Source organism: Molothrus aeneus, chromosome 4, assembly GCF_037042795.1.
Source record: "Molothrus aeneus isolate 106 chromosome 4, BPBGC_Maene_1.0, whole genome shotgun sequence".
Classification (NCBI taxonomy): Eukaryota; Metazoa; Chordata; class Aves; order Passeriformes; family Icteridae; genus Molothrus; species Molothrus aeneus.
The window spans coordinates 24,971,210-25,043,298 of NC_089649.1; positions in this window are offsets into that span (position 1 = coordinate 24,971,210).

The following is a 72,089-nucleotide window of genomic DNA, read 5'->3' on the forward strand; positions in this document are numbered from 1 at the left end:
AATACTTTGATTATTTCTGTAAGAAACATTACCATTAGTTGCCAGAAGGCACTCCTGTATTTGCAGCTTCGTCTTCAAAGGTGACATAGATTCCTATTCATATTTTGACCTACTCTAAGAAAAATAAACACATCTCTATTTGTGTATTTACTGAGTATTCTTTAGAGGGATAAGGTTTGCCTGCATAAATCCTGATTAGCTGAAAATTTTGATGTTTTTTTAGACAGGAATGTCACTGCTGTTTTACACTGATGTTAATAGTAAAGTTTCTCACTTGAGTGGGATCTATAAGCATACCTTTGAAGTAAGCCAGACTTAATGTCAAGATGCCATTGTTTACCTCTGCTACTTGGGCTCTGAGGTAAAGAAATGTTTTTAATTCTGGTCCTAAAATATAAACGAGTGACTTGTAAGTCAATTTGTTTCTTTTCTGATTTCCAAGTACTCAAAAGCTCATTTGGGAGGTGTTGCACAAAAGAAAAGGGTAAAGAAACATTCTCCAAATAAACATGTGAGAACTCCATAGATAAACATATTTGTGCAAACAGGAAACAGTGACCCAGAAGGTATAAGACAGTCAGTCTACCAGGCTCCACTATGACACATCTTGCCCAAATCTCACTTTCCCTAAATTGCACTCTCATGTCAAGCCAGCTCTCAGAGAAGAAAGGGGCAAAGTTGCTCACCTTTGCTAATCTTCACTTCTCATGGCTGGGCTGTTCTGCCAGATTCTGTTTGCATAAGTGGCTTCAGATTCAGCAGAGGGCTTGCTCTTTTGTGAGAGTATAGTTATATACTCCCAGTTACTCCTGGATTTGGAAAGCAAATAAGCTTTACTCTTTTCTGCTGTCTGCTTGCCCATGTGGCTTTGTGGAGTCAAGTTTTCTGCTTTACAATCAGTCTCCTGCTGGGTTCTATAATTGAGCTTCCAGATAAAATAATCTAGAGTGAGTAATAGATTGGAAAGCATTCTTAATCTTCATTTTAGTGTTGTGTCTTAAGACCACTTTTTCCTTTTCAGTTTCTGTGACTGGGACAAATTTCCTGACATTAGCTCAGATGTTTTTCTACTGGCATTTATATATAGCATACATGAACAGCAATCATCATTACTCATTATAATTTATCATAATCCCTTAATTATAAGCAGAAGTTTAATTTCTAATTTGAGGGTGTAATAGGTGAAAAATATGCTATTTAGAACTAGTTTTTTCCTTTCTCTGCAATGGATAAAAAAGGATTTTGTGTACTTGAATCCTTATCACACACTGAACAGCATCTATTCACAGCAACTTAGGTGCTGAACCCAAGAGCCCCATGTTTTTCCTCTCTGTGTTTGAGCATTCTACAGTTGCTTAAATCTAAAAAGCTAACATTAATTTAACCAGTCAGCAATTCTAAGAGTATTTTTATACTATATATATTCCAAGGAAAGCCACATTATGTTCTTAAACCAGTAAATAAATTCATAAGTCTTTTATTCATAAATAATTTTGTCTTCAACAGCCTTCTCCTAGTAAACTTCTTTTACATATCTATTATATGGGCTGTAGTCCATAATAAAAATAAAGTAAAAGCTAGCAGGAAAATATGCAATACAACATTGTAAAAAACCAAAAAGGTAAAATTTTCAACCAGTGGAATTTGCTATGCTTATACTACTTGGCACAAAAAGGGAAGCATAAAGTCAAATGCACGAAGACATCTAATTGGATTACTGTCATTGCAATTTAATGATCAATCAACAGTTTAAGAAACTTGTATTAGCTATTGACCTCGATCTTCTGTCTGTACACACTAGTAAGGAAGTAAGAAAACAAACCTCATAACACTGCAGTTATCAATTTTATGATGGGGTGCCTATAATGCATTCTTTCTATCTGTAAGGTGTGAACCTGCATTATGTAAGATTTTCCAGGCCAGGCAAACATAATCTGCTGTGGAGACTTCTAGTAAGGGACTCATAGGTAGCAAATTAAACCTGACTTCAAAGACAACCCATCCTCAGATAAATTAGCCTACAGATATAGAAAAGGGCAGGAGCACTCATTAATCAATTGAAGGCCACCTTCTGAAATGTACTGTTGTTTTTAAGTTCAATGATCATTTCAAGATTAATTGTTCATAATTTTACAATTTGTCTTTGTAAATGATGCACTATTAGGTGATAAAATATTGCATACCAGAATCAGTTATCTTTTATTCTAGTCATCCTAGTGAGACAATTGTTTTAATTCAAAATATACACAGTGTTACTCTGAAGTCTTGAGGTTTAGAAGCTAACCCGAGCGAAGTATTTTTCACTGTGAAGTACACAAAGTCAAGTTTCCTGTGAGATGTTGTTTGTTTTAAATTAATTACTTTATAGATTTACCAGTACTTCTTTCCCTGTAATTTGCACCAGAAAGTGCCACAAAGGGGGAAAGAGCACAATAATTCCAATAGTATATTAATCCTTAGCAGAGGATGAAGAACTAGCATAGTATTTTGAAAGGTGCCTTTGTCCAACCTCCAAAATTCTGTTTCATGCTGAAGAAAATACGAATGATAGAATTATGTTAAAGATGAAGCTTTAGGTTTACTGGCTGAGATAAATTACCATCTTATGTTAAACCATAATTTTCCCCCAAACAGTTGAATAAAACAGAGCAACCCTCTTCTGCAAAAAACTTTAAAAAAAAATAAATTACTGTATTTCAGCTTCAAACCTTTCAAAGGAATTTATCCTCCTTTTTTTCGAACTGTAGGTCAGTTTCTAAAACAAAGCCTTGCTTTTACAGGACATATAAATCTAAAGATTTCATAAAAATATAACCCTGGAGAAAACTGAGAGACCATTTGTTTATGTACAATGCAGAAAGAGAAGACATTTGGCAAGAAATCCAGATCTCCCTTCAAGCCTGGGAAGGATCATCTGGGAAGGAGCACTGAAGTGTCAGGCATACCTCCAGTCAAGGCATGTAAGTTGTGCCTTATGAAATGGTTACTCACCCATGAATGCCTAATGTAGGATCTGGAATCACAATCACCTTCACTTCCCAGGTTGGTAAATGTCTGGGGAAACCTCAGTTATGGCAGCTGATTGGGAAAAGCTATGGGGACACCCATCACAGAAACAGAAAATGCAAGAACCAGCACTGTAAGGTGTTCTTCCTCTCATCTGTAATTGTAAAATGGGTCAGGTGCATGATGGGTTTTGTGACCTTTGGAAGAGTTTTTTCATCTTTATGAATATATCTTCACATATATTAAATATTCAAAAGTATATGATACATAATATATCATAATACTTATATTTGTGAATTCTGTTGTGCATCAGGATGTAAGTTTTGTACATATTTTGGCAAAGCTTTGCTATTTTAGAATTTATTTCTAAATTATGTGACTTCTTCTGCCTGTTGGTAGCTTGGGCAAAAAGGACTGAACTGAAAGCAGCAATAAACAGACCCCCACTGCTGAATATTTTATTTTATAGGAGATGCTATTTGCAGAAACACAGACTGCTTGTTGATCCACCAAGTGAAAAATATGAGGGATAGCTAAGTCTCCCTCAATTTTAGGATTTCACAGTGTTCAGTGGTGGAACAGCAGAATGATGCTGATTTGGGCTGGAGAGCATGTTGCCTCCATTCTTCTTACCCCCAGTGTTTATATTAGAAAAACAAAGCTACAAGCTTGAGGCAGTACCAATGCTGGCATATTTGTTTAGTTGATCCAAAGATGACAATACAATATTAAAAAAAACTACCACAGCCTATCATATTTAAAACAAAAGGGTCTGCAATTTTCATTTGCTCTCCTAAGTCATGTCAATGAAAATACAAACAGCCCTAAAAAAGCTATGGTGAATTAAATACTTAGCACATGCATAAGTGTTTTTGTAACCTTGACTTAATTGAGTTTGTTATTTAAACAGCTACATTAAAAAAAAAAACCAACTTCAACACTTTGAAAGAGAGAATTTAATTAAAATATCAGCAAACTCTACATACTGTCCATACAAAATTTATTGAAATATTTAAGCTCTATTGCTGAATCTTTTAATTTGTCCTCCCTTAAAATCTGAGTTGTATTAAATGCATCATGAAAGACAGAGAGACAGAAGAACATAATAAAAATATGTCACTTCCCAGGCTCATGAGTGTGTGTGTGTGTGGGGGTACTTCTGCTTGTCTTTGCTCGGTCAAATGTTTTCCATACAGCTTTTAAGTCATAAGTAAAAGCTGGGTAAGTAGAATTATTAGAAAAATAAGAAGAAAGATTCATAGGGTACACTACTGACGAAGATGGGAAAGAAAATACTGTGCCCTTTTCACTGGAAACCCTGTGTTTCCCCTCATTCCCACATATCTGGTAATTTTTTTTTAAATCAAACATATAAGGTAAATAACAACAGTACTCATAGTAAGTGAATTTATACTTCTGGTATAGCCCAAAGACCTTGATGGCCTACAAAGCGCTTTCTTTCCAATTCCATTTGGTATTTTTAATGTGTTGTATTTATTGCCAAAAAAAAACCCAAACCACTCCAGAGATCAGCAGCTCTATAAAACTTGCCATACATCTGTTGGATTTTTGTTTATGTATTGAAATGTAATTGGGCAACTGAAGAAAAGTGGATTTGTGAGGTGTTATTTTCCTAAAGATTACATTTAATATTGTTGGTGTACCCTTCATAATTTAGTTGATTAATAATATTTGATCTAAACCCAAATTATGACTTCCCACATATATGACATAACTAATGAACTGTGAAAGGAAAGCTGTTCAGATGGTCACCAATAACCAATGCTTAGTTAATCCTTTAAATAAACTGGAGCTCACAATGTGTCCCTTTGAAGTCATAAATAATGTATATTTTTCTTTTGACTTTTAATAAGCCAGTGGAGTTCATCTCACAGTCTCCAAACACATATATTTTATTATGGGCCTCTGCAGTTTACTTTAATTAGTGTGTCTGAGTGCTTTGGGAGACTTAGCCCTACTGAAAACAAACAGAGTCTTACCATCTATAAAACATTAGCTCCCTTTGGTTTATCCTGATACAGCCGAGGCTCAGTGAGAAACACATGGTGTAAGTAAACACTCATAATTGCATTAGAATTCCCGGGTGTATTGGTAATTCAAACCCTGTTTCATGATATTGTTAGAGCAGTTAGAGCAGGTTTACCAATCTTCTTGCCTTCTGGGATTTCATGAAATTCCATTTGGAGAGAATTTTAAGTGACAAATCTAATAGAAACAGCAACAGACAAAATAAACCACAGAGACTCTGAAAAGGAAGCACACAGCTAAAAAACCCCTTGATGCAAGTGTGTTTTGTCATGTCTCTGAAATTTCTCATTCCTCTAAGCTCCTTGTTGATGTGTTAATTTTTGTGTAGGATGCGTATGCCTGCGTTTTCTCCCACTTTTCCCTGCAGAACTTTTGGTCCAGTCTGGCCATCAGCTATTCTGATATCTCAGTTAATCTGTTATTCTGATATCTCAGCTAATTCTCCCCAAAATGATACAGTCTCTTCCAAAATGTAACATATAAACCAAAATAAACACTATAGTTTTAGCAGTATGTTGAATGGTACAGTTTCTTAAAAGAGGAAGAAAGTGTTGAAGGCTTTCCATTGTAAGGATGATTTAAGTAATTAAAAATCCTTCAGCGCTATAATTTGCAATTCCTTTTTTTCCAAAAGAAATAAGGCATCCCCATGAAACAGATTGAATGAAAATAGAAGCAGGCTGTTTCGACTGTAGAAAAAAATCAAAGCTATTAGACTTAAACCAAAAATTATTCAAGTTAAGGCTGGTAACAAAATTATAGGCCTACTTAGGCCTTTACCTCAAGCCCTACATGAACTATTTCTGTATCTTCTGCACTTTTAATGCAATAATTTTAGAGAATGAAATGTTCACTTCCTTCATGCTGCTTCCATAATATTGATGTAAACATAGTGTGACTGCTTAAACAGCAGAACTATGAATTCAGCGTAAAATGAATTGCACGGAGTTTTACTGATTGTCTGAAAAATATATTTTAAAGGTATAGCATTCCAATATTTCTACAACAAAGCTTTCATAATACAAAAGGTCTCCTCTAAGCTAAGATTTTTTTCAGTAGCTGATTTATGAAAGGAGCTATGGAAGAGAAGAAACTTCTATATTTAAGGAAAAAAATTTCTAGTTTTGAAAAGCCATTCATTGTTAGAAATATATTATCTTCCTATAAAGTATTCAATCTTGGCATGGTCAAAAAGCAATATCTACCAAAAACAATACTACCTGCCATTTTTGTTGCAGACTTACTCAAGAAATACAGAAAAAATTATTTTATTGAAGTGATAAACTGTTATGATAAATAAAAGGAAAGACATTTTGTTTTGCTGTCTGACCCTTGGGATCCCCTTGAATCATTTGTATTTTTCTACTTGTACAAACTGGTCCATGTATTTCCTGACACTTAGTTTAGCACCGGCTTTGTTGGGTACTGTTTGTTTCTTTGGTTTGTGCCTTCTGTTCCTGCTCCTATGCAACACACCTCCTAAACCTGTTAAGACATTTCAAAATGTAATAATATTCCTTAGAGCATGTTTATAAATCTATGCCACTATTGTGTTTTGTATGATCAGGGCAAACCGAACACTGCCAACAAACCCCAAGCTACAGGCACTGCAGGTCTGAATGCAGGGATTGCTGAAGGTGGGTGGCTGGGACTGGGCTCCTGCACTGTCCCAGCAGGAGCATGAGCTGGCGCTCTCGGGTCACCTGCAAAGCACATCGAGGAGGGGTGCCAGGCCAGTCTTGCTGGCCCCCCAAGCTGCCATGTAGCTATGACTTGGCCTCCTGCGCTGTAGAGCCACAGAGCTGTTTCAGAGGTTTTAAGCTGAAGGCATGAATGAGAGTTCAGCACTCATTCTACCCTGGGAAATGCTGAGCCACTTGCTAGCTGAAGCCTCCATGTGCAGAGCGCAAGTTTGGAAGATTTACAGTGGCAGTTTAATGGTGATGTTTTGCTCACCCCGCTACTCTGTCAATAGAGAAACACATGCAAGTGGGTCTTTCAGCCCTGCTTCTGTGTCTGAAAAATCAGAGTTGAAAATCATTCAGTCAGTAAACTTATCTAAACAACAATCGTTGCTGTGGAGAATTGGGCCATCTGGCCCAAAACCTGTACCAGTTTTGCAAAGGTATCAAACTAAGTGACTATGGCTGGATGAATCTTAAGCTTGTTCTTAAACATCAATTAAACTTCCATAAATACACAACCTCTGATGCTGAGACTCTAGCAAATCTACAATACTAATAAGGTTTGTTGAAGCTATAATTCCAAACCCCTCTGCATGGAATATTTCTTCCTCATTATATTAATCTAGAAGTTATGTTGAAATTAAAAAAGGACAAACTGAATCCTATTTTGTCAAAACACACCATATTTATGATATTAAATTATGGAGACTATAAGTAAATATATACAGTGTTGATAAAATCGAATTATCAGGCAGAGCGTAATTGGGGTTTATTTAAACTCTGACTGACTCCATTCATCTGTTATTCCAGTGGATATATAAAGATAAATTATTTCCTTGAAAATTGAGACACAATCTTTTTTTTAAAATATATTTTTCTTATCAGGTTTTCATTAGACAAGGCAGCCTGCTTTATATGTTTGTACAATTTAAGTAGGCTCTTGGTCTGTTTGTTAATACATCATGTTTATTTAAAACTCCTGAAGGAAGTTATTAATCTGTCAAATCTTAAAGATTTGAAGTTAATAAATAAATGAACATTGCTAAATAATTCTTTGTGTTGTCTACAAAAACACAAAACAGGTCTTATGCTCTTCTCTAGAAGGTGAAGCCTGGATTGCCTTGAAATTACTCAATATTTGCCTACACTACACAGCTGCCAAAGTCTGCACTGTCTGATAAGTACACCACTGTCTTAAGCAAGGTGCCTTTCTGACCAGAAAGGTTGGTCAGGAATCAAAAATAGGCTTTGATCCAACTTTCAATTTCATATCACAAGAGGTGCCATTTGCAAGAGAAAAAGAAAAGCACAATTAAAAGCTGAATTTCTAATCCCCCTGGCTATGGCTTAGAATGAGAGCCAAAAGAAATATTGTCTTAACAGGTACATTTCCCCTGAGGGGAAGCACACCCCCGACCACCTAGCTAGTGAAAGAAAAGATCTGTAAGATGTTCGGGTGTATCAATGGCCAACAAATTGTGTTCTGGCTTCTGACAGAAGAGGCTGGAATGAGTGGGGGGCAAACCTGGGCTCTATTTACTGACAGTGGTTGCTCCAGCTTGGTGGCAAATCCTCCAAGAGTGTTATGTTTCAACCCTTGTCTCCACAGCCAAGTCACCTTATGGCTATGTGAAGATCTGAGTGTAACTGACATCTGTCTAAAGAGACATTTGAAAGTGATTGAAGGCCTACATGAACTGCTAACCACTAATTAGACCAATTAATGTTAAGAGTGGAAAACAGCCACAGCAACAGCACTAATAATTTTATGCTGTGAGAACTTAATCTATTTAATTTATCTGTTGATAAATCTGATACTATTTAATGTATCTATTTAATACTTGGGAAGAGCAGGCTTAAAAATATTTTCTCCAGTTCACTAAGGAATTCCTCTGTCCCTGGGAACATTTTGCTCACCAGCAGTGATGCATACATGATAGGTGAAAGATTTTACTTCCTTTTAGCACAAATAACTTTTTTTTTTTAATCTGGTCCAGCTACAAGATTGCAAAACTGCAAATGTTTCTCTTTGTCTAGATTAACACACAGACCATACACCTCAATGTAATAAGGCTCAATTTTAAGTTTCTAATGTAACCTCCAGTGGAAACAGAGTGAGAATAAATTTTATAAGCAGGCTGTGGTGCAGTTTTCAGAACACTTTCTCATGGCAGAAACTGCAAGCATTATCAGATCTTCTGGACATTACAGTATGGATCCTTATGAATAGACATGTCACTATCAAGCCAGAAATAGGCAACTATGAGAAATTCTGTCAGGTGGAGGTGGTATTTCCAGCTTCCTCAAGTTTTTCTTGCAACATCTATGCTTTTTAGAGCACTATCTCAACATCAGGGAATCTCAGCTTCCACTTTAAAATGCAAGTTACTACACTCTGACTTCAGAACAAAAGTTTAGAAAATTCAAACCTGAAAGGTTGCTAAATTACCTTAGTCACTCCTTACAGAAATCCTAATACTGGAAGCACACAATTTACGTACAAAATGTAGGAAGTATCAAACAGCTTTTGTAAAATCCACTGTTTTTTATATGATAGATTGTTTCTTTCATTTCCCAAGGTATCCATAAATAGACCGCCAGTTTTTAAAGCTTCCGTATTCAGTTATGATTAGCAATGTAATCTGTACAACAGAAACCTCATGTTGTAATAAATGAACAACTACCTTTACTAAACAGGCCTGTACTTGACCAGTTGTGGTTGCTCTTATTTCACAACTCAGTTTTCACACACCACACCACACACACACATCCCCAATTTGATAGCCATAACTCTGACACAGAAACTGTGAAAATTTTTTCACAGCCCAGAAGGAGGCAGAAAGCACCTCAGGCAGCAAGAGAGAATTCATTCTTATAGTTTATGTGTTTCTTCCTTTTTGTATGGTACTGGCCTTGGCCCTTACACCTGCTCTGTGAGATTTACTAACTTACTGAGGAGTTATAGTTACAGTTCCTCTCCAAAATTCCCAAGAAATAACAGTTAAATCACAGCATTAAAACACTTTCTCTGTTCTTAATTCTGGGCAAGAGCATTCTTCACTAAAACTGTTGTGGAATTGGTAAGCAGCGAGGCTGAGGAATGTTGTAATCAGCCTAGATTGTGAATTTACTGGGGTAGAAAGAACCCTGTTATTTGATCTCAAAACCACGTTTTGCCATTGTATAAATAAATAAAGCAGGACTGCAGGGTTAAAGGAGAATGATCTCTGCACATAATGCAAAACCTGAAGCTCAGTCAATTCAAATGTGGTTCATCTATGCTTGGTGGCACAGGAGAAGTGCAGTTCCCAGAGTCTATGAATCCCTTCCAAATCAAACAATCCAGATAACTGTAAAATATGGCCCTTTTTCTAATGATGCACATTATGCAGGTTACATTTTGGTAGTACCCTACTAAGACAAATACAAAGTGAGTGAATTAAAGCAGAATCTTTCTCTCCATCTGATAAAAGATGGCTGCTCATATCATGCTTTCCAGTTTAAGGAAATCATCTGTTTAAACTAATACCTCCCATGCCATTTCAAGATACCTTAATATCTTTTTGATTTCAATCATATTGCATTGGCATGTCTGTAAACAGGCATTTTCCTGAATGCTCACTGCTGTAATTTACTGTATACTCACTGTATACTTACTGTAATTTACTGTATACTTCATACTTACATATAAATCCTTTTTTTGCACTTCCTGTTTGAAATGGAGGTTTCCTCTCAATTGTATCTACATACATCTACTGTACTTAAACATGCAAAGAACCGTAACTCTGTTAAGCTGACAAACTAAATTTATCCTGTGCTTATGGAATTGGTTTATTAGACATAACCATAACACATTCCTAGATAAGAAGGGGCACTGCTTTGGCCTGATTAAGGAGGGGTACATTTCAGCTATTTTATCCTGACAATGCTTTCAGGCCAGAGGAACATGACAGTTCTCTCCAAATGAAGTCTTCCAAATGGTATGCAGGGAACACATATGTACTTTCCCAAGTCAAGATGTTATTGATTTAGACAACAGACATTGGAAGATATGCTTCAGTCTATATTCTGAAAGACTTCTTCTGAAACTTACGGAAATGGCTTTGGCTTTACCAACAGCAAATGTAAATTAATAGCATACTTAATGTTTCTGGACAAATAACAACACAATTAAAATCCATGGGAATTTTATCACTCATTTCCCTGAGACTGGAATGCGAATTTCCCTTGCAAAATAAAAACAGCAAAAAATCCTGGGGTTCATATTGGGCAGAGGGTCTTACAGTAATTTACAAACATGAATATAACCTCTTGACTTTCACCTGGGACATTTTTTCACATTTTACAGATGGGAATATGTAGGGAAGATAAAGACCCAGTGCAGAATAGGATTTTGGCACAAAAAGGCAGAGTTTAGTGAAATTTAAGTAAACAGGAAAAATCTTTATGAGCTGCTGGTTAATTGGCACAGCCTCTTAATTTTAACCTGTAATTTCTGAAAGGCCCTTTTGTAGAAGGCATTTCAACAGAGTGTAACATCATCTATTTCTTCACAAAAATAAGTTTAATAAGCACAGCCCTTGTCTAATGTTTAGACAATCTAGGATCAATTCTCACCACTAAGAAGATTCAGTTGCTGGTAAAATCAACCCTCCCTTCTCCAGACTTATGATTGTAAAGGCAAATAATTCCACCAAAGAGAAGGAGTTGGGATGTCTTCTGAGCTTGAAGTTTGTGGACACTATTTCAAAATTACTTTTTTTGGTTTTTTTTGAGAGTAGCACATTGTAAAAATACCTCAGGGCATGATCTGTATCTCCCATTTTCTTCTGATTTACAACAGCAATAAGGGCAGCAGTCCTGGAATATCAATATAATTATTCAGATAACGACTTGGATAATAAAAGGGATGATTTATCCTTTGTTCACTCTGGACATCACTGTCATTAAGACTAAGACTTTGAGGTCATTCACTATGCTAAAGAAAAGGAAAAGGTAAAAAAAGGAAGGAAAAGAAGGGGCATGTTCAGTGCAAATAGGTAACTGTGAGACTTGGTACATTAGTGAACTGATGAGTTTTTATGAGTTTCAGAAGTGGACCTGGATCCTCAGTGACATCTAGATTTCCATAGTTCAAGCAGCAGAAGGGAGAGGGCTCAGCTCACTGTTGTGTTTCTACTTAGACTGTCAAGGAAAGTGGCTTTTGGCTGAAGGGCTGGAATTTGTGCTCAGTTGGCTTGCCTGGGTTGGAGGTTGGCACAGAAGGTGAAAAATAGGGCAGGAACAGAAACTATGGCTGAAATACTTGCAAGAGTTCCTGCCTCATTCCTCAGAACACCAGGTAAATGAACAAATAACTGGTGTTGTCTGTAGGTAGGTTTTATTATACTTTCACTATAAAGACAAATAAAAGTGGGATAAAATATTTCTTTCTGCTCTCCACAAGGCAATAAAGGAATTATGGTAATTCCAAAAATCTTTTCTTCTTCAACCTTTTCTAAAATGTGTATTTCTTAAGGCATGCCTAAGGGTAGGGATAAAATCAAGGATGATAGGTGATAAAAACTAGGTGAGTATAGCTCAGTCTATCTGCCTATACACTACAGCCACCTAGAGCCTTCCAGACAAATCAGAAAGTAGGTGTTTTCTAGGTCCAGGAATGGAGTGGAGTCTGATGGAGTTAGGGAGCTGAGCGAAAAATAGCTGAGTGAATAAACACTATGGATGGCATAGAAGCAAAAATCAGAACAGAGAGGTCTTTGAATTTTACTCTTTTTCATTTGTGTGAGGCTGGTTTACTGAAGTCAAATTTTTCTACTCAAGCATCAGAAGCAGCCTTGACATCTAAACATCAGTGATGTTCATATCATTTTTCTAATTAATATTGGCAGGTATTTTGAACCTGTGTACACTTCAGTCCCAGTTGATATGTCACTAAAAGCAGGCAGAAAATAGAAATGTCACAAAAAGAGAGAAATTATGTTTAAAAGTGATACCAGCATTTCTAAGAAGATTTTTCTCTCCTTTTGCTGATTTCCACGTGTAGGAGAAGTTGTCAATAACCAAAAATACAGCAAGTTAAATGCAATTTTTTTGTTTTGTAAATTCAGAAAAGATTCAGTCTGAAGTGTTTCATTTAAATTAATGTAGATTAGAGGTATTTTTAACTCCTATTTGCTTTGAAGAAGCAGCAATATCTTCATTAAGGTAAAATATTTCTAGTATTAAAAGCATTCAGTTGAAAGAAAAGAGGAAAGATTTAGTAAGCAGAAAGCTTTAAACCTTTTGAGATTTCATGCACTCTCCAGTAAGATGAAAGCAACATTTTTAAGTCTTAGGTTCACTTAGAAACATTTTGAGGTGTGCTGTTACCACATCTCATCAGCTTTTTGCACTTCAGAGCCATTTCAAATCTTATTGTGGTATGTTTAGCAATACACTTAAAAGATTACCACTTAATCTAGTTAAGTGAGTTTGACTTCAATCAAGTGTCTATCTGTCCATCCAGCTGCTTGATGCTTTTTGTTTCTTTGGGAAAGAAAGGAAATGAAAATCATTGGGGAAAAAAGGGACCACAAAGTCTGATCTTATTCAGGTTTTCTTGCAGCTGTGAATTTTTCTAGGCAGACCTTTTAGCAGATGGATTATTGCCATTAATTCCAGCGAGAGCAAGGCTGTTTCCGCAATGGCTTATTTGCTATGGCTGACCTTATTATAAACGAAAAATGGTTCTGGCTTTGAAGAACCTAAGTGAAGGAAAAATTTGCCCCCAAGTTCAAACGCTGCTTAATAGGATCTGACATGCCACATTTCCAGTTACTGTGGGGATGAAGAGAGGAGGAAGAGATGCACTTTCAGAAGGGGATGGGCACCTGTAGGTACAGCACCTTGCTGTGACAGAGGAGTAGCCACCCCCCTGTACAACTGTCTTCTCTCTTGCCTTTCAGAACATAACTCTACTGAGTCCTGATCTCAGACATAGCAGCTACTGTTTGAAGTTCATGAGTAAGTACACAGCCATCCTAGCTGTGTATCCAGAAGCCCCAGACAGCCAGGGTCAGACCTCCAGATTCTCCAGCTCCTGGAGTTTGCTACACATTCTACTCCTTTTGCTTCACAGCACTGCAGTTGCAGAGACAGAGCCCTAATGAAAGCCAGAAAAAAAAAAAAAAAAGTAGGAGAATAGAGAAAGTGGCAAAATGTTCTAGCCAATGGAAGTAAGGCTTTATGGACTGCATTATCTCTAGCTTTTCTTAAATTTTCACATTTTTTGAGTCATTAATTTCCTAGGTTTATTGTAGTAAAAAAGATAAGTAAAACTTGTAAAGTTTTACTTTCTATTCCTACCATATTCTGGTCTGTATGGTAGGAATAGAAACAGCCACTAAAAATTCTACTGGTTATCTCTGAAGACAGAGAAGTAAGCACAGCTTTTGTTGGTTATAGAAAGGTTGGCTCAAAGTCCACTAAATAGGATGTCTCCAGAGATGCCTAAAGTTTTTCTGCAAGCACTCAAGTTTTAGCCTTCATAATTTAAAATACAGAATAGTGAGAAATAAATTTCTTTTTTTTTAATTAAAAGTTTTTAAAAATCTTTCTAACCTTCAATGGTTTCCACCAGACCACCAGCAGTGGCAATAGAATCGAATTTCTACCTTATGTTCAGCTTTCAGAATTTGAGATACCAGACTTATTAAAAGAGACCCAAAGAAAAGAGTGGCAAAATTTTTGTAACCCCAAAAATTTTGGGCTTATTCTTTTGTTAAACTGAAGCAGTGGTGAACTGGGCGTTTTTTGCTTGCTTACTTTTAAAACTGGGAGATCTTAAATTGCTTAGCACAGGACAGAAATATTTTATAGTTGGAGAAACAGGCAAGGTGACAGCAAACTCATTCAGATGGCTCAAAAATGGGAATAGAATAAAGGTTTATAAAATCCCTTCCAGCAGCTCTGACTGCTAGACATTGCTAACAGTTCACACTGAGGAAAAACATAATACGTGTCAGCTCAAAATTAAAAGTGCAGTTTCTGCAGGGGGAGGAACCAGACCTTGAAATTTTGACGATGCAAGAAATGGCAAAGGATGTTGAGAATGGACATTCTTATGCTACTGCTGCTTATTCTGTCACAATGCATAAAGGTATGTCTTCAAATAGTTAAACATAATTAAGTTGTTATACTGCTATTTTAAACAGTAACATTTCATTTGCATTGGTAATTACCTGCATGTATGTACATGGTGTGATTCCTGCAAAACCTACTAATTGTGCTTGGCTTAGTCAGCACCAATAGTAAAACTCTGCCCGAAGGAAAGATACTGATGATGATGATGAAAATGATTTTACTTAAGCAGAATTGACCTGGTTTCAGCTGGGAGAGAGCTAATTTTCTTCTCAGTAGCTGGTGCAGTTCTGGGTTTTGGATTTAGTGTGAGAATAATATTGATAATACACTGATGTTTTAATGGTTGCTAAGCAGTGCTCCCTCTAAGTCAAGGACTTTTCAGTTTCCCATGCTCTGCCAGTGAGGAGGTGCACAAGAATCTGGGAGGCAGCATGGCCAGGACAGCTGGTCTGAACTGGCCAGAGGGATAGTCCATGCCATAGAGCATCACGCTCCAGATATAAAGGAGGGGGAGTTGGCCAGAATGTGCCAACTGATGCTGGGGCATGGGCTGGGAACTGGTCAGTGGATGGCAAGCAGATGTATGGTGCATCACTTCTTGCCTTATACTCCTCTCTCTCTCTCCTTTTCATCACTTCCAATACCTGTGATAGGAATCTGCGATGATGTCCAAAGGTGCATTTTCTACCATAAAATCCCACCTAGTAGTGAAGAAAATGGAAGAAACAGGAGGGAAGTAAAAATAGGGCCATGGCACGAAATGGAAGACTAATAATAGCAAAGCAATGACCCTAAAATATCTTCTCTCATCTATATGCTAAACATTTGGATTACATTTTGAGTTAACAAATTCTTGGAAGGCTCTACTCAACTGTAAAAATAAGCACCACAAATAAGCACTGCTAGCAGCCAAGTTAGTCCATTTAAATAAGCATGGAAATGAGACTATTTCAGCAGGTAGATAAATATTGTAAATATTTATGCTTGTAAGAATAATAATGAAAAAACCCACAGAAATCAACTACAGAGACATTTCATGCATCCATGCATACATGTGCTTTCACCTGTGATCTATAGTGGATGCTAATAGCAAGAATGTATTGAATCTTAATTGTTACTACTATCCTTATTCCAGATCTCAAATAATAAAGGAGACCTGAATTACCTGGTTGATATCAGATTATAGGAGAGCACTGCTGGCTGAAATTGCTACCTTCCTAGAAGCAGGTTTTATTAACAATACTGGAAATATTGAACTAAAGCTATTCTTAACAAATGTTTCTCTGATGCATTCTAAGAGAAATGCAGAGTCCAACCTTTTGACTCTGCATAGATCTCTAGAAAACAGCCATCATACAACCCCTCAGTTTGGGTTTGCCCTGTTGGACACCATGTTGAACATGAACGAGCCCAAAGAGATGTCAGTCAAGCAACTTTTCCTTTTAGAGTTGAAGGCAGATTTTTTTTTCACCCTGAGAGCTGGATTTGGCTGAAGAGATGAGAATTTTTAAGAGGACTTGCTCACTTAAAATAACATATTCTGTTAGCTTCAGTTCTTATACAAAAAGTCAGATGGGCTTTGGCAGTAAGTTCAGACAGTCTGTGTTGTACTGAAGAGCACATCCTGTTCTCTTCCCTGAGATATCTGACATGTCTGGATTCGTATCTCAAAAGCTACTGTATTGGTGTCAAAAGAATGTAGGACACTTTCTTAATTTTTGTGGGAGATGGAAATGAGAGAAAATAATTCAACTCTTCCAGTATATACTATGTGTGACTGAAGTCTGGAAAATAGCTGGATAGGATAGGTCTTGTAGCTATAAATAATGAAATTAAATGATTCTATCTTTTCATTATTAAGCAAAATATCCATCCATTTTCAGTATCCAGATGATGAACTTCATCTCTAAAAAACCCTAAGACATTACAAAAGCCACAGGAAGAATCACATGGAAAAGAAACTTAAAGAAGAAATATGTGAAAAGAGAGTCAACATTAAAATAATAAAAAAGGGAAAATGGAAATTTAAAAGAACTGACAATTGCACTGATGCTGTTATAATATGTGATATTCATATGGAAGATTAAAATAACAGATGGCAGGGAGAATGCATACAAAGCCATTCAATAGACACTTATTTATGCCTCTAGAGACTATTGACATTTTTCCCCTCATCCCCTACCGCTGAGAAGGATAGGGAACTGGGAATTGTCTTCTCTATCTAGCAGAGCTATCAATGTTAGAGACAGGCCTAAACTGATTAAGATCATGATCTGGTTTTCTAGTATTCAATTCTTGAACTATGATGGCAGGGGCATTTTTCTATTCAGTGATATATGGAGTTTATGAACATGGGCAAAGTCTGAAACTTAAATCTGGGTTTGGACTTTGAGGGTAGTGTTTGGGAAATGCATAGGGGGTATCCATTTAGGGTGTTCATTTGTAGTTTGGTTCTCCTCTACTCAATACAGATATATATGGAAATACAACATCTAACATTATAAAACACTTCATAAATTATATATCTTTTTTAAAGTTTAAATTTTAAGTTTTAAATTTTTTAAAGTTTTACATTTTTTAAAATTAGAGAAATGTAGGTGCTACATGAAGAAGGGACAGAAGGATCCTAGTGCAACAGCTGTCCCTCCAAGTCATGTAGTATGTAAGTCACATATACTTTCCCGGGCATCTAATGCACTGATCAATACATGGCATAGGACAACCTGAAGTGACGGGGGACATCTGGTCTGCTGTGCTTCAGTTTTAACAAGTGGAATTAATTCTGCTTCAAAAAAAAATTACTTAAAAATATAACTTTATGTCATGTTATGCAACAGTCCTAACCTGCTTCTTACTCCTTGTCTTCCCCCCCAAGAAAAAAAAAAGCAAACCTTTAAAGAAAACAAAATAAATCTTTGGGTGCTGAGATGAAGCTACTGCAATAAGAATACGCACTGGTTTTTCCAGTCTGTAAACATTTGATGGAAATTTCTCACTGTTATCTTGAACCAGCTGACTCATAGAAATGGGGAAATAAAAGCAAGATGGCAGTGAAAGGTATTGCAGGCATCTATTAGAGATATTTCTGCTACTTGTAACACTACTAGTTGATTCCTTGTAAAGGGCCGACTGCTCCCATTTCCAGTGGCTTAGGAAGATGTTGACCTCTTTTTTAAAGACCTGCACTTTTGTTAGCCAGTGTTAAAAAAATACAAATGAGGCATGCTAGGAGGAAGCCACCATCTGGAAAGCATTTCTTTCCTGGAGCAGCTGAGAACAGATGAGTGACACTCAAGGGCTAAAATTATATTTTCCGGGTATAATTAAGTTCAGAGCACATTGTGAATTACATTTTAACATTTATCTGTCCTGCACTCTCCTGATGGAGCTGTGCTTCTGGTCTCTGTTTCAGTAAGAACCAGTGTTGTTCATCTGTACTGCTAAAGGAGGGTAAGGGAGTGGGGAGGTGCATTGCCTTAGTTCCCGTGCAGACCACGAGAGGTCACTCCAGCTATCTAGACCATGATTTCTCACAGCATTTTAAAAGATTTGCTAGAAAGAACTGCCAATTCCTCTCTGTGTTTGGGAAAATTACCTTTTCCAAACAAACAAATAGTTTCCAGCACCTGAATGCATTTCAAAGGTTATTTACAATTGATTCAAAAAATAAAGAAGCTTAAGGAAGGGTTTGTATGTTTTAAATATTTTACTGATCCAAAAAAACAAATGAAGGACTGTACAAATAGGAAATATTTGGATTTGAATTCTAACACAAATAAAGGCAAGCATCATGTCTTCAGACCTGAAGATCTCCCTTTCTACTCTTGCTTCCCACTACCCTTTACTGATTTGGACACTCTTGATAGAGGTTTGAGAAGAAAGAGGCTGGCAAACACAATGCTTTTCTGTTCCCTTTGTGGTTCCAAGCAGGATAAGAGTTGGTGGCTCTATGAACAGGCTCTAGCGGTTCATGACAACTAGAAGTTTTTCCCAACAGGAAGCCAACGCACAGTGTTTCAGGTTTTATGTCTTTGAGGTGCCTGAACAGCACAAAGCCAACAAATCCTTTTAAGACTCACCCCTCTAAGAGCAAACACGCAAGCAAATAAATTACATTCTAAACAAATCCCAAAGCTATGCTACTGCTCAAAATCACATCTAGGGATGCTTAGAGCTCAATTTTTGTCTTAACTTCGATTTGTTGAAGCATCACTTTGATCACTTATCAGTTACACTGTGAATCTGCTGCACTGAAAAGATAGCAAAGTCCTGGGCTCCTGGACCTCTGTTTGTTCTGTGAAGCCTTCTGTACACACATCCACTGTGCCACACAGCTTACTTAGAAAAACTCCAACTCTGACTTCCAGTTAGTCTTTTAGACTTAATGCTTTCCTTGATACTGTCGTCACATCTACCTGATGTGATGGTGAGCTTTGCAGCGCAATCAGTTGTTCCCTTACTGGCCAGCAGATAATATGGCAGTGTAATAACATAGATTCATTGAGCTTCCCACCAACAGGCACAGCATGGACCCCTGGTTATCTACACAGCATATTTTTTCTAATTTATGATAGAGCAGATCATCAGATCTTTTTGATAATACACACAAGCCTGAAAAAAAGATTTCACATTAAGTTCTCATTACAGTTTCAGGTAAGCTGTAGAAAAAGTGAAATCTCTAGCTAAAAAAAGTACATATTAGTTACAAGCTGGCTGAGGTCCAAGACACTGAAATCTACCTCAAAATTTTTGTTTAGTTCTCCCTGTGAACCATTACAATTCTTCAGTCAGCATGATTTTCCTGATAATTATACCATATCTTCTGCTCACCTATAGTTCTACATCAAGCCTGATATTAATTTGAATTTTTTAAAAATAAAAATGAAGTAAAATGTTTCTTTTGTGAGAAAAAATGCCTCCAAAAAAAGCACAATGCAAAGAATAAGATAATAAGCCTGCACCTTAGACATGAGACACATAAAAATGGATTCCTAGCTTTAGAAAACACCCAGAACTAGAACACTTTTCCAGGCTTCCTTCTATATATTTTACCTTGTGGTTTGGAAGAAAAATACCTTAATTCTAACTACAAACATACAGAGTCATCCATGAATAAACACCTCATAGAAAGGTAGGTTTAGGTGTTTTTTTCTGCAGTTAGGATTGCTCTCACTCTCCAGCATTAGCAAACACTCTGGCAAATAATGCACAACCAGGCACTACTGCTGAGAAAAAGACAATATGAGAAATTACTGAAGTTTTATTTGATAGAAATATTTCGTTTAATAATCCAGTATTTGCCATTGTTGTATGATTATACAATAGCAACCAGATGTGAATAATGGAGTTTGGGTTTTTTCCTGAAATTGAGAAGTGATACTTCTTTTAAGTGATACTGTTAAGTAATTTCTTCTTTGAAATTAGCTGTAATGCCTGAAGAACATTTAGTACTGTAAAATGAAACGAATGAATGTGGACTAAAACTCCCTATATCATATGAACCCTATATATCAAGGAGACAGCTGATGAATAACTCTGATATAGTGCATATGGCAGACATGGCAACCACTCAACCCTCCAGCACTGGGTGAACCTCAGAACGTTTGAAAGTTTTGTTTTGATCGCCTTCCAGAAAATGAAATTATTATCCCAATACAGCCCAACCTCTTGGAGTCTATAAATCAAATATGTTATGAACAGGTTTTCTTGTAACACTTTTGACACTTCCTAGTTTCAGACAAGTTGAAAATGCCACGAGAAGAGTCTCAGAACCAGCATGTTCTAATTTTTATTTTATTGGAAATTAGTCATTTACCAACACATTAGATTTAACAATTTTCGTCTCATGTTGTGCAGGGATGCAAGGAATTCAAACAGGCTTTGACTACTGAGATTTCATTTGGCTGTGGGATTAAAGTCCTGTGCAGTTTAGAATTTTTTGGTATCAAGGAAGCTCACAATCCTGTACTGTGTAATGGAAACGTTAAAAAAAGTTGCCAAGAGAAATTGCCAATCATATCTAGCTTTGTGGCAAAAATGGTACATATTTTTTCATATATTTTGCTCATAAGCAAATTTATCTTAATTTTTGTCTGAAACCTTCTGTGCTGGACTGTAATCCTGGGAGATATAAGTATCAGACCCATCACTTCTTCCTTCCCACCTTCCTTATCCTGTTTCCCAAGAAGTACTGTAGTTTGTCATTCTCAAACTACAATGGCTAAATTCTACCTAATTGCTTTCTTAATTTCCATAGGCTGCTCACTCACATGCTATTTTTTGCTCCAGAGAAAAAGGAACTACTTTTCCCTTTGCATTTGTGCCCAAGATCCAGAGAGCTTGTGTGAATGCAAGGGGTATTGCCATGTCTATGTCAGCTGACTTACAGTAAGCTGCGATCCTCTTATTTAGGTTTTCTACTCCTTTCCCAAACACTGATCAGACAAAATCCTTGCTAACCAATGTATGTATGGTTGAATTACAATGAGGAGAAGGTGTCTTACAGAGACAACCTATTTTGTTAACATGGCTATTACGCAAAATGGCTTGCAGTTGTGAATAGCATTTGCAAAGATATTGCTGGGCTGAGTGAGTATAAGAAAATTACTTTCACTAAGCCTAAAAAAATGACTGCAGGATTTTTTTTCTCCTACAGCAGTGATCTGCCCCTTCTGTGAATACTCTTCAAAGGCAATGATCAGCCTTATTCTGTATTTCAGAAGATGTATAAATAGTCTTGGAAAAACCTTGTGCCAATTTTGCTGTTTCCTTAGAATGTCAGGTTCAGGCGGCTCTCAGCATTGCTGCTCACATCTCAACTGAATGGTAAAAGTTAAGCTTCTCAAGGCGCGCACAGCTGTAATCCACCCTCTGGTTTCTAGGGATCAAAGGTCAGCACATTAATCTATTTGGGATAATTCATAGAACCTCTTTGGAGAAAAGAAAAACATTAACATAAAAATAAGCCATGTTTCCTGAAAATGAATCAGAACACTTTATGATATAAACCAGTATCCCAATGATTACCCAAAGCAATTAGTTTAGTGTGTTCAGGCTCAGAATTACTCTACTCCATTTCACTCTGGGTATTGCAGGTCTTTTGTTACAATAATTTTTTGGAATAAGTAGTTTTTGCCCTGATTATGAAGTCAGTTGCTCTGAAAAGTAGAAAAAACCCCTAAATAAATTTTCTGTATAGCTGTGATATAAAAATAATCAAACCATCTCCCAAAGCATCATAAACAGCAACAAAATATTTCATAACAATAAAAATGTATATGAATGTTTGCTGTCATTTGAAAAAGACTGAAATTAGTTCGCAGGAAGTGCAAGAGGTTTTTAACAAATGCTTTTCAAAGTAGGTGTTAGTAAAGCATTACAGAGCCCAGCCTCAAATGTCTGGAAGTTAAAGCTGACCTAATTTATATAATGTACATCAAAGAGAGATTATTTTTGGACAGTATTTTTGCCTAGCCCCACTTCTTCACTGAGCTGTAATTGTTGGTTATGCTCTAAATACTGTTTCTTGCTACCTTTGTGTAACAGAGGTAGTAAATGTAACTGTTTTAATGTGATCAGATGTCAAATTTACAGAACAAAAGCTGCCAAAAAGAATGCAAAGAAATAACTTATATGATTCTATAAGAGTGTGGAGGGATTTTAATTTTAAGATGGTGAGGTTTTGCTCATGGCAATTCTCTGCTACCCCATGTGCATTTCACGTCCTAACAGAGACATGGAACAGATTTAGATGTGAAGTTCATTGTTAAGCTTGGGATTACTGTCAAATTAATTCAGTTATTGCTCATAATGTTAATTGCAGTGATGCAAAGAGCAGAATTGAGAGAAAGAGCAAAAAGAGGAAGCATGTGCATGTGCTTGCATGCGTGTATTTGTATCTATTCATGCACATTAAGGGGACTTTTTAACCTGTCCTGGTTTGTTTTCTAAGATTGTGAAAGACATGTGATAGCTGTCATACTCACAGTATCCCAAAAAAATAAGATTATAAATGGCCCAAATGATATATTCTTCTCTCTTGCTCTTCTCAAAAATTCTCTAAAAAATCCAGAATCCAAATCTGGATGAGACAAAAGACCTGGATTGACACAGGCACAACTGAACAAGCACATGGCAGGAAGCCTAAAATATTTTGGAGGTTTTGTGGGTGAATGTTTCCTTCTGAATTAAGAGTTGTGGGAAAAAAAAGAAAAAAGAAGCAACTCTAACTCTACTTTAAAACCATAAATCATTGTGATTGTGGTGATGGGAATAAACCCATTGCAAAGAGTTGATGACCCAGAGAAGATATTTTTCATAAAATTAAATAAAAGAAGTGCAATTCACATATTTCCAAATCTAACTAGAACTGAGCTAGTGGGGAACTGTACAAGTCCTAAGGTTGTATGCAGGGCCATATAGGAATATGTCCTTTGCATCTATCACAGATTTTGTGGAAATGTTCCACATGCACAAAGTAACCGCAAAAATTGTTCAGGGACTTGGTTAGCGTGGATTCATTGTCTCCAAGGTCCTTGGCTGTGCTGTGTTTTTACTGCTGTGGAGAAGGACTGCTGAGAAAGCATATTCTGGAAAAGATTCCTTCTGCTGTGTAGCACCTTCCACAGGGGATCCACTGAGTCAATGAGAATTTTGCATGTCACAGCATCATTTTTTTATTAAATACCAGGATTAATTCAGTTGCCTCACTATGAACTTGGTACAACTATCAAGAGAAATGAATAGTGAAGATGACAGAATGATCTTTTCTGAATCCCTTTGCTGTCATGCAATATGGATAAATAATGAGAAATAAGTTCTTGGCAAATGCTAAGTTTGGCTCCTGAGAGCTTAGACATAATGGTAATATGATATTCAAAGAGTGTAGTGCTCAGTCAATTAGATGAATAGCCTGTTTTTGCTTGTCGTTGTCCAATAAATTTGAGAACAAATGACATCATAGAAACTCAATTATTTCTGCAAACTAGGTACTGAGACCTGGCAGATGACTGAGTGATATTAAATGATCTTACACAGACACAGTAGTTTGATCAGGGAAGCTTTTTGATCACAATGCAGTGTTACACAAGGCAAGAAATTCCTCATGTAGCTACAGAACTAATCCAAAACCTTGTTTTCTTGCCTTTTTTCCCCTGAAAAGCTCAGCTACTTATTAGCCTTAAATCAGACTTGCCAAAATGCAGAAACCTGTTGGCCTTTTCTGCCTAGCACTATGTGCTGTATAGAATTCCTGTTCTGCTGCCCTAAAGACAGCACACAAATAAGCTTTAACTAATAACGTTTGATCAATACGCTTATATGAGCATGATCTCCTCGAACTGCCAGCTGCCCTACGGCCACAAAGGGCAAGACAATATAAAAAACCAAAATTGACTTGTGCTAATTCCATATTAATTAAGCTTCTCTTGACCTGTCTTGTGTATTCTTAAGGAGACAATTGAAGATCTTTGCATGCAGAGCAGCAAACATGCTCTTTTGGGATAATTTCAATAATCTGACTATATCAGGAAGATTCATGCCCTGAATTCATGCCCTTAATCAAGTTGCAGCATGTTAGGGCAATATAGAGAGGGTGAATAAGCTATTATTCATTTCTGCATGAAAGCCAATATTATAGCTTAGTACAAGGCAAAGGGTACAAATTTATATGTGTTCAACTACAAGCCTCTTTTTCTTCCACTGTACAGAATATATGATCCCTATTTCTCTAAATTCTATAATAACTTTTTAGTCTTGAAATATTTTCCACAGTTATTCACACATATATTATCATAATAAATGTAAACTGAGAATCCAGCTATAAATAGGCCAATCTCTTAAAGGTTTGTTTATGGCTGAGGTAAACACATCAGCAAATATAAGTCTGTCAGCTTGTATGTTGCCCAAACACCATCAGCTAATGCCTCCACCTGAGGTAAGGCAGTGGCCAGTTATAGTGATTGATTTGGGCCATTAGCTCCAAATCAAAGTCAGTTTCAGTTCATCCATCTTTCTAGAACCTCAGCAAAAATGTTATTTGAAAATAAACACTGGCTCTTTGTCTCTTTTTTCAAAAGAGCAGCAGGGAGCTGATCTACACGTCACTAAGTATGTCTCCATTTCTGCTGCTGCAGCAGCAGTATCCTGGAAACTCTGTTGCTGAATTTGGGTATTTTGTCTATGTACAGACCTGAGGTGCAGGTCTGGATGAGGAGGGACTGCATTTCTTTCCAGTAGAACTGAAAAAAGGGTTCCTCATAAAGTCTGATGAATGTAAAAAGCAGACTTTGATACTTAATCCTTCAGTCCAGCTGACCAGCATTTGACTCAAGACCAGGAAGTGGAAGAAAAAGGTGTTTTTTAACCACATTTGCAAACTCTGGAGTATCAAAGCAATAACTGTCAGAAAAATAAAGCACCTGGGGGATAACTCTAATCTGTAGCAACCTGACCCTGATCCTGCTTTGGGTGCTGAACACACAGGGATTCACACGACGCCATAACCATGGTCCTACCTAGACCTGATTTACAGCAGAAATAAAAGTGACCTGGAATAGAAGTGATTCTTCATCCCTTGAGGATTGCTCTAATAAAGGACAGGTTTCTAAAGAGTTGGTAAAAAGGGACTTTGTCACTGGAGACTGTCCAAAGGCCTGGCCTCAATGCAATTAATTCAGAGCAACATTTTTGTCTGCCAAATCTGTGTTTACAGTGATATACTTGTAGCATCAAGGGTTTGTAGGTGCCTGAGTCAAGGATTAATTCTAGGGACAAGACTTAACATTTGTTAATTACTTAAGTTCTTTCTACCATATTGTAGGGAAGCTGAATGACAGAAGAGATCCAAGCCTAACTTTAATGGATGCAGAAGTTCACTGACCTCAGTGCAGAGTTGTGCCATGTGCTGAGGTGAGACTTCTCTCTAAAATATGTTTTGTGATGTTTCAGACATTTTTCTTTTTGCTCAATTATCTTTTAATTTAGAAAATTATATTCTCAGAAAAGATTCTTTTCTGCTGCAAGCACCTGAAGATCAGCCCATTTTTGATTTTGTTAGGTGTTTTTGGTTATAGTTCTTCATATTATGTTCTCACAAGTTTGACTCAAAGTCTCCTCTCAAAAACTACACAAATGAATACTGCAGTTGGGTATTCAGATGTGGGGGGCTATGACAGCCATTTCTTCTCTAATAGTATGTCCTTAGATCTGGTTCTCCATAACTTGCCTCACTTTGACTGCCCTCCCCTGCCTCTGACCTGACCAGAAGCAGGGGGACCTCTGAGACAGTGTGGGTTACTTGAGGCTCCTTCTCCAGAACTTTACTGCTAAATGAGGACATTTTACAATTCGGGAAGTATAGGAATTATTTAAAAGAAATAAGTTTTCATGGGATCTTGTTACCACAGGGGGTTTCCCCCTTTGCCTGTCTTCATCAATAGCAATGGCAAATTTCCAGCTTTTTATTTTTTGACTGTGAATACTCTTTAATCCAAAGAAGCTAGTTATGAGTAACTTCCAATGTAAGGAGCTAAACAAATCTGATGGAGAAACCACCAAAACTTGAGCTTAGCTTCAGAAAAAGAGAAGATTTCTTTGTGCAATTTGTTGGATAAATACGTATTGTGAACTGCAATCAATATTTCTCTTTAACATTTTAGGGACTGATAATTGCTAGCAGGAGGCCTTACAAAGGAAACTGCAATGATCTGCTTTATCCTTCTGGGCTAGTGACTGGCTTGTCTCAGCAGGAAGGCACAGAGAGGCCTCCTCCTGCCTTCTGTTGAGAAAAGAGAGGATTTAGTACAAATTGAGAAGTCACCTCATACAGAGTGTCAAAAGTGACCTCATTGTAGCTGGTGCAGCCAGATGAAGTCTGATGGAGCCTGCCATACTTTTGCTGGGTCAGATTTCTCACCTTTTGTTATTTGAGCTTCTTTCTGAGAGCCTGAGCTGCCTAAACACGACATTCCCTTTCTTTGCCCTTTAATCCAATCAGAGGGGCCTTGCTTTCTCACAGAGGGCTGGGATACACACTAAGGTTAGCTGAGCAGCTGTGAAAGTGAGGTGAAGATTAAGACCTTGACTCTGATCATACATTTCAATATGAATGAAGCCAATGAAAGGGAGATTATCTTTCTTGCTACTTTTCAAATTTCTTATCTATGAGGCAACACTGTTTACACAAAGCTTGATGCAGTTGACAAATCTTTGCCCTGCCAGGTGGAGAAACTTCTGGTCATCTTAAAAATATATTTGGAGAGAGCTGGAAGGAAGGAAGAGGAGAAAACAGTGAGGGAGAGAAAGTCAGTTTTGATGGTAGCAGATGGGAACATGTCAAGTAAGAAATGCAGAAGTATTCTGGTTGCAGTCTGGCACTTCAAAGCAAGATGAAGAAGCATTTCAAAGAGGATACACATTATTATTTGATTAAGATTCAGCTTCCTGGATGAAATGTGCATGCAATTATTAGCATGATGATAGTAGGTTTCATAAGGAAAGTTTATTGTCTCTGTTATTGGTTCTTATTAGCAATGGGTTCAGCCTCCTATCCTGTGTATGAACTCCCACTCTTTTTCATAATTTGCATATATGGGTGAGGTGTCCAAAACTGGTTTCTGGTTGAATCCTTTCAGTTTTGAATACAAATCAGCATCTCTTGGGAGGTCTAACCTCAGATTTAGGGTGTGTAGAGAAGTTGTCCTCAGACAATACTTACACAGTGCCTTCTTTGCACTGATGGATTTCTTTCTTTCTGCCCTCTTAGGATCAAACTATTATAAGGGTGGTCACACATTGGAGTAGGTTACCCAGAGAAGGCATGAGTACTTCATCCCTGAAAACATTCAAGGTCAGTCTGGATGGGGCTCTGAGCAACCCAATCAAGTTGAAGATGTCCCTGCTCATTATGGGTGAGCTGGACTAGATGACTATTAAAGGCCTCTTCCAACAAAAACCATTTCATGATGCTATGAAACTCGACAAGCATTCAATATAGCACTTTACTTTCTCACACTGTTACCAAAAGGTCCAGGAGGAAGTTGTACTGTCTATATAAACCAGGCAGATTCTACACGACTTTCTGTGGAGCTCATGAATAGCCTGCCTTTGAAGTTTACCAGGAAATTTTCACTGATTTCACCCAGCTAAACAGATATATTTCCAATCAGATCACAGAAGGAACTTTTGGAATTCAAAGTCTGAACATAGGACTGCATTTTGCTACAGGTCAGCTTGCAAATTATGTTGTGAGAACATAATTCTTAAAAGATGACGTGTTGTCACATCCTGATGCCAGTAAAAAAAAATTCCGAGGAATTTCGTGGAAAGGCTTTTGTAAATTCAAACTTGAGGCCAAAAGCAGAGACAATCCAGTTTCTACACATTTTATGTGTGCATGCTCCCAAAGCCTTTGAAGACAATTATGAGAATTGTGAGGCACAACATAGAAGTTTTCAATTTGAACTAAATCAGCAGTCAGTTCTGCCCAGAGCCATTCCCTCAGCAGTGGTCAAGACCACAAATTCTGGGAGTCACAGAGAAGTCTCTGCCATAGAAAACTGCCTCATAACCTTAATTCGCCTAAAATACTATTTTATCTCTTTTTTTTTCCTATGTCTTTTAAAAATGTTTACCGTTGCAAACAAAAGTACTTGTAAATGCAAGTAATTATTTGCTTTCCCCCAGGCCTTTCTGCCTTATGGAAGGGAGTTTCATAGACTCATTTCAGTCTTGAATTAAAAAAAAAAATGTTTTCTGGCTCTAAATTTGCTGCCTTCTGCTTCTAGAGAAGCTCCTTTACTCTGATATCATGAAAGACATGATTGGAAATGTTTCTCATATTTACAGATATCACTGTTTTCAACAAGTCATACTAAAGATACTTTCTACTCTTGTCTGAAAAGAAAGAGTACAAATTTAAGCAGCCCAAATCCAAAGATACTCTGTTCCTGTGTAGGAGCCAATAAAACTCCATGAAATAGACTTTTTTTTCCCCCAGAATAGCTGAAGTATTTTGAAAAGCATCTCTAAAGTTACTCTATTCAGACCCGCCTTTTTATCACACTATCTGCATGAACGTATGTTAGTGTCAATATGCAGCTTAGATTTACAATTTCTGGCTTGATACTATGGTTAATTTTGTATCTTGATGTGATTATCAATTATTTTCAGTTAGACATGAGTTTCTCAGTTTTTTTCTGTGTTTTGCTTTTGTTCCTTAACGTCCGCTGTTACAACTTTTAAGACTGGTGCCATAGATGGGCAGGTTTTAGATGAGTGAAAGAGGCCACTGGAGTTTGATGGAAGTCATATAACGCTTATGTTTGTGAGATCCCTTATTGGTTCTGCACCTGCTGGTCTCTGGCCTGGAGTTCTTTAGGTTCTCTGAAATATGGGTATTTTAAATGTCTACTAAGTGAACTGCATTTAAATTCACTGTTTTCTATGTCAATCTTCACTAACCAAATGGTATTAGGAAAAAGACATTGAATGGGGATCCTTGGGCATTATGCTGGGAAAGAGGAAACCTTTTTTTAAAAACCTGGATTTATAGAATCTGGAAACGCAGAATGAAAGAATTAGAATATGAAGCCTACTGGTGGTGGGACAGAACCAGAGAAATACTAAAAGAATGAATTTTCTTAGCATAGCATTATGTCAACTCAGAGGGAAAAAAATCACTCAGCTGCTTGACTCAAAACAGCTGGATGTGAAACCAGTGGTACCATCCACTCCTTGATCCCACTGACAGATTTTTTTATTTACAGCTTTCTGCAGAGTTGCTGCTATCCATGATGAAAATGGCAGGTGCACTCTGCTACAGAAGAGCATTTCTGTCTGAAAATTCATCTCCATGCACATGTGTGACTAAGAGAAGCTAGAGGTCACAAGGGGACAGTTGAGTGTATAGAGTGACTTACAAAGAAATGCTGCTATCTTCCCAAGGACAATCTCCTTGCTATCCCACAGCTGTATGCCAGGGTAGGGAGACTAACCAATTCAGTGCCAGCTGAAATACATGAAAAAGTAGTAAATTTTTGACAAATAAACAGCGTGCACTGCGTACTACTCATCAAAGAGAAAATATCTCAGTTTGAAGGAAGATTTGGTTTATAGGCCTACTAAAATTTTATACAGAAAAATTCACAGGAAACAATGAAAAACTCTGAAATGTATTAATTGGGGCCAAGTCATAGCCCAAGTTCTAGATAATGCTGAAGGTTTGCAAGTGCTATAAATCTGAACTTGGATTTAAGTGATGATATTAATGGAAGGCATCCCTTCATTACTATGTAGATAATTACTGTATGTCAGTCTGTATCTCTCAAACTAGACAGCGTTCAGTCCTACTTGTTCTGAAATATTTGACTTGGCTATGACTCTTGCAGCTGAACTTCAGCCAACTGAAAAATACCTTGCCTTCATCCCAGCCTGCCTTTACATCCAGTTTGTAATTTCACTGAAGTAGAAAGACTGTATTTGGAGTGAATTAGGCTGAGATTGCTGTATTTTACTTTTATGTCAAAATAAATCCTAACTCTCAAAATTCCTCACTCAGGTCTTTTGAAGAGAGACTGAGGTCTCACATATCAAGTTTAGGATTATATCTGGGTTTCAAATACCCACCATTTGAAATACAGGTACATAGTCCACTAGAAAGGTTGAGTGAGTCAACTGGCCTTATTTTTATTTAAAAATACCCAGAAAGACTGGTGAATATAATTCCAGTGAAATCTTGAGGTAATTTTTGTAGCATAATGATTCACTGATTCATTGCAGAATGCAATTGCTAATGATATTTTTTTTTGAAAGGGTAATATAAGAACATTCTGACAGAAAATGGTAATGACATTTGTGTACAAATTCCCTGGTGCACAGTGTCAGCAATCTTGCTGAGGACCCAGAAATTCCAGGATATTATAATCAAGCCATGTAGTCCTGTCATTACCTCAGCTAGCATCTCTTGCATGAAAGGGTAAACCCATAGGTGAATTCCCAGTTAGTGTAAGATTAAACCTGAGGTCTAATCTTACGCTATCTTATAGCACTTTTATTTTATTATTTTCTGTGAAGTTTTTCTACCAGTAAATTCAGAAAGACACCTCTAGATTTTCAGTTTGTCATTACATTACCCTCTGTGGTTTAACATAAAATGTACAGGTTACTTGTATATGTTTTCAATACCTACGTAGAGTTCTGTTATTGGAAGGATAAGCCTGCCTGCATTTGTATTGCTACTCTTTTGTCTCCTCACCTTCCAAACACCCACTGCTGCAGTGAAAATGGTCTGAGCAGCATGTGCATAGCTTAAATTAAGTGCTCAGAGACTGCAGAAAGAGGGAAATTTACTGTGCTGTACACTCATTTTTTCTTAGGCTTTGCCCTCTGTAGCTGGTTATAGTTTCCTTCCTGAAGCTCTGTCCTCCATCTATCATTACTTTTCACATGAGATGGTTGCCTTTGCTGGCACTGGGGCTGTACAATACCACTGCAGAGTGGTGAGCCATTGCCAGCTGCCCAAATGGCTGAGGCTTGCTCTGTGCCTTCATTGCTCTCTGTCAGTGATAGCTGGGCTGAAGTATGAGCCCCCACAGCACTCCCCTTCCTGAGATGAGGGAAGCACGCAGCTGACTTAAAACATGGAGCCCTGTCATGACTGGCAATGGTGGGAAAGAAGCGACTGACTGTGAGACACTAAGCTGTAAAACAGTCTGGCAGGTGGTGCCACAAAACTGACCCCATTCTTTACAGAAAAGGTTATTTGTTTTCTCCATTTCTCTAAGCTAGGGAAAGAGGAGTTGCTTTACTTCATATAAATATTTCTTTATTAGTTACTAGCAAAAAAATACAAATTCACATTTGAAAAATCTACATGAAAAGTTTGATGTTTCTCATAATATCATTGCCAAAATATGGAAAGTGAAGAAATTAAGAGAAAAGGGAAACTGCTTGCTTGAAAGGAATGCAATCATCAAGTTTAGATCCAATCATCAAGAAGGTCACTTTGATATTCTCTACCCATCCTCTGGTATAATTTATTCCCAGGAAAAACAAAAGAGCAGATTTCATGAAAAGAACTAATGCCAGAAATGAGACTATGCTTCACATTTTCTCTAGGACATTTTTGTTATAAACCAGAGACAAATACTTTTTACACCTTTCCCCTTAAAAATGGATCTATTCATACCACACATCTTTCTGCCATGTGTCAGACCTTTTCTTTCCATCTGCGGCTGCCTAAGAAGGATCTCACTGACCTCGGCAGTAAACTTTCTGTTAGTAGTTCCACAGCAATTTCCACGCAATACATAGAGTGTGTTGATAACTTTCAGCCTGTTTTGATTTCTAAATCTCCTTAAAAATCTGATGCTAAGTTTAGAACAATCAGACATTTCCAAGTGTGATCATGATAAGTACAAATATTTTGCAAATGGCATGTGGTTATGTGCACAAGGAGAAAGGCAGCTCTGTTCAGCTTAGCAACAGGTTTCTCAAACACAATAAAGATATTCATAGGCAAAATCTGAACTTTTTATAGCCAAAGGAAGTCAGGAATTGACTTCCAAACCTAATTTTGGACAACTTCAAACTGGGTTTTTACTATTTTACAAATAAACTACTGAATCAACACAGAGGAAAGCCCCAGAGAGAAAAAGGTGCACATTTTCACTGATCACTCTGAACTGGTAATTTCAAACTCTACCTGTTGGCCTCACAAGCTATGAAAAATAGGCTTTTTTAAAATATTAATTTTAAAAGGAAATAGTAAAGAATCAATGTGTACCCATGGAAAAACCCCTTTGCTGAAGAGTTCTCCATCAAGAACACTCCTGTGTGTTGCCTCCTCTTACTTCTGAGCCAGGTTAAGGCTGAGCTACCAACTCTTCCAAGATGTCTACAGGGCATGAACTAACAGGATATTATTCTCTTGCCATGGCTGCTCACCAGCCCCTAACCTCATGTGTTTACAAATAATGAAAACAGATTAATAGATTTTAAGCCCAGAAGTGACCATTATTATAATTTTGTCCTGACCTTGACTTCTAGTAAGGGTCACTGGATATTACAGAGTTTTGTGCCAAAAATATGGCATTTGCACTGCATTAAATTTTGCATTAAGATGGACAATTTTGCTTAATTGTTTACACTGTTCTTAACTGGGTGAAAAATTGAAATAGGAACTGATCAGTGAAAAAAATCTACCAGAGCCTGCTACCAGAGTCTATTGGGAATATATGGAAAGGTGAGTACTAAAAGCAAAGGCTGCAATTACAACAGAAAATGGATCTCAGCAGGATCTTAGAAGCTAAACTACAGAAGCAGTTCCTCTCAAAGGCCAGGGTATTGCTATTTGAAAAGTGTCTGATTCACTGAAGGAATGACAGAATTCCTGCTAGTATCAATAGTTGAGGCCACCATTTTTACACCTTTTTTTGTTTTCTTGTTTGTTTTCCTTTTTGCTTTCTTTTTTGCTTTCTTTTTTTTTCAGGTTCTATGGGCTGAGTTAAGGATAAAGATTGTTGTGACAGAACACTCATAATGTCACATGCTTCACAGGCCCAGTAAAGGCTTGCACAGGATTGATTTAACAGAAGATGTATTAAGAAGTATTATGTATTAAAGTTGATAAAACATACTCTACTGAATGATTTTTCACTGACCTGTCTTCTCTGGAGAAAATGCATTCATTTGTGGGTAGTTTTCTATGTGCAGTTAGGAAGGTCTACTGTGAAAGCTTTTGCAAGGGTGCACTTGAAAATTAAGGGTTCAGTAATGTCCTGAAGAGGCCACTCATGTGAGTAGCAGTGAACAAATCTATGCTGGATCTTGATGCAAACCCACAAAGTCTTCTTGTACTATAAAGTACAAGTCTCTATGCTTAAGACTGTTGAATTCTGATTTGCTTTTTCCTTTCTTTAGATTTTGCAGTAGTCACTAATTCAGTGGTTCATATTGAAGATACAATTTTGGAAAAAAAACAGAAAATCACTAACTGTAAATAACCTTACCTGATTAAAAAATATATAACCTATTTCAAGAGCACTGGATATAGCAGAAAGTTGTATGATGCCAGTAAACAGGAAATAAAAAGAGGGATGTGGACAGCCAGAGAAAATTCAACTCTCACGGGACCAATACATAAACATAATGAAGTGCTTGTGGCAATTTGACGTTTCTTTATCTTTGGGGAATAGAAGGTCAGGGGTCTATTTGTGCTGCAGAGAGGAAAAGGTTTACAATGTGGGGATGTGTTAGAAACTGTTTTAAGATTTGGAGCTAGGGAATTAGTAAAAAAGAAAGAGAACCAAACAGGTTAAACACCAAGGTAATGAAAAGCATTGTTTATGAAGGGTTGAGTCAAACAGGCAGCCACTTCAATAAACATCAAATGTCCAAGATACAGAAATGTGAATATGCTGTTTAGACAGAATCCTAAATTGAGATTAGGTAGGTCTGTATTTTTAGGTATGCCGCTTCATAACAGCCCTATTTGCTTTTAGCATGGGGAAGCTGCCTTGAGTCTTCTTTTGTTTTCAGAAATGTGCATCACTCAGTTGTTTGCTGACCTTACAAGACACGTGCCTTGAATGGCTTCTCTCTGTACACACAGTCTTGTTCAGCAGTCCTGTACCCAAACCCAATTCCTTCAAAGCACAACCCTGTAGCATGTAGTAGCACATTTCTCATAAGAGGTCCTGAAGAATATCCTGAAGAATATACGTGCACTGGCCTGGAGAAAATCTCAGCTGAAAGCATACATACATTTACAGATGGAATAGAGGGAAGCAGGGGATACCTTATTGATCGATGCCAAGAACAGAAAAATGTCTATACTAAAATTATTGCTGTTATCAACTTGCCAATGCCAATGACACTTCATATGCACTGGAGATAAGTGCATAGGGGTGGTGGTGTCTCAAGAGAGCTTCTTAAGGATGTTTCTCAAAAACTGTTCAAGCTCATTGAAAATGTCTGTTTTCACCTTCCTCTGTCCCTGTTGGAAGTTACCTGTGCTGCAGATTGCAGTAATGGGAAAATTGCCATCTTTACATTAATTCTGGCCAATGGCTGTGCCCAGAGGTTCAAAAAGCACTCTCAGTATTTGTTGGTTTATCAAAAAATACTTGTCAAGGAAAGAATAATCATTCTTAAACCTTTTCTAAAGAGGGAGTGTTAGAGCTGGAAGAAGCAGTTTGGCTAATCTGGAGACCTTCCTCTGGACAGTCCAAACCTACGTTCCCATTTCCAGTGAGATCTGATATCATTCTTTTAGACTGGGAATATTAAAAATATGGTTAATGTCAAGAACAGAAGCCTTCCTTTCATTTTTTTAGTAGGTTATCAAATTTGATAGATGTCAGAAGTCAGAATAAGTTTCTAAAATATGCAGCTAGAATCCCTGCTTTTTATACCTTGATCCTATTCCCAAGAAAAAATCAAGAGGAGTTTTGCTGCTGACCTCTGCATGAAGAGAGCAGGGCCTTCAAATTGCATAGCAAAATATTCTTTACTCCTTTCTGTTTCAATGTCTATATAGATGTAGGCTGGAGTAGGATGAAAGTGTCAGTTTTTACATTTAAGGATTTGTGCTTTATGAGCCTTGATATGTTAATGCTTCCTCTGGGGCTATTCTGGATGAGTGCATTGCACAGGTGGCCCACTGCAATTTATAGACACAATAATTGAACAAGAGAAATAAGAGACAAGAGTGTTTTCAGCACATGGGATGCAGCTGGTTCAACTACTTTAGCAGGAGGCATAACTTTTGTATGACAGAGTCCTTTTCTAAAACATAGCAAAGAGGACTTTTTTCATGGAGACTCATGTGCTGCTTTTTGCACCTACCCAGCTTGCTTCACATACCAGAGCATGCTCTGAGAGTTACTTTGTCATGCCCTTAAATGAGCAATTTAGTCCACTATAATTTATACTGCTAAGGAACTCTTAAAACAAACATCTGTTAAACCAGAAGTTGACTTGAGAAATGCATAACTCCCACGAGCTGAACAGTCCCATACCAAGGACCGTTACATTTAGCAAAGTGATAACATAATGCGAAAAAGCAAAACAACTCTTACAGCTACTATTAAATAAAGCTAAGCTCAAAATAAGATTTTCACCGCTCTCTTGTCGTAGGTTTACATGGTTAACCTTGACTTTCAAAGTTGCAAACTGAATATCTTTACATATGACAGAAGATTTCCTTAAGAAACTAGAAGATCCTCATCTACAGCCATTTTCTTTCTTAAATCTAAAATTATGAATAAACAAACTACTGTTAGTGTTGCGGACAGAATCTGCTTGGAAAAATTCTAAACTAAGGAAGGATATGGAGCAAATATAAGAAGTATTTAGGTTTCTGCCCTTTTTAAAGAAGAAAATTAATTATATCTTGAACTTTCTGTAGATTCCAAAAATGAAAAAGGTGATTTTATTCTATTAGACAGTAACAATTGAAAGATGAAAATCAAGTCTTGATTTTCTATAGCACGTGTTCTGGTACTACAAGATTTGTAGTGTCTTTGAATACGGGCTTGAGGACGAAACAGCTTCTAGCATTAAAAATACACAAGTATTTTTAAAATTTAGTAATAAATCTAACATGAAGGTATGCTGCCTTCAACAAATACTCCAGTAATCAGTGGGTTTTTTTGTATCTTGATGTATATCAGATACAATTTTGTTTGGGATATTTTGGAAAAGAAACCATAATTACCACAACTCAGTGCTTATACACAAAATTTCTTTCTGTTTAAAAGTTAATTAAATGCCATAGTTAACCAATTAGTTACATTCCATTCACTGTTTCTCCCTCTCAAAAAAATAAATAATTAATTTATACCCAGATTTTTTTTCCTCTTTACACTTTCTGCAACAACCCAATTTTAAAGTTTTCTATACACATACTGGAATCATTTCTCAGCACACATGGAATGAGTCCATGAGTCATTGACTCTGGCATACTTCTGGATTTAGGCAGTTGTAAACAGCCATTGGTGTAACCCATTTTCTTATCCCATCTCAAACTTAGTGCCAAGTTTCACAGTCCTAATTTTGGCCAATTTCAATTATTATCACATGAGGTATTATTTCTTCTGTTTGACCACAGTTTGCATAAAAATGGTGGGGAGAGGAACTCTGTCATATGTTTTTGGTATTGAGAACACACTTATATATATACATAAGAAGTATCATTAAAACATACATTTATCACACAATCTTCACAAACTTTACTTACATCCACAAAAAGAATTCTGCACACCAAGGCCAAAATAACACTGACAAAGGTGGGAAATTTGCACACACTCCACCCCTCATCCCTTCACCACAATGCAACAAAATTTCCCCATTATTATTATTTAAAACAGATTTAAAACATAAAAACCATTACCAAAGTCCATATGCTTAAACATCCTAATGAGCTAGGCCAACAGACAAGGAACTGAGTTTAGATAGAAAATAGTATGCATAGCTTCAAAGCAATTTTTTTTAATAAATAAGAAGAATTTGCAAGAGGCATGTCACAAATTTCTACAACAAGACATATTTATAATTTTTGTCAAGATTCCTGCATTCTCCCATTTACCCCTCTACAGCAGTTGTTCTGTTCTTACTCTGTCAGAAAGTAATGGAAAACGAGGGCCATAGGTAATACACTGATAATCTACAGAGCTCTATTCTATCCTGTCAGGATTTCGACTTTGTGATTTTAAATTTAATAAAAATGTAATAAAGTAAATGAAGTAAATGATCCATTGAAATGATGCATAATCTTCCAGGAGCCTCTACAAATGTGATGGAGATTTGGTAAAGGTCTGTCATTAAAACAGGAAGCTAAACAGCACAAGAATGCCCAAGAAAGGCAAGAAGATGTAACAGTGGTAGTAACATTACTGATGTTCTACAAATTTCCAAATAATTCAATTGGTTTTGAGACCACAGTTTGACAGGGTGCTCAAGCAGACATCTCCTATTAAGCTCACAGCATAAATGACACCTGCTTTAATATCTTGCTGTCGCCTATACAAGCTTCACTAGGCACATCATCCTTGGCAGTTACAAGTAAAAATCACAAGTTTCCAGTCTGTCTCCGGGGATTATATGCTGTTCTTATTTCACAGGAACAGTCTTTGCTGAACTATCCCAACTGGGCAGTAAATGCTCCAGTTATCCTTGGGAGTTGCCCGCACAACCAGCATCATGATTTAATTTTCAGCAGTCTCAACATCTACCTTTTCTAACCAGAAGTAAAAGACAACCTATTTCTACTTCTCAGGGCACATCAAGTAGAAAAAGAAAATGCCTTCTTTGTCACTCATTGTCAATTGCTCATTTTAGTTTTATTATGTGCTTTAGATAAAGGCTGAAAATTCTATATTTTGTAGTTTCTCTACAAGGCTGCAAGCATAGGGACTACACTGAGACTTACTCCAACTCATACCATGCTTACACCCACAAAATTTAATTTCTGTTATGTATTTATTACAATCAGAACTAAAACCACCTTCACCAGAAATTGTGATGACAGAATTATATTGTTATATATCCAAGCATATCAGAGTTTGAGTTCTGTACTCAGCCACAAAATTAGGCCAATGCATGCCTCTAGGTCTGAACTCTCCTAATTCTAAAAATAGATTCCTCACATTTTTCCATGTATCGCAACAAACTTACAATCCAGTTAAATGCTGTTTATAGAAGAGAGATGAAGAAAATAAATTGCTCCATCTCCACGCATTCTTCTTGCTCGGCCTGAAAGCAAACAATTCTGCTTTGCTCATTGATTACCAAAATAGTTTCTTGATGACTTGTTAATTTGATAGGTCAGGCAATTTATTAGGTGTTTCCTGTGTTTCCAGCTACAGTCTGCATTGCAAGGAAACAAGTAGTGTCTGTGGCATGGAAGATGAGTCTGTGTCTGATGAGAGCCATGTGTACCAAACTCCCATTTTTCATAAGTGCTGTCATTTTACAGATGTATGACCCTCTTCTCCTGGTTACAGAGGAGGGGGGCTGGGGGAAGATAATGTACAGGGTTCAGCAGAGAAACCCTTGTAGGCAGAAACACAAATCATGTCATGCAAACCAGAACAGGCTACAGGAACATCACATCTCTTTGCAGAAGACAATAACAGATAGGACAGAGAAAGATGGAGTCTAAGATGATTAGGAAAACAGGAATGGTTAATGGATAACAGCAACGTGGCGCCAAGGAGTTCATTCCATGTCATAAAGATATGAGGCAACACAAACAGAGAGCAGGTAAAAGGTCTTTGAAATTCATCCAATCAATGCAGATGCAGATTTGTGTTCCTAGTATATTTGACAGAGAATAATACAGACTGTGGAGAAATTAGTGTATTTCAAATTAAGTCTTTTGTTTTCTTAGCATCTCCTATTCTCAGCATGCAGTATTTCATTTCCAATTTGAAATTACAATTTTGGTTTTGTTATTTTTTTTTAAACATCTCTTCTCTGTAATTTCTAATCACTTTCTTTTCCCTTCAAACCCGAGGTTAACATATATTTCAGGAACATCATTTCTCTTTCACATCAGACCAGTAAGCTTGAGAAACACTCTGAAACACATGGCAGTAATTCCACCCCACTCCTCACCTCCTGTGGAGGTCCCTACTGTACTACTATTGCTGCAGAATTTGACTGGTCCCAATGCACACTGAAGGCATAGAGGGATCAGTACTACTAAGCCCCTGACCAAGAAGGTTCTCAGAATTCTGTTGCATACATATATGGGGCAAATTGAGGTATTATACTATCTCTGAAGATTTAGAATTAGCAGAGAAGACAGATTAATCTCTAGTTCTACTCTTCTTCATTTAAGGCCCCTATTTGTATTTTCTGTTTTAGTATGAAATTACTCATAAGCCCTTGAATTTTAGTCAGCAATATGTGGCAGCCCAGTTTTGCAGTACTTGGCACACGTGTCACAGAGTAATAATCCTGGAAGAGCACTGAAAAGTTAATTTGCAGTGATAAAACTCTTGAGACATCAGGGTTCAGCATGCTTATACATGAAAAGTGCTTGAGACTAGGCTCTAGCTGATGTAGCTTAGGGGTCTGAAGGAAAAAAATCTCCCTGACATCCTCACTGTTCAGAAGCTTGGATCCCTGGCATGCACAAATTTCCAGGTACATTGTGGATTTCATCAAGTTCTCAATAGAAAGCAAAAAGAAATGAAGTGAGGGTATGTCAGCATGTTTTGAATCAACCAGAATTTGTCTGAGAAACCAGCTAAAGAACTTCAGCTCTGTTTTTTCACATAAACACTCCTTGTAAGAAAGGTGGTAGTGTGTAGGTGCTGTAAAATGACCAACAGTAAGTGGATGTAAGTAACAGAAAGCTATTAGTATTGGATAACTTTCCAAATCTAAATGACAGAAAATACAGGAACACAGCCAACAGGCACTTCAGCAACGCGCTTGTTTTTCACTAAATCATCTACTTTGGTTGCAAGTGTTTATCCTTACTCAGGCAAAGATTTCATTGACTTCAGTGGAAATTCTGACTGTATGAGGAATGTAGAATTTTTTTCCTCCTGTAAACAGAGGTTCTCTGGAATTGCAGCCTGCACATAATAAACCTCTGAAACAATTCAGACCCATCATTCTATTTCACTGTGAACAGAACTCCAGTATATCTCAGTTAACAATAAACATAGGCTCTCCTCCCAGTCCTATTGAAATCTATGGCAAAACTCCCAGTAACTTCAATAGGAGCTGTAGCAGACCCTGAGGCTTTCAAAGACCAGATATGCAATGCTTTAGTGTTATGCCTCCTTTAGCTACAGGTCAAGCCTTTGGCTTTGTAAAATAAGGAGAAAAAGAATGTATTTTCTGCCTGGTTGATGGAAAAAAAAAGTAAACCACCACTAACAGGCATTTATTATAAAAAGTAATAAATGGAGAACATGAACCTCATATCACACAAAATCAATTTTATATACTCATCCTATAATAAAATGTGGTCAATATAATGCTTTCCCACATGTTCCAAATCACTAAATGGCAGTTAATTATCATAATTTACCCCAGTCAATTGCATTTAACATATAAATAGAACAAAATAAGTTACATCTAACATTATAAAATAAAGAATGTTAATTATTGCAGAGGTAAGACTAGAATTAAACAGAGAATGATGTGTTTTCTAGATAACAAAGTTAGGAAAACAGGACTAAATCTCTGTATGCCATGATTACCTCACATTTGATAACACTGTCCAAGATGCTGTTGTTTATTCTTTAGATAAATGTCCTAATCAATAGATACATGAAGACAAAATAAGAGCAATCAAGAGGGGTGTATTTGCCTCTCTATTGGTACATATCTATTGAGGGCAAATAGAATTCTCATCAGCAAAACCTACTTTGAGTCTAATTTGCAGTTCTGATTTATAGCTTTTAGAAACATCATGTCAGGGTCAAGCATTTGCTTAGCTAAAAGATAAAGGGCTATAAAGCCAGCTGAGATACGACACAGAAAACAAGGTTTAGGATACTATGCTCAAAACTGTCGGTCACCTTTCTTCAAGATCAGAAAGAAGAAACATGTCCCTGTTGCCCAAGAGCTTATGGAGAAAGGGTCTCTTAAAAAGAATAGTTGCTCTCATGTTTTTTGTCATTGACAGGAGGTAGAGAAAGTCCTAAAAAATCACAGCTTTATGCCATTACTCCATTAAAAAAATTGTATGAATACTCAATTTAAAGACAGTTGTATTACTAAAGGCTTATTAGGGAAGTTTTAACACCTAAATCAGCATCAAGCTTTCACTGTTCTAGGACCTAAAAAAATACATAGGCTCTGGCAGGATGGAAATAGCCAAATGCTTTTGATTCTCAAGGCCTTTTAAAACATATTTCCCCTGAAAGGAATACCACTGCAGTTTAGTTTACCCCTACCTCTAACACTTGCTGCAACCGTCTGATGAGTTTGCTATATTTCAGAACAGTAAAATTATGTAGGTTTAGAAAACATGAAACACTCCCAACTAAATTTTCTCTCCCCTAATGTCACCTAAAAAAGCCCTGAGGATTTAAAACATAATAAAAATAATTTCAGTGGCCTGATTTGTAATCCCGGCTTTTCAGACAGTTCAGGACAGCTGAGAAGGGCAAAAACTGTAAAATGAGACTATGAAGCTGGAGTAAAGAACAACAGAGAACTTTTCATAGTGGATTGCCACTATCAAATCCATGAAAATAAACTACAATCTAAGTTTCTTTTTCACTTTGACAAACTACCTACTAAGCAGAAATAAGCATGTAAAGAAAAGTTTGGCTCTGCTTAAGTCAGGGAGTTACTCATCACTCCAGTGAGGATTTCACCTTTTACATCTAAGAGAATTTGTCTTTTTCAGTGCAGGCAGCTGAGGGGGATGGTATGCATATTTTCTATCAGCTATGGGTGCAGGGCTTTTCCTGCCCATTAAGAAAACAGCTTCTGAAGATCAGACCCAAACATTCATTTTCTGTTCAGTATTCCTGGAATGCTTTTCTGCTTCCTTATGCTTGTTAACTATTTACACCTCACGGTATCCTCTCTGTAAAATGGTGTTAAAATCTCTCTCTCACATGGCTTTGATGACAATTAATATTTATGCTGATCTTTGAGAGACTAGAATGAAAGTTAGCACAGTATGCATGCCTGGTTTTGTTCCCACTGTTCAGAAAAGCCTGTACAAAGCTAATACTTTGCATTAGGGATCTTTCTGATGGATAAGGAATGAAACTAGTGAATAGAACTACTGATGTCAGATCAAAAGAGACCCTCTATTCACCCTATCTCCCTCATTTATTTTTTGGCATTATCTTTTTCCTTCCTATCTCTCCAAGGCCCAAGGCATCAAAATTTACATCTTCTTTGTGTTCTCTCCTCAAGGAGGAAAGGAAAGAGGGAGAAGGAGGGGAAAGTAAGAGAGATAAAAGGAAGAAACAGTTCTAGATGTCAAGCAGCGTAACCAATTCCTTAATGTTAGTCTGTGCTTTTGAATATCATTTAATTTATAAACTGGAAACACATTCTGCTTTGATTTTCAAACAGCAGCTGAAGTTGAATGCCTGTTCCAAGCCTTTTAAGGGATAAGGAAACTCATGGAGATAAAAAAAATATTCACTTGTAATTCTTATATGATCCTGGTAGTGTTCCAGATTTCCATGGCAGGTGGAGTGGAAGGGATTTGAAAGGTGGTGGAAAGAAAGGATGAAAGACATTTGGAAGAACACTTCACTTCTGTGAAAATGGATCCAAATTCTCTGCTTAATCACTAGAATTACATAATTACCTCTTGCTTTTTAAAGGCTTTGTAGTTTAATGGTGACATTAAGCAGAATAGCTGCTATAAGGTATGCAAAATCATAAGACGAGATTTTCTGCATTTCTTCACAGTTGCCATTTTGTGAAATTCTGTTGTGCTAAAGGGCCATATTTTTAATTAATTTGTGACAAAAGAGTGTGATCTGACTTGTCTTAAGTTTCTGTAGCACTCAAGGTAAGCTTTGTATTGTAGCCCCAGATTCATTGCATTCAGTGAAGAAAGACTGCTAAGGAAACTATATGGCAGTGAAAGCAGGCTGAAAACACATCCACCTGAAGGAGAAATTCAGCCACATAGTAAAGGAGGCCAGTGGCTACTAAGATGATAAGCCTCTCTATTTGCAAGTACACCAGAACAGAAGGCCTGAGCATGGCTTTACATGCAAGATGTGAAATAGTTCTGTCCAAGCTCTCAGCCAGAGCAGCAGCGTAGGAGACAGGCAGTGCAGGGATACTGTACAAGCTCAGCCCTTGAATTCTGCAATGATAAGGCAGACTCCCAGGATTAACAGCCCTGTCAAGGGTAAGTCTCTGAAGTGCTTATTTGTTTAGAAGAGCCACCTCATTCATCATTAAGGAGTGATAGAAATGGAAGTCCTCTGACACAGTATCTGAAGTCTACCTGGATATATGTTTTCTCAGTATCATGGAAAGCAGAAGATAAAATATTGCTATCTGGTTTTAAAAACAGTATTAAAATGAAATACATTACCTGTGTTTATAATGTCTGGTTTCTAAGATATTTATTTTATTTCTTTTCATGGAAATATTGCAAGCTATATTGTAAGTATGTTCTTTCCATGATGAGCAGAAATACACCCGTATGAACACAATTTTAAGAACAGAAGTAAAATTTAAATTTACATCCCCCCTACTTCAAAAAGAAACAGGTTATATTTTGAATTTCTATGAAGTTTAACAAGATGTTTCTGATAATAAGTAATGATACTTGCCTGATAAAATTATGAAGTTGATTTTTTTTAAGCTTCATTTACATAAAGAGTGAATTCAACTAAAAATTTGTAATATGAAAATACTGAACTACTCATATGAAGATTTTTACTATATGGAGTTACTCTATGAATGGTCCTATACTTCAATTTCAGAACCTGTTTCTGTATTCCTCAGATCCAGGGTCTTACTCATAGTCCATCTTTCCTCTGTATCTTACTGAAAATTACAGTCAGTAGAATGAGTCTAATAAAAACATATTGTAAGAACTGTGAATGACTTGTAAATATCTTTCTTGGAGACCAGAAGACTGAAATAAGGATGGTAAGAAGCAACAGAGTGTGAAGAATACAAAACACGACAAGAAATACTGGGAAGCTATTCCTCACTCTGTTGGTGGTCTTGTAGATATTGGATCTAATTGGATGTTAAGAATTAAAGATATCTTGTTCTGTCATTTTGACAAGGTGTGTAGTGAAGCAGACTAGGGCAATGCTTGTTTTACCATTAAGAGACGTATCTAACTTTTTTTTCAATTTAGAAAATGTGTCATTTACTGGAAGTGCAAGCATAAGTTTGCAAAAGAGTTGCAAAATACTAATTTTCATAAATTCATAGAGTCATCTAAAGATTAGAGATTATTTCATTCCAAACCCCACTGCCATGGGCAGTGACACCTCCCTCTAGACCAGGCTGCTCAGTTTTTTTTTATCAGTCCCGTGTTATACTCTGTTAAATTTATTAGAAGAAGAAAAACCAGCAATCCAAACAAACAGCCCCCCACCTTTATTCAGTGTTTCATTAATTTTCTCACTCCTTATTTTTTTCCTGTGGAAGAAACATGTATAGGGTATAAAGAAATCTATTTTAAATGATTGTCCAGGGTATTGGCACACTCCTAATCCATATATGAGAAATCTGTTAATGGAGAATTTCACATATTTCAGTAAGAGGAAAGAATTATGCAGAATCACTGTCTACAACACAGTAATGGTGTGACCAGAAATACTAAACCCTACCAATAATTTGGCATCAGCATTTATGGTGACACCATTTTAAAAATTAGTAATATAGGTTGTGTATGATGCAGTGTCAATCACTGTACATTAGAAATCACAGATTTCTGCTATCATTTTGATTTTGTGTTTTTTAGAAAACATCTGATTACCCCGGACTATTCAAGAACTGCTCCCTTAGAAAGCACTAATTAAGATACTGAAGGGTTTCATCTAATATTTATACTTCTGGTGTTGCACTAGATCATTTTGCAGTGCATGAACAGCGTCATGAAGAAGGAATTAGAAGCAGTATAGCTCTGAGCCTCAGATAATCCTTCACTGATTAGTGAGATTCGCATCATCACCTATTCTGAATGCACTCCTCTCAGGATGTTGATAAAGCCCTTCAGTATCACAATATGGACTTCCAAGCACAGCTACGGCTTTTCTACCCAATCAAAGTGAAACCCTCAGTTCACCTGGTTAAGCTAGCTAATCCTAAATCGGCTTTTAGATTGTCACTTAACAACTCTGAGGCACTCCAGAAGGATCCTGCACAAATCCTGTGGTAAATGAGGCCTAGGCTGAGTGAAAATGAACAAACAAAAAGCTTTAAAAATGGACAGCAAATTCTTTATCTAAGGCATATTTTTATTTCTTTAGAGTGAGAATTAAGATGTCAGGAGTAGGACAGTTCTGTTAAATTGGTCTTCAAACGATGATGTATGCCTGCTTAGACTTCCAATGATGACATTTGAGTACACATTAAACAGCAAACTGATGCAAATAACGTGCAGAGGGTTTGGTGCTTTGCAATTTTTGAATATGTGGGCTATGACTAATCATACAAAATTATAGGTTTAATAAAGAAATGGAAAAGTTCTGTAGTTCAGACATATTTGTTGGCTTTGAAAAGGTCTGAACAATTTGAATTTATTGAACTCCCCAACATGATGTAATCATCTTCTGATGACATTTTTAGCAAAAGTTACACTGCTATGTTAATGGCTGTACCTTTCAGGAAACTGTGCTGTCATCTAAGTCCTGCACACTACAGACACAGTAGTGAAAACCTTTTTTGCATCTGGATGAAAATCTTGTCCCTTGTAGTCAGGGATCACGCATAGGCTGGCAGCAGTGTGTCTGTAGCTGCTGACTGGCACTCAGAATGCAAGATAATGCTTGCATCTGTTACTAGAATTGGGTAATGGACACTGCTCAAGTAGGTTTGCATTCAGGCTTGTTAGATTTCATAGGCTATACTGTAGAATTATTTCATTGAATACACTGCAATTTGCAATCTCATATTGGAATTTGTAGTAAGGTAATTATACAGGGAGTATGTTCTGAAATTATTTTAGAATTACATGACAGCTGGAATTTGAACTTGCAACAAAGAATTACACAAGTTTTAAAGATCTCCCTCTTGCAGTGAAAGGAGGAGCAAGATTCCCAGCACTACCTGACAACTGAAGGCATTCAGAGCAAAAATCTGTCAGTGGCAGAGAATAAAGGTCTTGCCATCTGAAGCAGATCACTCAAGCACCAATGCCAGATGAAATAGAAAAAAACACACAGAGAACTAAGTTTATTATCTTTCATAGTGAATTGTTTAGAAATAATAAATAGGATACACAAACACTATACCATGGTAGTTTATTTTGTCTTGTGGGAAGTTTTAACAGTTTCTGGGATTAAATGGCTTTCCCCTTCTGTGAAGGGTCTGATGTAAACTCTTGTACTGAGGCTTAAAGTCTTAAGGTTGTTAGAAGTTTCCATCAGTCAGTCTGTATGTCAATGGATAAAAAGTTGGTTGCTGATCTGACCTGTTCATCGCTCTCTGGAATGATGCCATCAAACTACAGATACATGTGGCAATGCTGGGGCAGGGGAAAGGAGGGAATGGGAGAATAAAAAAAGTTATTTTGTGGGAAAAGTGAGTTCCTCTCTGCATTGAAGTCGGAGCACTGAGGCAAAGTCATAGAAATCTGTAATTTAATTTTGTGTGTGTGCATGCTCATTTTGCAATTGAAGCCTCTATTTTATAAATTCCTAAGAAGTAGGAATATATTTGCCTTTGTAACAGAGGAAATAAGATTTTAATTCCTGAGAAAGGTTAACACAGCCTGCGTTGTTTAACATGATAGCTCTATGAGTCTGCTGAACAATATATGATTGCAGAGCTACATATCAATTCACCACAGACTAGAAAAATGACTGTGAAAACTATGGTAGATAAAAGTAATTTTAAAGTTAGTCCATTTACCTGGATGTGAATAATAATTACAGCACTTTTCAAATCTATTTTGAAATAATTTTACAATTGGTCTCCTAGAATTTCTGAAAGTTGCAAAAACCTCTCACTTAAATCCAGCATATTAGCTTTTTCTCTGTAAACATGTTATGAATATATTTCTGTGGATGCATTAACCATCTTTTATGCAGAGATTGCTTAAATTCATCATTTTAGCTGCTTTTAGCAACTTTTTTAGAAATAAGTTTAAATTACATCCAGTATTTTCTACCACCAATTGTGCTTTTGTTTCTCAATCTTTAGATCCAGTTGTATCCATCTCTAAATTAATACTATTAATACTACACTGTAAATACTAGAACAATTCAGAATTAAATTCTGAAATACAATATTTAGGCGACATGACTTTTTCCCCAGCAATGTGATTCTTGCCTCAAGAAGTTAGTAGGAAGAGATTTGGAGTTTGTCTGCATTTTGGCAAACTTGAATTCCCACTTCCAGAAATTCCCTTAATTCAGTTGTCAGGAGAGAGTACCTGTAGGAGGATTTAAACTAAAAATTGAAAGGAAATCTATTCTGAAGCATGAGAAACAGTGGCTATTACAGGCCAGACCCTGAGATTATGTTTAGTGGCCAGGCATTTAGTTAAGGTATGTGTAGGTAGTTGAATGATCCACAGAACACTGCTGTTCTTTGCATACCAGCCCTGCCCTGCAAATTTAAAGGAACCTGAAAGCTCTGCTAATTTACATGTTTTGGAATACTGGGACCATATTTAGAAGAGGCTGAAAGCATTTCTATTTTATGTATTAAAAAGATGCATCTGGAACAGAATAAAACAAAAACTATGGTATCTGTTCTGAAAGAGAGGCAGCTTTGCTTAATTAAGGGAAAAAATGCATCAGACTCTAAAGGCATTTTCACAGCAGCCATATACCTTGAGGGCTGTGCTAACAGGCCTAACAAAGATTAATTGAAAGGATCCAGCTCACCAAATTTCACGTGACCACACTGAAGATGAGAGTCCCAGCAGACCAACTACTTTTTCTGTATAGTCTGTAAAGAGTTACAGTTATTCATCTGATCTATTTCAACAGTGGTTTCAGACTGAGGTAGCCTGCACTGCACTTTCCTCTGAGCACACAGGCTGCCAGCAGCAACCAGGTTAGATGTGCACACCTGAGCATGGTCAGACAAGTCCTACTCTGTGAATGCAATATTTGTCTTCCAGATGAGAATGGACAGTAAGTCCAAAAAGAAATAGGTTGCTTATTGAGGTTTGTGAAAGTACCCTTCTGTGCCATTTAGGAAGCTATGTCCAGTTCCACAGCTACACTACCTGGTCCATTTTGTAGGCCATGGAACTTACAGCTCATCCACCTCTAATTCCAGTTTTACTACAAGAGAAAGACTGCTTAATGCATGGGTTTTTGAAAGTAGCATTTGGAGGTCAACTATAACTATCTGGCATATAGCAGGCAGGTCACATGCCACAAGTTGATGATGAAGGTGCTCAGGTCAGAGGTGCGTCTTGTCGCACCCTCTTTGTAGTTGACCAAAACAAGCCAATAAAAGTTAACTAGGTTAATTTTTATAGCTCTATTAGCTGAATGCAGAGTTTATCATTTGGGAGAAAGGTAGTATCATGATAGATGGAAACCAAACATTAAACCCAGACAGCACAAACAGAAGCCAAGCATAGGTCAATGGACAATCAAATCAGGCAACAACAATGGTTCAGGAGTGATTGGGGGCATAGTTCAACACACAGGACAAACTCATTGGTTTGTAGAAAATAGAATACTCTTGGATTTTACTGATTATTATTTTGTTTTTCAGAAGAAAGAGTTGAGTCTTTTGAAACATGTCAACAATTCATTCCTTGTCACATTTTCCAGAGGGAGGTGAAGAACTCCTATCACAACCTTTGTGGTAGGGTCACTCTGTGATCATCATTATCTGATGGGGTAGAATAATTCTGTTACACAATGATGTAGGTCATAATCCCCCTGTCAAGAATCTACTACAGACAAAATGAGTCAATATACAAAGTAGAACAAATCAGCAGAAAAACTGGGCCCAAACCATGTCACAGAAAGTTGTTATAAACCAAGGCATGCTTATGTCTGATGAGATACATGTTCTTGGCATTGATTTGTTGGAAGATTTCCCTATGTGTCAGTATTCAACCAAGCACTTTGGAGTAGTGCTAGGAATTTATATCCTGGGGATGCCATCTTTTAGACAAAATAAAATCAATGTTCCAGCTAGTCAGGATTTTTTACTGCTTGTTCTAAAATAAAATTTCTTTAGGTCCGGTCTTCATCAGCTTCCAGATCCTGTAATAACTCATTTCTCCCTGCAGTTTCACTTAGGACTTCTAACCTACATTATGGTCCAGTCACACTGAGTATGAAAAAGTGATTACAAACTACTACTGTTCTTGCAGCACTGCATTGCTGTTTAGTATCACTGAATTTGCATGGATTTGTATTTTGTGAGAAATACACAAAGAAAGGAACATAGTATACAATAATATGGCTACTAGCAGTATGTTCCTGTAAAACATCCATTTACAAACCAGTGCTAAAAAGATCTTTTGATTTCATTCATCTGTTTCTAAATGTTCCATACTTATGAACAGATTAAGTTTGAATGCCTTGAACAGATCAAGGCATGGGCTGTAAACAGCTTATTTAAAGGGAAAAAAGGAAGAATATTACCATTGTAATAAACTAGTGAATGAAAATAAAACCCCAACAGGACTGTAACTTGGAACTGCTAAAGTCGGAGGAGGCCACATTTACAAAGTCTAAACAGACACTTGCAGGAATGAAGTGAATGTACTGTCTTTTAACTTGAAAAGAAAGGAAGAGAAGGGAAAGGCTTATCTGTACACAGCAAGCTGTTCTGGAACAGGTGAGAGAGATAAAAGTTACTGATGTTGCTGCCCGCTGTACCAGATGCATTTGGCAGCTGCACAGTGTCCAGCCTACAGGAGCACTCGTGCATGCCTATATCTATTTATTTGCACTGCACATGTTCAGTTATTTTGAGCAAAACGTTGCTTAAAAGTCGAAGATATACCCAGTGAGTGTGGCAGAAAATAAATTGTGGGGATTTTTATACTGTTGTATGATTATCTAAACTAGACTGTGCTATAAATTTAATTTCAAGCTCCTAATTTCTGGAAAATCTCAATTAAATCAAATTTTGTCCTGAATTTGTTTGGAATGTAGTGTGCATAGATGTGTGCCATCTCTAGTATATCAACAATCCAGAGATGTCAGAAAAAACACAACAGTGCAAGTTTTAACATAAACTGTGTTCCAGGTGATACTGTCTTTTCTGGAAAGCTATTTCAAAATACATTTGAAAATATGGATAATGAAGCTGCAGTTTACTAAATCTCTGGGATATTTTCCACTGATGTCTTGTGATACCAAGTCTGCATCCTATAATGGAATGAATCTTAGGCATTCAAATTCCATGCATCTTTCGACTCCTTGTATTTGCTTTGAAAAAAAAAAAAAGTAGTATATACTGTGCAGTTTTCATCTAAAGAGACTTTTGAGCAAAATACAAGATGCCCACACAGATTAACAGACACTACTTCCTTTTTGTCTCTCAAGCCCACCACCCCTAACAGCAGCCTCCCCTGAATAATTTTACCCATGTGAACAGGACTGGCTCAGAGACCAAATCTCACTCCCTTGTCCAGCTCCTTCCCTGCCATTTTATTATGTTCCTTATAATACACCAATAAGAATTTTACTGGTGGAAGACATAGGTACATTTCATTCTGAAGTAATAAACCTAATTCTAACCACTTAAATATCACACTAAGAGACACACAAAAAACCCAAAAACAAACAAACAAACAAACAAACAAACAAACAAACAAAAAACCACAGAAAAAGAACACCAAACTGGCAAAAAAACCCAAACCCAAACAAAACCAAGAAAGCACATGCCTTAAGATAGGTTTCTAATCCTGGAAGAACCTGCCTTTCCTTGCCAATTTTATCAGTTAAATTTTACTTTAAACTTATTCTTAATCTATTGTTTTCTGTTCTCCTAAGATGCACCTCCCTCATCATTATAGGAAAGTGACCCTATCACAGTGAAGAACTGCAAGAAGAGGTGTTGGCAAAGGAAATAAATAACCCTAAATAAGAGCAAAAATATTCCACTGCAGGAATGCAGAATTCTATTTACATCACTGGCATTCTGGAAGGCTGAAGTTTTTCAAAGGCAGTACTGTATGATAGAGAACAGAAGACACTCATGGGCATTTAAAAGAAAACTGGGAATTTGCCTTTGGAAAGTTTTCACGTTTGTGGAAACTCACAAGCTATCTCATAATTTTCAGGCATCTTTGATTTTCTTCCCCCAACCACCCCTTCTTTTATTTTTTGGTTGTTGTAACATATGGAACTGTCACTTCAAAACATGCCCTTGCATTACTATGAAAAGTGTATTTCATTTCTCTAATCCTAGGTGCCAGCCAGAAAGAAAATATATTTTAAAACTTTGTTTTTGGTGTATTTAAAGGGACAGGCTGAGCTTCCTGTAGTGCCTCAAACTTGAAGCCTCCTCACCAATGGAATAAAAATGGCTGGTAAGCATTGCTTTTGGGCTGTAACAGTTCCCATGCCTGGTGCTTAAAACTCAGCTAACCTTGCAATTGAAAGAACAACTGAAGAGTAAGGTTAGCTGTCAAGGCTTTGGGATTGAAGCATCAGTATCAAAAGTCTAGGAATAAGTGTAGTAACAAAAAAAAAAGAATCTGTTCTGCAATTTCAGAATATTTTATGGTATAGGGCAGAACTAGCCTTTCTCTGACTCCATCATGTCATGTATTGGTTATGCTTGAGCAATTTACCATATATTCATACTACAGAATTCTGATATGAAATATGAAGTGTGAAAAAGTTTCCAGGTGGAATGTATTACTGATGCCAATATGCATTACAAACACTAGGAAAATGTCCCACTTATCAAATAATTTATAAAACCAGTATTGCTTTATAAAATTATTTTCTTTGAGTTCATTACAGAGCTCTGAAGATCTTTACATTTTTAGTTTTCACAAAACCCAAGCATTTTTCCAGAAATCACAGCAAATCCCAAGGCACACAGAACGTGCTAACATTATAAATGTTATAGATATACCTAAAATAAAGGACCTACTAGTGATATTTCTTCAAAGGGCCTCCAGCTGCTTCACAATTTTCAGATGAAAATACCAACTACCTGCCATGAAAACACACCTGCGTGTAAACATGCATCTATTGGAAAAAATCAGGGCTCTACCACAGCTCTTTTCCACTTCAGGGCCCCCCTCAGGGAGAAGCAGCTAAGCTACTCTAAAGTCTCAGATTGCAAATGTTATTTGAACGCAGACAATTTGCCTTATTTTCCTTCTCACGTGCTGCTTAACCACATCATTAGCAAGACAACACGCAGGTAGCCATTACACAAAACACATTAAAGAAAAGTGGTAATTAAAAATAATCTGCACAGAGACCTTGTGAACTCCTTGCATAGTTTTACACACAGACATTGAAACACATCTGCCTGAAAAAAGATTAAGTACCCTTATTTTTATCCCTTTGAATGTTTCAAACTGGAATTCTAAGTAACTTATAGTTAACTGTACAAATAATTTCAGTGAAATGAATGGGCACAACAAGGTAGAACATGTGCAACATTATTTGCAGGCTCTTCTAAGTCACTAGTTTATAATGAGTCATCTCCATTGTACCCAGAGAAATGCTATTGCTAGCAGTTTTGAAAGCATCTACAAGAATTCATTTTTGCCATTCAGGTTTAACATGTATAGCTCAGTCTTTGAACACATCGGGATGTTTATATAGCTGCATACATAATATACTGAGACAAGATAAATCCCCACTTTTCTTTCTTGTCTTTCAGGTATTTTCAGTGGTTTCTTTGTGTTTGTCCCTCTATTTGAATTTTGCAATCCTAATTCTCAAGACCGGCTGAAGAATAAACAGATGCTTTGTGATGTTAAAAAAAAGGCAGATAAACAATAAATTGCATATAATGCAAGCTTCTTTTGCATTTCTTCCTTTAAACCAAATAAATTTAGAGTGGCAGCTTTTCTCAGAAAAAAATGAAACAACGAGAAAAAAATGTACCATATGAAATTATTTTAACTGGCTAAAGAAGTTAAATGCCTGTTCAGTATCTTTGATACATACTCAAAATCCTTTGTCAGGATTTTCTCAGTGTTTTTTTGTTCAGTGTCTGTTGGAGTTACCTGAATATTTTCAGTCAACAGCTGTTGAAAAGACATCCCAGTGGTTCCCATCTCTGTCACTGCAGTTTATTCTGTGGACATTCTGTGTCCAGCTGCACCTGGGTCCCTCTGGACATGAAAATCGTATCACTTAGATTGTGCACTTTCGTTCTGCTTCTCTCTAGATGGCAGCATTTGCCTTAAAGAATTCCCTCTAGATAAGCTTGTCTCATACAGGAATAACAATAAAGGCTCAAGAAAAATAGTGCCAGGAATCATAAAATCTTAGCCATAAGTTTTGGTTCAATTTTAGGTTTGGTTTTTTTGGTTGTTTTTTGTTTGGTTTTTTTGGTTGTTTGTTTGCTTTGGTTTTGTGGTTAGTTTTTGTTGTTGCTGTTTGTTTTTTTTTTGTGACAATTCATAAACCTTTACTGATAACTGAAGCAGGCAAGGAGATTCAATTAAGAGACATAATCTACATTGTCAGGGTGGAACAATTACTGCATAATCAGCCTGGGCCCCACAGTTCAAGAAGGATGTTAAATATATCCAGAGGAGAGGAACAAAGCTGGAGAAAGGGCTAGAATGTATGTCCTGTGGAGGAGCAACTAAGGATTTTGGGTTTGTCCAGTTTGGACAAATAGGCTGGAGGGTGACCTCATTGCTCTCTGCAACTTCCTGAGAAGCGGGATTGGAGAGGAAATTACTGAAATCTTCTTCCTGGGATCCAGTGACAGGACACATGGGAATGGCTCAAAGCAGCATCAGGAGAGCTTTGGACTGGACTTCAGGAACCATTTCCTTGTTGAGAAATTGGTGAAACACTGAAAGAGGCTTCCTAGAGAGGTGGGTGAAGCCCCAAACCTGTCAGCGTACAAAAGAAATTTGGACAATGCCCTTAATAGTCAGCCGTGGGGTGGCAAGGCAGATGGACTTGTAGGTCCCTTCCAACTAAAAAGATGTTATTCTATTCCATTCCATTCCATTCCATTCCATTCCCTGCCATATTTCTTCTCCCTTTATTCCACTATCCCACATATTCCTGGTGCTTGCTTCTTATTACAAACAGCTATATATTTTCACAGTCCTTACTGTGGTCTTATTCATCCTTAAAGTAATTAATTACTAAATCCCTTATTTTTACAAAAGTTACGCTGAAAACTGCATAATTTTTTATCTGTAAGAGTATGAAGATGCGATATCTCTAGCCTCCATTAAATGAAATAAATGAGAATTACATAAAACAGAAAAAATCTAATTTATAATTAGTGTATTTTTTTTCAACTAAATGTTTTTAATTAAAAAAAGACATGTTTTTTATTAGGTGTATACAACATATGTTCTTGTTGCCTTTTCAGCAGGTCATAGCTACATTATACATCTCTCTAGTGAATTTCTCTCTGTAGCCCTCTCTGAAAAGATACACTGCCATCATAATTAATCTTCTTCCCTAGTCCATCACTACATGTACACACAGTAGGAAAAGTCTGCTATCAGATGTGGTAATTTTTTTGGTAGACATAAATAATTCATTCCCTATTTACCACCTATTACCACGTGCAGTAATTTTAAATATGTGCCCATTTTTCTAACTTTTCCATCAGTCAGGCTTTCACTGCCAGCTCTGTCTGTATGCTGAATCTCACACAATCTAGCTATTTTTTTTTAAATGATTCCCAGCTTCATTTTTCTCATGCTGACTCCCCTCCTTCCCCCAGTTTTCCTCTTATTCTCCTAAAACTTCCTGACTAAAGCTGAGCCTGTGGATCTTTGGCTGTCAGAGTCTTAGCATTTCCCTGGACAAGATGTGTCTGCTTGAATATACATCTGAAAAGGCTACAATGCAAGGGGAGATGTTGGCAATTCACTACTTTCTATTAGCAACTGAGAAAAGGAAGAATATATTAAAATTTAAAAACACCCCAAACCTAAATATAGAGTACAAATGGGTCAAGTGTTAACTTATCTAGCAAACAATGTTAAAGTAAAAGCATAAAAATTTAGTGCTGTAGCAGTTTGATCCAGCCCTCCTATTTCATCTGCTTATCTCAGCCTCATCTGATGAATGCCTAGCTATTCAAGAATTTATTTTCCTATCTCTCAGAAGAAACTTCTGTAATTATTTTTAAAAATAGTGTTGTGGATATGTGGTGGCCAAATGCCTATTGATCATGTGGAAAGATACATTCTTCTTCTGACTTCAAAGGCCACAGTGCTGTCCAAGGAACTAAAACTGGCAGCCAAAATACCAGGGAAGAAATAGATAGGGGTAAGGACAGAAAGATTGTATCTCAGAGAGCAGAAAAGAAACGATCATCTTCAATCTCTTCATTTAAATTACAGCAAAGGTACAAAGCTACTGCAAGGTGCCAGACTTTCTGGAATATCTTTTGAAGATAATAAGAACTATTTGAATAAATAGGCTATAAATACACTTGACAAAAGCATCTATAAAGTTACAAAAGCAGCAGTTCTTTCTATAGCTGATAGAAATGCAGAGGTCATGTTTAATTTAATAACGAGGCAATCCATGGACATTAAAACAAATGGCATACTTCAGATACATATTCAAAGAGGGCAGAAAAAGTCATCATATTGAAATCAGATGCCATGTGTATCGCACATAATTTCTTCCTGTACTGTGCTCCTACCCTGTCCTGTTTTTTCCAGTTTTAGAAAGCTGTTTCTGTTTCTTGTCCCTCAGTTGATATGATCCAGTTAAATCCAAGCTTTGGAGACACTTGCATGAAACAGCAGTGATTACTTGATTTCTCAGCATATAAATCTAACTACAAAACTTGACTATGTAGGACTCTGTTATGAGGTAACTTTTCCTATACAACATTCTTGCCTCAGCTGCTATCTGCTCTGAGACCCACATTAACAGAATACTGTCAAAGCTGATCTCCATAGAACATATTAAACAACTGTTTTCCCAGAACAAACTGATAAAGCAACAAAAGTACTAGACAGAGCTTTTCAGCAAGCAGCTTCAATGTAAGTTCCACTTCAAGCAGCTTTTAATTTCTAAAAATTAAGGTTGCAAATAGCTTTGTATCTGTTTGATGCAACCTGTTTAGAGAGGAAGCTCTATTTAACTTGCCACTCTGCCAGCTGTTTCCAGGTTTTGGCTTTATCTTTGCCTGGTAAATCTCAGTCTGAGCTGAGAGTAGTACTAGAGTATTTCACATTCATCTCCTGAGTTAATGTCACCAAAAAGGAACCCCAAAAGCTGATGCGAGGACACAAGCTGCACCTTCTGAGGGCACAGCCACGTCCATGCACAAACCTCCATAATATCTGGAGTCCTCTCTTCAGATGTTTAATTGCTGAAACCCTATCCTGATGCATGTCAGAAAAGACCTTCAGCAGGAACTCTGATAAAGGCTTTACATATTAGTGAGGTCATATTACTGCACACACAGTTTTTATTCCTTGCTCAAAATGTCACAACGTGGCATTTTTGAACAGCTACCACCTGTTCCTGGGGGAATGTTGGGACACAATGTTAGGGCACAGTTGCTAATTTGGCATCAGTTTACTATAGTATCAAAGGGAATACATATTGTACCTGCAGGCGAATAAATCTGAACAAGATACAAGATTTTTAGGTCTTTAAATTGTGTGGCTCTGTTAACTAGAAAATGACCAAAAAAAGCAAAATTTGGAAAATAGGAAGAATATTAGTCAAACTGATTCACATATACAATGGGTGTCTTATGAAGATGTTGATTTCCTGACCTGCTACACATAAAAAAAAGCTCTATTTCAAAGTCATTACAATCAGAGAATCAGTCCATATCTTGCTTTACTAAATTGATTTTTTTGAAAACCTGAAATGGGTGTTTTACATTGCTTCATAATTTTGCCTGGCATTTCTTCCAATAGTTCTAATTACTCACATTTATTGCAACACTGTGAGAACTTTTTTTAGTTAAACATGTAATTACTGTTCAATACTATCCTTATAATTTACAGATAGGCAAAACAGATGGTGCTTGTTTGCAGCTGAATAATAAATGCATATACATATAGAAAAAGGTATGAAGAAGAAACTCCAAGTAATATATTTACTCTTGCACTGTTCAAATAAAATAGCCACTTGTCCTCTGGAATGTCTGATGCTGCACTAGAGTTGAAGACAGAGAATGGCACTTGCAAAGTAGCCACCTTATAAGTGATCTTAAAATCTGCATTTGTTTGTGCAACTTGATACGCAGGATTCCAGTTAACAGACAAGGCTCTGTGTCACAGGCAGATGCAAGTTTAACACTCTGTGATCTTTACCAGATGCTCTGAACTGGCTCTGGTCTTGGACCTGTGACAGTTTTGCCTATCCACTTTCATATGTCACCAGCCTCTGCTAGCAATTAAGGGATTGTCTTTCCTTGCAAATGTATGATTTTTACATACTCTTTAGATGACTGGCCTTGACAAATCAAGAACTGATCACACACCACTGTACTCCCACTGGCCAAAAAGGAACTGGTGTGACCTAAGTATATGTAAAATGGCAATTTGGCTCTCAGGCCATTTAATTTTATAATATTTAATTTATGTATTAACTGCATATATTTTTTTCATTTTGTTTAAAGAAAAATATGGAAAAAAAATTTCCTTGGCCTTAACAGAGTGCTAACACAGAGCTGAGTTGGTTCCTATCGGTTACTTTTCTTTACCAATAACAAATACTTCAGGCTTCTTCTGTATATTTCCATTGAAATACTTCTAGCAACACACTTTTCTGTGTTCCTTAAGGCTAAAGAGGTTTTCTTCTTCCCTCCCTACTTTTATCTGTAATTAAAATAAAAATGAATACATAATTACTTATTGATTGTTATACCAAAAAAAAAAAGTTACTGCTTTTCAGCAGAGCCCTTTCTTCTCCTTTGAAAAAATGCTTTCAACACAGGGAATGTAGTGTGGAAAAAATGGAACATATGATCACAAAATAACAAGAGCTTACTATTAAGTGTAGTGATAAAATGATACTGAAATCACAGAAGTGGAATAAGAATTTAGACAGATAAACAATAAAGTCATGTCTCACATCCTTCATGGACACTTTAGAGAGTACAAATACCAAGAAGGCAGAAGAGTCTGTTTATAAGACCCTGAAGTTTTAAAACAAATCTTGGGATTGTCTGGTATATGCCATAATAATTTCCATATACTGAATCTCTTGAGTTTTTAAAACTGCATTTTGATAGTTTGATCCAAGAGTTATTCACAGTAAGTTGAGAACTCTGAAGCTTTGCAAAAGACTCTAGCTGTTTCTGCCAGTAAAAATATAAGGTACAGACCCCACTTGGCTCAATTCATTGTTTCCTGACCCCCTCCCCTTCTTTTCTGAAGCACTTCTTGCTCATCTTTGCCCTGGGACATTGCACTGCAGACTGATCTATGAAGATCACATGCTTTTTATCCATTAATAGCCTATGCCAGAAATACTTCAGCTCTTCCTGGAGCTAAGACACAAGGCTGTCAAGACAATGGCCTGGCTGCTCATTTGCTCCCAAGACAGTAGGTTTCACCAGCATTCCCAAACACAGCAGCTGCACAGTTCTGGAATGGCATTGGCCTTGTCAGTGCCTCTCATCTCCATCACACAGTATTTCACTATGAGCCCAGGTGGATCAACCTGCTCCTGAAAGGGCTGCCAGGAATGTTGTGGTGTAGTTTTGCACAGCAGACAGCCAAACCAACAAAACCATAAAAGACTATACACCATCCCCATCCCCAAAATTGTTATACAAAGGTTTTTGTTTACAGATGATGTATAAAGAGAGGGTTGATTCTCCAAAAGGAAAGACAACTCCAATTCCTTTACCCATAAATATTAAGAAAAGGAGTCCTGCATTGTCTATATCCCAGCAATCCCTTGGGCTTTGAGGGCAACAGGAAGATTGATGTGCTCCTTGCTGTCTAACATGAACAAGAGATTCAGGAGGTCATTTTTGCAATCTGAGCTCTGCCCTGACATGGTTCTAGAGGTCTCCCTGACAAATACCCACTCCAAAGATCCACATTGGCTCCAAGCAATTGAGAAGAATCACCTTCTCTAGTAGTAAAAATGTACAGAAATCAACAGCAAACTGAAATGCCCCTCTGTGAGTCATTCGTTCAGCTCCTATTTTAAGTTTCAGGTTTTTCATTAAAATATAAAATGAACTTTATAGGTTCTTAGGCCATCCCCTTCTGGTGACCACAAAGCAAGCTGCCCAAGTCCATATTCCCCTGAGGAAATATGGACTTACTAGGAGTATGATTTGATGGAGAAGATCAGAAAAGCTTATGCTGACAGACTTTACACCTGCGAAATAGTGGTCTCCAAATGTTCAGCAGCGTGGAAAAATTGAACTTGAAAAAAGATAAATGATCTTTTCTGTATAGAGCTGGTAACAATGGGCTATTTTCTTGCACAGGTATCTGGAAGTTGAGGAATTACCTCTATGAGGTACTAAATATGTCAACAGAGAAACTCTCTGATGACTCTCTGCTCCTGTGCTGGTCTTCATTCTTTTTTAATTATCCCTTGCCTTGTATCCACATTTCTCTCCTACATGTTCCACCAGGAAACTGTGGAATTTTGGGTGCACCGAGACATCTTCAAGCAAATGCCCATTCACAAGGGGAAAACATCATACTTGCTTTTTAATCAAAATCATCAGAAATTGTTTTCCTGATGGGTATTCTAAATCTGGCCTCTATAGGCATGGAAATTATTAAAATTCACTCTAGCAAGAGCATTATTATGGAACATAAAACTATTACTACATGCTTTGATCATTCTTCCTGGGCAAAAAGGGGAAAATATTGTGTCCACGTCTTGACAATTTCTGAATAGTTTTGCAATGCAGAGGAGGGAAGCATAATGAAAGACCTTGTCACTTCATAAAAACATGATGTAGGATAAAATATAGGTTCTTATTTTCCCATCCATCTCAAGCAGGAATGTTTTTCTCCTTTTCCAATCCTACAACATCTTCAGTATGTAGCTGTGGAATCTGTGAGAGGCCTTTATAATATGCAAAGTCTCTTGTATGAATTGAATTTTTAAGCCAAAGATAAGATGGTGCCTGAGCAAGAAATTTTGATTTATACTAGGAGAGGGATGAAATTAAGGTGAGAAAGGGCCACTGGAGTACAACAGTTCATGGAGCAACTAGAAAACAAGGCTATTTTTCCATTATATTTTCAAAGTCAAGGCAGTTAGCTGTAACTGACTGAATGTTTTCAGGCAGAGAGAGTGCTCATACTGGTGATACAACTTTTGAAAAGTCTTGTACTTCTACTGCTATTTATATTTCTATCAAGACACTGCCTTAAGGAAAAGGGGGTTTCACCGTGCTGGACATTGCACAAACAGAAAATATACAAACGTTTTCCTGACAGTTTTAGAAGTAAAAAAAATATTGTGGTTTCGGGTCAAATTCTCTGCCTACACAAACCCTCCACTTTGCAGATAGAGGATACAATAGAACTAGTCATCTTCTGTTTACAGGTTGAGATAATACTTAACAAGCACATTAAGCAACATTGTATATGGCATCACTAAAATCTTCCATGTAAGCATGGCAGCAAAAGGGTGTGCCAAATTAGGCACACAAAAATACTTTTTGTGATTTTCTCACATCATGACTTCATAATGGGAAAAAAAAGCCAAATTTAAGGACAGGAACTAGTAGAGGAGTTAACTCAGACCAACACTGGGATGCAAAGCTGTTAAAAGCAAGGCAAAATGCCACATCTCATCTCCATCTGGAATCAGCCTCAGTTACTAATACAGAACTAACCTCTGAAGTACATTCTAGTACTTTGGGCCTCTTTCAATAAATCTCAGGAGAACAATTCAGGAGAGGAAGTTTTTCCACTACACTGGACTTCTGATGAATGGATGTGACACAAACCTAAATTGCATAAATTAGTGTCTTTAAATGGCCCCTTCATGGTTTCTCAGTAGCAGGTAAAAATAGAGATTTACATTTCTCTTGCAATCAATTTCACTTTAGAGCAAAACAGCAAACTGTTTGTGACAGGTGCTTACTGAAAGAGACTGAATATATACTGTGAAGTGTAGATGAATCTTACCCCCCTACTCCCCAAAGCTAACAGGAACTCAGGGAGACTGAACAAGCCCATAAATCAGATTCAGTTTTTGAGGCAGTGTGTGCTCTTTGATTTTCTACTGTGAACAAGAACAAATCTGTTGTTTTGCCTCTTTTTTGTATCTGCTTGTTTCAGCAGGTAGGAGGCAAGATGGAGTACTTCTAGCCCCATTTTATCAGCAAGATACTCCAAACAAAACATTTCTGGGGCATTTTTAGATGCCTTGGATATACAGCTGCTCACATAGTGTAATAATCCCTGAGAAATGTCTGAAGTCACTCACTGCTGTTCTGAAATGGGATATGGCATATACAGTATGAAAGTATGGAAAAAAGGAAGTGAGAGTCAGAGAATGAGAGGAATTTGACACATTCTGCCATGTTTCCATGAAGAACACAATGATCAGATGCTAAATATTGCAATGGCAGTTAAATTAAATGCCGTCAAGTAGCTCTCCACTGCTTGTAGAGCAGAGATGAGATTGGTTTAGAACATTATAGACACTTCCACTATATCCTATGAAGTAAGAATATTTCAACATTATCTCTTTATTACTATGAACTTCTGGAAAGAGAACCTCTGCTTTATGTATGCTAAATGAGTAAACACTTAAGAGTCTGGAAAAATACTGCTTCTGGGAAATGGTCATTGTGGGACTACCAGCAGACAGGGTGAGGTGGCTGGTAAATATAGAAATGACCAGCAATAAACATCCCTTGTCCTGCCTAAATACTGGCTGCTGTTCTGATGAGAAAGAATCTTCAGTCAGATAAATTTCATATTTTTACAAGACCTGCTGCCACAGATACAATTTAAGTCTATACTAGAAAGATCAATGCTGATTATTTAATCTAAAACAACATAGGGATGTCACATTCTACACTTCAAGATTTGTTTCCCTCAAAGTATCTGTTGTCATAACAGTTTGCAATTTTGCCTCACCTTGATTATTAGTGAGCTTTTAAAAATCGGACAGACATCTTTGGTTACCCAATTATACTGTTATCATATTAATAGAATAGTTGCTCAGAGACACTTATAGACAGGTAGAGAAATGAAACAAATAATAAATCCATTCTTCTTACTATATTTATGCTTTTTAATCTGACAGTAGGCATGCCAAAATCATAAAAGATTTCCGTCAACACCAGATTAGTAATGAAAATATTTCACATTCAATTCCCACGGTACATGTGGATACAGTTGGCTTTAGACATCTACATCACATCAAATCAAATGCAGTTTCTTTATATTTCAAAAATTTAGCCTCTGAATTTTAGTTTTACAGACTTTAATAATGCTAAGATCCAGTGTACATAAAATCAAGTCTATTTCAGTTTTGAGTTCCTTTTTGAAATTGTTGTAAGCACTAATTGAGGAAGGCTTTTCTCACTTTTTTATTCCTGTATATAAGAAATCTTATTTCATTTTTCTCCTTGGTGTACCATTCCTCAATGTAAATGAAACTGTATATAGCAACCATTTAAGGATATGTGGCAGATTGTAGAGTAGAGTTAGTTAACATATATATTTTCAATATATCTTCCAAGAATAAATTTTAATGACACAATGGCTACTACACCATGGCATTTATAACAGCTTTTTTGTGTGCACATGTGTTAAATTTCATGTTGGTAATCAATGTACAATTAATGATATGTTTGTACTTTACATATATTTTAAAAAAGCTTTTTAGTGTGTGCGCATAAGCACGTGCCTATCAATCAATCTACAAGTATGTTTCTCTAAACTCAACAGGTATATGAATGTGAAGGATGGTCTGGATGAAACTTAGCTCTGAGCATTGCACAATATGTATTCTATTATCACTGTATCACAGATGCTATCTTATCTTCCGGTCTGTATTTGCTGACTATATCTGTTGCCATTTTGAACTTTTTTTATAGCTACTATTTCTCTTTATGGAGTTTATCTATAATGTGTTAAATTCGTTCATCTTCCTAATCAATTTAGAATGGTTTACTAGTACACTCTGTGAAGCCTCATTGCTGCCCTTTGCCTTTGACCTTCCCAGTACTATTCCGAGTATTATTAAATGGAATTTTGAAGCATGCCAAAAAACAGGGTTGGAAAAAAAATTAACTTTACAAAAACCATTCTCAATCATTCCAAAAATTGAACATTACTTGGAAAAGAAATAATTTCAAATAATAAATAATTAAAAAAACCCGTCTCTCTCCACACCCCTACCCCCAGATAGAAGTCTGCCAGAAAGGGAATCTTATCAGTATGGAATATGTTGTCCCAGAGCTTTATGGCTATATGGACTTGATTTTAAGCAGCTCAGTGTACTTAAAACTCTGATAAATTTTCAATAGTACAGCCCAAGTTTAACACTTAAAAAATAGAAATATAATTTTTGAATTGTCTGTTCTCTTCCCCTCCACCCTTAAATTGTGAAACATCATTATATTCCATTTGCTTGAGCCACTGTAAGCTGATGGAAGTCAACATCTGCTATTGACAGAGACGCTGGTATGAACTACATGACAAAATCTCTTTGGGGATTGGAAGATAAAAATGATTGAGAGGTGAAGTATAGAAAGTTGAGAAAGTAAAAGAAGAAGAAAATATATGATGGAAAAAAAATATACTGCAAGATTTTCTCTTCCCTGTTGGAAGAAGAATGTATTTGTGTTAAAATTTCAGAGGGAAAATATTTATAATTTTATTTTTTTCTTTAGGAAACAGGCAGCAGATAGTGCAAAATAAACAAAACTGTGTGTGGCTATAGGTTGGGAATAGATTGCAATTTCTAGACAGGGACAATATACATGTTTTAGTACAAGGTTTAAGTTTTTCATTAACCAATATATTCATTATATCCTACACATAGTGCAAAGTATAAAACATAACATGAATCTAAAGTATCTTTTACATATTTATATAAAATTATGCCATGTAAATACGTTTCAAATGCAGTATTGGCATACTATTGACACAGAGCTATTTCTATGTCTCCGTTCAATGAATATTTTGACAGTTCTATTTCCCTGGAAGTTTGGTACATTTTTTTGCTTTTGTGCTCTTAGCAGAAGTGAAACTGCTTTCCAACCCATGAAAAGCACTTACTTTTCTCACAGACTACTTTTTTCTCTTGCATAGAACCAGAGTTGCAACCACAGACCACATCTGGCTTGCAAGCAATTCAGTTGTAACATTTGTGCTGAGACAAGAATGTGTGATCAGCAAAGAGCAGCAGGAGAGCAGACAATTTGTCACTGGTAGGAGGAAATGAGCCAGGAGACACTGCTGTCACTGGGTCAGGATGGGGCTTGGCCAAACTCAGCTGGTGTGGTGAATGTGAAATGGGCTCTGGGGCACCCATCACCATTTGCCCCACTTCTAGACTGCATATTCAGTTAAAAAGAGCTCAGCCATATGAGGATTTCACACGTGGCTTGCAAGGTCAAACAAGCTAATCACCTTTGTTTTGCAAGGTTAGTGCAGTAACTGTAGAGCTACAAGGGGCTGGAAGGAAAGGTCAGTTCCCTGTCAGTAGTTGCACAACTGAAGTCTGACTTAGATTACAGATAATAACAACCAGCATGTACCCCAGCATGTCCAGTCCTGAGACAGAGAAAACATTTCAAACCACACACTGGATATTTGAATCATGCTCAGGTGAATGAACGGCACACACACCTTCCAGGAACAAGTCATTCTTGAATAACTTTAAGTTGGGTTCTGAAATTTTTCACATCAAAGGCACTGTGTTCCCAAAATGGAGGATCTAATTCTCTTGCCAGCTACTCTGCAATAATTTAGGAAGGTGTCCTGGGGTGATGTTATTGTATCCCCTATTGGCTGCTTTGCATTCAGAAATGGATAATAAAGACACTAGGTATTTGCCCCAGCACAAGGCTCACTTAAGTAGCATAGCATTAGCAAGACAGCTCTGTACCCAAAATTCAGGTCAGAGTAGGGCCAGAGAAATGGTGTATTTAAAGAACCAGTTTAGCTAATGCTTGTCCACAAAACAACCTTCCTAGTGAGAAACAAAACCAAAAGGTAGAACTGTAATTAACTTGCATTAGTTTATGTCTGAGATTGGAAGAATTTCCTCATTGTTTTGGAATCAGGAAAGAGGGCTTGTAAAGGTGGAATGCAGTCCTGCTTATGTGCTCAGCTTTGGTACATCATGTACAAATTAATGGCAGAGGATATCTTTTTCCCCTCCAAGTCAGATTTTTGTTGTCAATCCCATCTCATTTCGTTCATGAAATGGGCACCAGACTAGGATCTAGTTCAGTCTTTGGATTTGTTCCAACTCTAGCAGATGCTGCAAATTTGCACAGAAACAATCTAAAACTTGGATTGTGTTCAGATTCTTTGGTATCCTTACAAATCTATCCATATTCACCAACTCACACTGGTAGGACTCATTTTCATCTCCAATCTTAGCAGTATCTACATCATAACACAGCCTCACAACAGCAGGATGCCCTAGTGATCAGTTCAGGAAAACCTATTCCCCACCTTAAGTGTCTCTACTTGAGAGACCATTCCCCCCATGCAGTTCCAGGACCAGGTGGTCTATTTCACTTTGTTCCCTGACCTTTGGGATTTTATCTGACTATTCATTTATTTTGGAATGAGACTATGATAAATTATTATTCACTATTGTAATTGAATGTGTTTCAGTAGTGCTACAGATCAGCATTGTAGCAAAGTAAATATAGATGATAGAAAAATTCACTTTAAAAGAACTAAAAGTAGAGTATCTCTCTCACAATCACCAACAATTTTTTTAAGAATAAAAAAAGTAAATTAGATATTGTTAAGCTGCAGTCAGCCTCTTCTGATGTGGTATTTTAGACTAAGAAAAATGTTATTACTTTATGACCACTGGCAATTCCCAGATACTTGAATGCAGCCCGTGTGTGTATGTAGCATCATATGATTTTAAAACTAAATATTGGACAGATGAGACATATGGTCACAACATTCTTCTTTTATTAATAAGTTGAGACTATCCAAATTTCAAAGGCCTGAATTAAGAATACTGTCTGTTATTCCCCAGTTCCCATCAGCTTCTTTTAACAGTGGAGAGGAAAGCCACTATGCTTTGATGTGGTAGCTTGCAAAACAGCAGTCTCTCCCACCAAATACTCCCCACTATCAAAATGGTAGGGTAACGCACTCAACTTAATTCTATCTGCAGCTCCTCCGGGTTATAAATACTGGTTTTTCAGCTTGGTGCTACAAGTAAACTGTAAACAGCTCAAATGAGGACTTAAGCTCTGGTTTTTACTTTCTATTATCAGAGGAGAAATTAATTAACTTCTGCCGTAAAAATCTATCTAACAGATACTGTGGGCTTGAAACACAAGAAAAGCAATGGCAAAAGAAAACAAAAAAGAAGAAATTTGCTTTAAGCATTAAGCACTAGGTAAGGCTGTGTATAAGGGGACTCAATAATTTCTCCTTTTGTATAATACAGCCAAATTCATAAAGCAGCAAATCTAAACATAAATTTATTCCCAGACATGGCATTAATATCCACCCCTAAGAGACAGGTAGATCCCTATACAAAGAACAATTGTGGTGCTTCTGATTGGTCATAGAATCTCTGCTACACAAATTAAAAATAAAAAAATGTTGGAAAATAGGATCACAGGAAAACAAGAAAAAGGAAAGAAATAGAGATTAAACTGGCAATAAAATCTTCTAGTGAAATTCCTGGAAAGTGGTTCCAGCTGAGTACTGAGTAGAAACAGTACAAAGTCCCAAGAAGCCAAACAGTAAGTAATATTGCAGAATAATTCAATAAGCTTCAGAGATTCTTTTGCCAAAAATAATCAGGATGTTTGATCTCAGCTTGACTGGTATATGCAGCTAGGAAAAAAATTACTGTTTGCTGCAGGAATTGTAGTACTATGTCTCACCAGTAAAGCTAACAACTTCAAGTCAGAAAATCCCCTTTAACTTAGTTTGAAAATGATGCTGTATTAATTAAAGGAATACCTAGCTTTTAAACACAGGTAAATTCTCTATTTCAAGATCAGATGCCCATACTTTCGAACTGATTTACATGGTATAATTAATAGCAAATAGTATGAGATTAGCAGAGTTGTGTTTTTTCTTTCACATTTACATACAATGGATCAATAAGTTTTCCTATCAATATTTTCCATCTAAAATGTTCTAAATATTGAAGAGAGAGACAATCCCACAAGAAGAGGATTCAATTCTGAATTCTGGTTGTAGAACTTTTCATCAAGAAGTTTTTGACAATTATAAAACAAACACTTCAGCTAGAAAGAGAGGGAGACACTGCAATATTCATTGTGAAAAATGATAATGATAGTTTGATTAAAGAAAAGAATATTTTTTAATTGGTTTTTGAACTTTGTTTTGTAAAAAGGATGTTTGCTGGTTTGCTTTTTCATCTTAGCTCAGGAAAAGACAACAATATTATAGTAATATTATCAAATGAATGAAAATTCAGCTTTCATCCAGCCCTAGTAGCAAGCTTAGTTATCACTTTTCTTTTTCCTAAATCCCCAACTGATGGCTTGCCATAAGTTCACTTTGAACTTGCACTATATTTCCTCTTTCACATCAATTCCATTTTTGCCTCCATCATAGATCTAACAATAGGGAAGTGTTTCTGGATCCCTCATTCCATTTCTAAGGATAATTAAAAAAAAATTGGCACTTTGAGTAACTTGTACTTTACATTATGTATTAATAAATAAGTTACCATAAAATGAGTGTGAACTTGCAGAGAATTTCTATTTTGCTTAACAACGTTTGCACACAAGTTTGCTCTGCAGCAAATGTCAAGTAATTTTTTAAACTTTACCGGCCAACTTTCTAACAGGACCCACCTTTATTTTGCCTGCTCAGTAGACCATATTTTACCACCTGTAATGTCATTTATGTAGGAAGGAGACTGACAGATATGGAAATAACCTTTGAGAGAATATTTCTCTTCCCTCAGAAGCTTAAGACCTGGATTAAACCATGACGGTGGGACTGAGAATCTCACTCATGACTTATATAAGCTTTACTCACTTGATATATATGAATGTTAATACCTGTAGGATATAGTCTGATAACTATGACTGCATTTTTGTTTTAAGGGCTTACACAAATGTAAAGAAATATGGATGTTGTTTTATGGAGTTCTGTGTCCTGAAATTTTCTATTCACTTTGAGCAGAGATTATAAAAAACATAGGATTTTGGCACTCTGAAAAACTAGGATGGGGCCATTAAGAAGAGAAAAATTTGTTAGTAAATATATGATGTTCTCTTTTTAATTATTACATTTTTACAGAGCTTTGGAAAGAGAACTTGCTTACATATTTTCCTTTTTACATTTTCTATGTTATGTATTTTTGCTTTTTAGCCAAAATAAACCAGACACATGTGCCATGGGCTCTAGGATAACCTTGCTTGAGCAGAGAGGTTGCACCAGATGAGGCTGCACCACAGTGGCCTCTTTGAATCTGACATATTCTGTGATTCTCTGGAGGGTGTGAGTTCCTATGTTAACCTCTAGATTCATAATATTCTCCATTTTCTAATATTCTCCATTCCTGTTATATCTAGAAGAGCACAAAAAGCATGAGGCTACAAGCACAGCACTTTTGAAGAGGCCTGTGTTCAAGGATGCAATCTCTGAGTTTAGGATGAATGTATTTCATATCAGGAATTATTTATTCACCAAAAGTGTTGTTTAGCACAGGAATAGGCTGCCCAGGGAAGTCATAGTCATCAGCCCTGGAGGTTTTTAAAAGATGTGTAGATGTGGCACTTGGGCTCACGGATTAGAGGTGGGCTTGGCAGTGCTGGGTTAACAGTTGGACTTCATGGTCTGGGTTTTTTCCCAAGCAAAGGGATTCTGTGATTCTGTGAATAATGAGTGTTGTTTTATTCAAGCAGTGAATAGGGTACTATTGTGCTTGAACATAACACCTTGTTGAAATCTCCAAGAACTCCTTGAAGATCTAATTTTATGTCTCCTGAGTACTGCCATACAGGAAACTGATTAACATGGGTTTGGGGCTTTTGGATTGTTCACATCCTTTTTTTTGTAAGAAATCACTGAAATATAATCCTTCCATTTTGGGTGCAAAATTTCTACAAAAATCAAAAACTTCCAAAAGTTGCAGGTCTGATCATATAGCAAGTGTTTTTTCAAGGGGATGAGTCCTATTTGTACTTACATAGCAGAATCTTTGTGCTTCTGGGTTTTCTCTAGAGGTTTTTGTAAAACTTTTAGGATGTGGTAATTGAACTTGGTTTTCCCTCTTCCTAAAGAGCTCTGAATCTCTATTATCAAGGCACTGCTGTAATGAGCATGCAATATTTCATTCAGAGAGATGTTTTATTCTCCTTTCAGTATCCCTGAGGTGAGCTCAGTTGGTCAGAGCATGGTACTAATAACACCATGCTTGTGGGTTTGAACCCCTTACAGGGCATTCACTTCAGAGATGGACTCAATGATCCCCGTGGGTTCCTTCCATCCAGAATATTCTGTGAGTCTATATGAAAGGCTGAAAATAATTTGAGTCTGGTAATAACCACATATGTCAAAAATTCTTTTGGTGGACTGGTAGGTTTCACTAAGTATATTTCATCAGGACGCAGCACCAACTGTAGAGCATTTGTAAGACTTGCTACTATTATACTTTACTACTTATTCCACAGTAACAGCCAAAGGAGTGGATTCAAACCAGAATAATTTCCATCTTTGCATTCAGAAGTGCTGGTCATCTAGTCCTCAAAACAGCATCCTCCTGTAGAGAGCTTTTTGGATAATTGGTTAGCTGAGAAAGGACATTTCGATGTGATACCGATGGATAAGGATAGGAGAAACAAGCTGAGAACTAAGCAACCAGTGTCCAATCACTGACAAAGGTCACAGTGACCTTCTCTGAAACGGGAAGACGGGGGAGAAAATCGCTTGCCAGAAAATGTAGATATCTTAGGTAGAGAAGTTAGAAGAATGCAAACATAGAAGCAAAATAATTGTTAGAAGACAGAAGTAGGTGTGGTTGATCTAAGTGTGCTTTAACCAATGATGAGCTCAGTTTTTGCAATATGTATAAGCTTAATTAACACCAATATAAATATGCGTGAGTTTTCAATAAACTTTGGGATTTGCTATTCACGCATATGGTGTGTTGCATTTCTCCCGCCGTTCACGACATCCTCCCATCCCCTCCCATATCAAAGCAAAGCCAACCTGAGAACACTGAAATTTAGAAATTGAAGACAGTAGTATGTTCCTTATGCCTTATTTGCTACAGTCTGAAGAAAATTCTGTTTGTACTCCTGGAAGAAGAATAAAAGGTATGCAATAAACAACTTCATTTCTAAATAAAGTAGGAGATAAGTAGTGACAGTAACACCTTCTCTCTACTGTTAGCTTCCCATGTTGCAGAATGAGAATCAGATTTAAAAGAGGGTGAAAGTTTCTCTGGAGTCATAAGAGACAGACGAGGGAGTCTAAAAAATAAGGGATTGCAGATGAAGGTAGAGATCAGTGAAAGAGTCAAGGATTTCTGAAAAAGTTCTGAGAAACTTGCTTTCTTCCTGTTCTATGATCATGTTTTGAGATGCATCTGTTCTTTTTTCCCCAGATTTTTTTTTTTTCCTTCAGTACTTCCATTCCATTCTTCTCCTTTCTACCTTACAAACCCCAAGAGGATCCATAGCCCTTAACCTGACCTAGTGAGTTACCTCTCCCGATATATGCCCTGATCTTGAAGTGCGATGCGATGAATGAGGTGCATGCCTCCGAGCTCTCACCTTCTCTGGTAGCCTACTTCATTCACAGCCTGACACTGGGTGTCTCCCTGGGGTTCCCAAGAGCTAACAAGATCTGAAGACAGTAGCCTGTGCAGAGGAGATTGTTAGCCTCTCCGATATGTGGGGAAAGATTTCAGCAAAACAGGGAGTTAAAGAGGACTACTGGAAGTGACAGAGAAGCAGGAAAGTATTTATCTGAGATTTAATGAACCCAGAAATTGTTTGCATTTTGCTCAGTACAGTGAAGACTGGAGGAGTTTTGAAAAGAATGATTTCATCCATGTTAAACAAAAAGAACTATTTAAAAAAAAAGTATGAGGGTAAGGAACATAGTTGGAATGAGGTGGAAAGAAAATAATGGCACATGGAAAAAGGTAAACTTGCAAAGGTTTGGATAAATTTGTATGTTTAAGATAAGAATCCTGTTTGGGTTGCCCTTTCTGAATTAGATCTTTCAGCCTTTTGAGTTTTGGCTGTCGCAGATGTTTACATCACCATGAAGCGTGCAAAAAAAAAAAAAAAGAGGAGGAG